This window comes from Vicia villosa, unplaced genomic scaffold (genome assembly GCF_029867415.1).
Source record: "Vicia villosa cultivar HV-30 ecotype Madison, WI unplaced genomic scaffold, Vvil1.0 ctg.000144F_1_1_1, whole genome shotgun sequence".
NCBI classification, from domain to species: domain Eukaryota; kingdom Viridiplantae; phylum Streptophyta; class Magnoliopsida; order Fabales; family Fabaceae; genus Vicia; species Vicia villosa.
This window is the reverse complement of record NW_026705036.1, coordinates 79941-152029: the sequence shown is the minus strand read 5'-3', so window position 1 is coordinate 152029 and position 72089 is coordinate 79941. Positions and strand designations below refer to the sequence as shown.

General features: G+C 33.2%; 5 protein-coding genes and 1 pseudogene across 8 annotated transcripts; 2 read left to right on the top strand and 4 right to left on the bottom strand.

Moving 5' to 3' along the window:
- Positions 1 to 28086: 28086 nt before the first annotated feature.
- LOC131624608 (E3 ubiquitin protein ligase DRIP1-like) lies at positions 28087 to 32406 on the top strand. Of its 2 annotated transcripts, XM_058895544.1 has the most exons (8): positions 28087 to 28152; positions 29474 to 29612; positions 29712 to 29811; positions 30095 to 30605; positions 30840 to 31330; positions 31435 to 31482; positions 31917 to 31989; positions 32086 to 32406. In XM_058895544.1, exons 2-8 carry the CDS (start codon positions 29501 to 29503, stop codon positions 32248 to 32250), a joined length of 1500 nt encoding a protein of 499 aa, XP_058751527.1. In that variant the 5' UTR covers positions 28087 to 28152; positions 29474 to 29500; the 3' UTR covers positions 32251 to 32406. The 2 variants fall into 2 exon arrangements, with proteins under 2 accessions (XP_058751527.1, XP_058751526.1); XM_058895543.1 differs by lacking the exon at positions 28087 to 28152 and having other exon boundaries at positions 29277 to 29612.
- A 2498-nt stretch (positions 32407 to 34904) lies between these two features.
- Positions 34905 to 35746, bottom strand: LOC131624607 (PRA1 family protein D-like). Its single transcript, XM_058895542.1, has one exon. The coding sequence runs from the start codon at positions 35637 to 35639 to the stop codon at positions 35106 to 35108; it is 534 nt and encodes a 177-aa protein (XP_058751525.1). The 5' UTR covers positions 35640 to 35746; the 3' UTR covers positions 34905 to 35105.
- A 13710-nt stretch (positions 35747 to 49456) lies between these two features.
- LOC131624606 (UPF0051 protein ABCI8, chloroplastic-like) lies at positions 49457 to 52836 on the bottom strand (annotated as a pseudogene).
- A 6657-nt stretch (positions 52837 to 59493) lies between these two features.
- On the top strand, positions 59494 to 60133 carry LOC131624600 (uncharacterized). Its single transcript, XM_058895537.1, has 2 exons — positions 59494 to 59749; positions 59835 to 60133. Exons 1-2 carry the CDS (start codon positions 59494 to 59496, stop codon positions 60131 to 60133), a joined length of 555 nt encoding a protein of 184 aa, XP_058751520.1.
- A 453-nt stretch (positions 60134 to 60586) lies between these two features.
- On the bottom strand, positions 60587 to 63942 carry LOC131624615 (3-hydroxy-3-methylglutaryl coenzyme A reductase 2-B-like). Of its 3 annotated transcripts, XM_058895556.1 has the most exons (5): positions 63811 to 63942; positions 63233 to 63479; positions 62251 to 62432; positions 61799 to 62118; positions 60587 to 61584 (listed from the first exon to the last, which is right to left on the bottom strand). In XM_058895556.1, exons 2-5 carry the CDS (start codon positions 63439 to 63441, stop codon positions 61342 to 61344), a joined length of 954 nt encoding a protein of 317 aa, XP_058751539.1. In that variant the 5' UTR covers positions 63442 to 63479; positions 63811 to 63942; the 3' UTR covers positions 60587 to 61341. The 3 variants fall into 3 exon arrangements, with proteins under 3 accessions (XP_058751539.1, XP_058751537.1, XP_058751538.1); XM_058895554.1 differs by lacking the exon at positions 63811 to 63942 and having other exon boundaries at positions 60594 to 61584; positions 63233 to 63519; XM_058895555.1 differs by lacking the exon at positions 63811 to 63942 and having other exon boundaries at positions 60612 to 61584; positions 61799 to 62115; positions 63233 to 63519.
- LOC131624613 (UPF0051 protein ABCI8, chloroplastic-like) lies at positions 63826 to 66805 on the bottom strand. The gene is made up of 3 exons (XM_058895553.1): positions 65191 to 66805; positions 64466 to 64750; positions 63826 to 63955 (listed from the first exon to the last, which is right to left on the bottom strand). Exons 1-2 carry the CDS (start codon positions 66586 to 66588, stop codon positions 64532 to 64534), a joined length of 1617 nt encoding a protein of 538 aa, XP_058751536.1. The 5' UTR covers positions 66589 to 66805; the 3' UTR covers positions 63826 to 63955; positions 64466 to 64531.
- Positions 66806 to 72089: the final 5284 nt, after the last annotated feature.

The following is a 72089-nucleotide window of genomic DNA, read 5'->3' as shown; positions in this document are numbered from 1 at the left end:
TTTTTGTTTTATAATTAAGTTAAAATTTTATATTATTAATGCATTTACCATATTATATTAGTGTGTGTGTTTATATATATATATATATATATATATATATATATATATATATATATATATATATATATATATATATATATATGTCATGTATATAAATTTAATTTAATTTTAATGTGAGGTAAACTCTATAATTTCATGCTTCAATTTTACATTTCGATTTTACCTAGACAAAAGAAGTCAAGGTAAAAACTCGATTCTGACAAGCTTGCGCTTATCGTATTTCCTGACTGACTGTAGAACATCCTCCGAGTCTTCTGCATGGCTACGCCCTTCAATAGTTTTTACTATCATGTCGTCAACGTAGACCTCCAGGTTTCACCCTATTTGATGGGCCAAAACACCGTCCATGAGATGTTGGTAGGTGGCGCCAACGTTCTTAAGGTCGAATGGCATGGCATTATAGTAATAGTTGCCATGATTCTTCATCAATGGCAACCCTCTTTTCCTCGCTAGAATTTCGCTTCCTCTATGCCATTGGTTTGGTAAAAAGATGGATGGTAAGGCGATGGCTCACCACTTTGTTGTCTATCCCAGACATATCATAGGGAGCCAAATCAAACAAATCAACTTTCTTAATAAGTTAGCTGAATAGCTCACGCTCTTCCTCCTCAAAAAGTGAAGTGACTATCTTTGTAACCTGATGGAAAAAAAAGATAATTTGGACTTCCTTCAAGTCCTCCGTGGACGTGAGCCTTTCAGCTTCTGCGCCAAATCAGGGATCCCAACACTCGAGGTTAGTATTTGGAACTTCAAAAAGGGGGAACCAATAAGGGTAAACTCTTCCCTCAGTGCAACTGAGCTACTTTCATAAAACTCTCAAGCGATGTGTTGGTATCCTCAACTTGTAGCGACTCGCCCTTCAAGTAGTGGACAATTCAGGACTAGGTATATGATGGAAATGACTACCCCTAGTTTGTTGATAGTGGGTCACCTAAGGATATGGCGACAGGGTGTCGTAACACGCCGATATTTTGATTTAATTATTTAAATTATTATTTGACGTTTTGATGTGATTAGAGGAGTCACGGTGATTTATTGATGATATTTATGTTGATGTGTGGGGGTAGTTGAATTAAGATGCTAGTTAGAATGATAATTTAAAAATAGTCTAATTAGCATTGTTATTATTTAAATAAAATAAATAAGAAACATTGAGGAAGAGTTAGTAAGGGCATATTAGGTATATCACTAATAGGGGTCATAAGGCTAACTAGGTAAAAATAGAAAAGGGAGAGGATTTCATTAGCCGTAGAATTTTGGAGAAAAACGAGAAAAGAAGAGAGAGTTAGGGCAAGAGAGGAGAAGAAGAACGAACGTAGAATTTGGGAAGAGAATCAATCAAAATAATAATCTAAGGTAAATGAGGTTATCCTAATTATTATGTTTTCCTTAAGGGATTGGTAACTCTATGTTGGTTTGGGTTGGGATTTTATGATTAATTTGATGATGTTGATGAACTACCATGATGAATTGCTTCGTTTCCCTTATTTATGTGATGTATGATGTTGTTGTTTGTTGTATTGGTGTATGATAACATGTTTTAAATTCAAATCCACCATTGTTGAGGATTTGAAGGTTTAGGGTTGATAATGAATCTTGGGATATAAATGAATAATTGTATTTTTGGGTTGGTAATGATTAATACATGTTAGAACTAGGATTATATACCTTAAATCGTAGAGAATTATCGATTAAAACAGGTTTTTAGCCAAAAGTTTGGGTTTGGTCTGATGCAGGTCGTGCAGAAATTTTATGCAGAATCGTAGTGCCCGCTTAACGCGCTTTGGGAAATAAAATGGGTCTGATTACAGTAGAGAGCCCGCTTTGCACGGTATAGGCGTGCTTAGTGCGGGTCCCTGAAATTGAAAAGTAACATTTTTGAAAAATGATTTCAGAATATGGAAGCTTATATTTTATAGGACGATAGTCCAGTGATGTTGTAGGACCTTGGTCCAGTGAAGACCCTTAATCCTATTTGAGGATTGAGTGCAACTTGTTGATGTGCTCCGATTCCAAGCGAGAATCAATCCTATGGTGGAGATCCTTGGAGAACGATGACTGAGTCATCAGTGGTGAATTGGTACCACATGCATGAGTCCATTGTTGTTGCATTGCATTGTTGTGATATGTTATGAAATGATGATGTTTGATTATTTGTGATGTGAATAGCTTACGTGATAATTATGATTGAATTATGAGATGATGTTGTGAATAGATGATGATGTGCAGGTGTGAGTAAATAAATGAAGCATGAGGATATGTTGTATCGGTATATGTGTGACTGTTGGTTAATTGTAAACCACTACTATATCTATTCCTTATATCTTACATAATGATTATGAAATACTCACCCTTTCTATTTGAATGTTGCCTCCACGTGGGTAATGCGCAGGTGATCTGGAGTAGTCCGTTGGAATTTGAGGATAGTTTCATGGCGTCCTTTTACAGCTGTTTAGTTTGAAAGGAGTCTTGCTCTGATACGTAACATCGGGGATGGGGTCGTTATGTTTTGAACTATTATGTTCTCTTTGATTATTTGAGTTGAATTACACTCTGATGTTGATGGTTTGAGTTGTAACTCATGAACCATGATGTTCAGTTGGTGTTTATGAAGTTTATTTTAAAGATGTTTTAGATTATGGATTCCGCTGTGAGATAATATGCTTTGATTTATAATGATGAATGAGATATAATTTTGAAATGAATTTTTGAAAACTCGTGTTACTGAGCAGGACTATTGGTTGTGAAGTTTTTATGACGATGTGACACCCCTGTTGCTGATTTTATTTGATGTTAATTTGTATTATATTGCAAATATTCCTTGTGGATTAGAAGGGTGTTACAGTGTCCATGATAAGGTAGCTGACATTAATCGCCTTAGCATTTGTGCCCTCACCGCATGTCGTCTCTAGGGTCACATTGCCTCTTACTTGCACTTGTTCATCTAACCACTACTACAAATAACACTTTTCGTGATGAAGCTTTCACGTCATCCAGAAAAAAACTGAGGTTTTATTTCTAGACGCTATATATATATATATATATATATATATATATATATATATATATATATATATATATATATATATATATATATATATATATATATATATATATATATATAACAAGTTGCCTCGGTTTTTATAAAAATCGAGGTGATTAACCATTCAGGACAAGCTTCGAATCCCAGCTAATGCACTTTATGTTTTTATTTATTAACAACTGTAAAATAAATGATTTAACACTTCAGTTTCTTTGATAAACCGATGGATAAAATATTCATATTTTACTATAAAACACTCGCTGAACTTGTTATATATATATAGCGTCTAGAAATAAAAATCGAGGTGATATACCATTCAGGACAAGCTTCGAATCCCAGCTAATGCACTTTATATTTTTATTTGTTAACAACTGTAAAATAAATGATTTAATACTTCAGTTTCTTTGATAAACCGATGGATAAAATAATCATATTTTACTATAAAACACTCGCTGAACATATTTGACCCTAATACTATCTTATTTGCGGCCGCCCCATCGTCGACTGCATCATTTTTTTAGGATGGATTGCAAAACTGAAAAAAATGTTCTTCTACCTTGAACAAAATATTTTTCCAGCTTTTGCAATCCATCTCAAACAATGGTGTTGATGTTGTTTTTGAAGGTTTTGAAAAACTATGATTTATTCCTAAAAGTCTTTACTGATGGATTGCAAGTGTTGAAAAATATTTTCCAATTTTTGGAACAAACACATGATTAGAAGTTGAATGCATTCCAAGCATGAAAATTGTATACGCTAGTGAAAACAGTGATAATAATAGGATCAACAATCATTATTGGTGAAGGCATGTCTGGCATTCAAGACAGATCTCTACCATCTTATATGAGACTTGGACATGCTGCAATATTTTTGATATTCTGGGTAAACAATCTTGGTATTTTGCGAGATTTGTTGTATACAATGTATTTTTGATATTCTGGGTAAACAATGTAACCATTTAAAATAAACTTTAACCCCTCGGTTTTGTTTTAAACGGAAGGGTTAGAGTAGAGTAGTAATTTTTTTTAAACAAAAATGGTTACATTGTTTAACCAGAATATTAAAAATACATTGTATGCAACAAATATTGTATGAGACTTGCTCATGTTGTAATTTTAATATTATGGGTAAATAATCTGATATTCTGCGAAGATTTGTTTCATTCAATGTATTTTTAATATTCTGAGTAAACAATGTAACCATTTTTGAAAAAAATTATTTTACTCTATCCCTTGGTTGTTTTACAAAACCGAGATGATGGTTAAGTGTTTTTCCCACTATTTTCAATCAAATGCCTTAAACAAAATTTTGCCGTCCATTTAAATATTATCAATGCTCAAGAATCCATCATTAGTGATCCGCGTGAAACCTAAGGGAGATCCATTATATAAGTTATTTTAGGAAATTGGTAATTTAAATGAAACATATGAAACCTAAGGAAATTTGGAAAAGTTCTCTTCGATAGATTGCAAGAGCAGAAAATCATATGAGTTCAACGTTTGCTCTATTAAATCTTTATTTGTACCAAAAATATTTTTGATTATAGATTTTAATTATCTTACCTTTTTTCACCAAAAACAAATCCATGCAAGATCCATACATGAAAGAGTTTTTCGGTATTTGATCTTGACCGGAATATCAAAGAATTGAAGATCCAACATATCTTCATGGACAATTAATGTAATATTCTTTGTAAACACTATAACGAGTTTTATTAAAAAAAAGTTAATATTATGGTAAACACTGTGACGAGATTTATTAAAAAAAAACTAATGACCCCTCGGTTTTTATGATAAACCGAGATAAAAAAGGCACTAGTTTTTGTAAATAATTAAAGTGCAGAAACTGGGGTTCGAATCCATGCCATAATAAACCATTACCTCAGTGTTTCAAAAACCGAGGTGTTAAGTCATTACTTTTCATGACTCACTTCGTTACCTCGATTCTATTGCCGAGGTAAACTGCATTTTGCGTCCGACGTTAGAAGCGTTTTTTGTAGTAGTGGACAATCCTGTTAATGAGCCACTGAACACTTTGACGCCGTTAGGATTGAGTTGCATTTCTTGGAAGGTGTCCCAGAATCGAACTTGACAGAGTTACTCGAGTCTATCAAGACTTACTTGATATCCCAGTTACCATGTTGCACAGTGATGACCAATGAATCATTATCGTGAAGATTGACTATGATGGCGTCCTCCTCATAAAAGGTGATGTTAACCCCTATTATCCGTCGTACGCCCCTGGAGAAATCAGGAGATATTACATTTGCTACAAGCACATGTCTTGTGTATTTTCTCTGGGAGAAGTTAAAGCTACCTCCACCAGCGAAACCTCCGACTATGGTATTTGTGTTTGAACGTAGAGTTTGTCGGTCATCTCTTAATGGAAGATGGAAAGAGTTAGAGTGAAAGAGGTGCGACCCATATTAGTTTTATTGGGCTCCACGGTGAACATCACTGTACTGGTCAAAAGTACATGTGTGCATGTTACCCCAACAAGGACAAAGATATTTAGAGGCTTTTGTATGTGTATTATGTTGTATGGCGGTTAGGGCTTGCCCACAGCGACGAGAAGCCCTACATGATGGTGTTTTGGTGGTTTAAAGGACTTCCTCATGTGAGGTGAGAGACTGTGTATGTGTTGCAAGCTTACGTATAAGTGTACGAGCTATGATTTGCCTCAGTTAAGATATCTCTTTCTCCCAATGAGGGGAGGTATTTATAGATGCACTGGGTCTAAAGTTTCCTTAAAAAAGGTCATTTCCCACCTAGACAGTGGTGGACCTTTGAATCCTTATTTCCAAAGAAACGTGAGTCAATTGCCAATCCCGATTTCTCTCTAATCAAGAAATGTCTTATTTCATGTTTCCCATAAACGAGTGATAGAGAAGTATTGGGAGGCGATGAGGTACCTCCTTGAGGACGGCATGTGGTCGTCGCCTTTATTAGGAGGCAACTTATGTCATCGCCCTAGCTATGCCATTTACAACAATAACACTACTGAAGAAACAATGCGGTTTAGCGGCGAATCCAACGCCCAAATTAAGCGGCAATTCTGGAACAAGAACGAAGGTTACCATTGCCGACCAACGTAAAAGTAATTTTGGATTGAGCTTTTGGTGTTGTGCCGATCTTGTTGAGCTTTTATCCGTTCGAAACACAATATTTATATAAAAAAAGTTGCATATTTTTTTAAAAATAAATTATCCATAATTCATAAAAGGACAATCTATATAAACGAACAAAATCTTTATATCATCATATATTATTAAATGGGTAAGGGTCAATTTATCGTGACTTGTTTTTGGTTTTGACGTAACAAATTTAACGTGCATTGTTAGCGGCTACTTATAAAAGGCATATGAAGCATGAGTAGGAGGACATGCAAGACAACAACGTGTATCATAATTAATTGTTAAAAGGATTTACTTTATGGAATTTTTTATTTTTGCCTAAAAGTCTAACTTCAACACTTGTATTTATATGTAATATATATATATATATATATATATATATATATATATATATATATATATATATATATATATATATATATATATATATATATATATATATATATATATATATATATATATATATATATATATATGAGGAGGGATCAAATTACACCCGAAGAGTTACACCACGAGTTACACTCGTTCAATAACTACATCTCGAATTAATATTTTTTAAATTCAACCGTTGGATTGAAACATAATATCATATAGATCATACCTATAAAGTTTGAGCTTAATCTATAATGATTTACTATATCATCAAGATATCCAAAGATTAACGTCAAAATGAGCTTTCATATAACGTTAATTTTAATGTAATTCAATGACATAGTAAATCATTATAGATTAAGCTCAAACTTTATAGGTATGATCTATATGATATTATGTTTCAATCCAACGGTTGAATTTAAAAAATATTAATTCGAGATGTAGTTATTGAACGAGTGTAACTCGTGGTGTAACTCTTCGGGTGTAATTTGATCCCTCCTCTATATATATATATATATATATATATATATATATATATATATATATATATATATATATATATATATATATATATATATATATATATATATATATATATATATATATATATATATATATATATATATATATATATATATATATATATATATATATATATATATATATATATATATATATATATATATATATATATATATATATATATATATAAAAGGGATATTCTTACTCCAAGAGTAAGTTATCAAAACTTACTCCTCATTATGACCATTAATTATTCTTAATCTAATAGTTAAAATTAATGAGTATTAGTATTCTTTCTCCATATTTAATTACTCATCATTTTTAGCCATTAGATTGAGAAGAATTAATGGTCAAGATGTGGAGTAAGTCTTAATAACTTACTTTTTGAGTAAGAATATTTCTCCTCATTCATATCTATATACTATTATTGATAACTTTTTATACTTTTAAAAATTTGTCAAGAAACTGTCATTTCAGAAGAATGACACAAATAATTTTAACGCATCCCAGAAAGATGATTAAATTAGATTATTGTAAAAAATCATTTGTATAGTTCCTGAAGAACTTGCAACACTCTATTTGCTATTTTTCATTTAAGATGGAACATGAAATTTTTTATTTCTCATTGAAAGTTGAGAATTTTTTTTTGTTAAAGTCAGCACTCTAGATAATTACTTGTTATTTTAAATACCGAAATTTATAAATCCTCATTTATTATTGTGTCAAAAGATTGAAATTTGTCTAAAATATGTTAGAAATATTATTATCATTTTTAGATTTTAGATTAGATAATAATTGAAAGAAAATCCAAGATGTATTTTATCATTTTTTTTAAGTTGATAATTTTAAGACTAATGTGAAAATCTAATTTACTATTGTATTATTTTAAATATAGAAATTTTCAAAAGTGTTAATTAAAATAGGCTTAAATAGTCTTTTGGTTCCTGTAAGTTGGCTTGTTTTTGATTTTCGTCCCTATATCTTATTTTTCTTGGAAATGGTCCCTGAATGTTAAAATCCTTATAGTTTTAGTCCCTAAAATTAAAATCCGTAGAAAAATTTGAAGGAAAATCTGCAGGTTTCCTGCGGATTTTCCTTCAAATTTTCACTTTAGGGACTATAATCAAATGAAATTTAACATTTGAGGACTTTATCCCTAAAAATAAAAATACAAGGACGAAAAACAAAAACATGTCAATTTACAGGGACTAAAAGACTATTTAAGCCATTAAAATATTAATATTGCCTTTATGATAATTATCTCATTATAGTATTTAATACATAATATTTTATCTAATTTTTATTTTTTATGATAGAACTAAGTAGGTTAAATCTTACGAAATTGAACTTTTGGGCTCTTATATTTCGGGAAAGAACTATTTGACATGGGCTCTATATGCTAAAATTCATTTAAGCGCAGAAGGTCACGACGACACTATTATAGAAAGAAATAAATTATCTGATCAACAAAAGACAAAAGACACGATATTCCTTCGTCGTCACCTTCATGAGGATCTTAAAAATGAATACCTTAACGTAACTGACCTACATATCTTGTGGAAAATTTGAAAGATAGATATGATCATAAAAAACAGTCATTCTACCAAAAGCTCAATATGAATGGATGCATTTACGTTTGTAGGATTTTAAAAGTGTAAGTGATTATAATTTTGAAATGTTAAGAATAACTTCTAAGTTGACACATTGTGGAGAAAAAGTAACTGATGAAGAGATGTTAGAAAAAACATTTTCCACTTTTTATGCATCCAATGTGCTTCTGCAGCAGGAATATCGAGAAAAAGGATTTAATAAATATTCTGACCTAATATCTTGTCTTCTTGTGCCTGAGCAAAATAAACAACTATTGATAAAAAATCACGAGGCTCGTCCACTGGTACAGCTCCATTCCCAAAAGTGAATGTGGCAAGGTGTTGGTTGGAGATTTCGTTTGAAGAAAATATTCTTTGAAGGATTAGAGTTCAAAGAAGAATGGTTACTGATGACCATTTCGAGAAATAAATGGCTACTGATGGCCATGTTCGAGGATGTTGTTTAAGTTGAAATAAAGATAATAAGTATTGGAGCTGGTTCGAAGTAAATTGTCTTTAAGACTTAAGCATTTTTACGAAATACGAAAGGGTACTGAAGCTTGGCGTGTTTCGTAGCATTCTCGGTTTTGATCACGTTTCCACGTATCGAAAGAGAATTCAGGCGGGAGGATTTGAATTTCGAAATAGTCTGTGTAACCGAACAAGGACAGATTGCGCCCCAGGGATTCGAAGCGTATGCATGTGAGCGACGTGGCATCATGTTAATGTAGGACCGTTAGGGTCGAAATTAGTATAAATAAGGGTCTTAATGTTAGGATTCCGGGTGTTCATTTTGTACAAATCACTCACAAATTACTCAAGTATCAAGTGTTAAGAGAACGAGTTCGCTGAGAAATGTACGTATGACACCACCATCTTAAATACGTTTGTATTCATCTTTATGCAAATATCTTTTCAATATTTTTCTATCTTTCGTTACTTTCCAGCCATTTACATTCCTGCAATTTTATCTTTCGTTTTAACTTACTTTGAAGTATTTACTTTCTGCAATTTACATTCTTGTATTCTAAGTTTCTTGCAAGTTTATCTTTACTCCATCTTTCGCCAGAGTTATATTTACGTGTATAACAAGGTGATTGTAAGTCTTTACATTTTGTCTATTTATTTCTTATATCGAAGACCAGATAACCAACCAATATGAACCAAGTCATCACAAATGACAAACTTTTTGACTATGTCCTAGGATCAATCTAGTCGATCCTGCGAGTAACCAAAGTATATTCTATAGTTTGGAAGACTAGCGGTTGTTTACCGGAAATCACCGTAAACAAATTGGCACGCCCAGTGGGACAGTGTCAAACAGATTGTTATTAATTGGTTGTTTTGTTTTGTCTAGAACATATCAAGACCTTGTATGAACCTTAGGAACGGTAAATTAACCAACAGTGCGTCACCGATTCCTAAACGAAGGTACAACAAGAAAATGGTCAATTCGACCAGTGGAAGGGGAGATCAAGATCCCCCACAAGGGTCAGGAACAGTAGCAGAAAATACTACACATGTTTCGACATCTACATCACAAGAACAGGAAATACCCGTGTCGGAAGGATCCGCGGCTGCGGTTAGTTCCCAAGCCATGCCTGAAAACACAACAGGAACGATCCCAATTTCCAGTTCGACTACCATGCCTCATGTGACAGGCACAAACGAGATGCTTCATTTCTCGACAAGTCAAGTACATTCTCCAAGGCCATTCTCATCTACATTCGATGGATGGAGGCCCGGGAACCCTTATGGAATGTCGTATTCGTATATGGCAGGACCTACATATACTGCACCTAATGCCACGACATTTTCGCCTAATACGGGTTCGATAGGTCGAAGTGCACATAATACAGGTACATCAAGCCAATTGCCTCTCTTAACTACCAGTAGTCAAGCAGCATTTAGGCAAGAAATGGACACAAGTAACCACAATATGCTAGGTGCTCTTGCTAAGGAAATAGGGTCACTCTTTACACCATTAGTAGCAAACATGACCAGGACTAACCAGGACAAAGTAGAAACCTTCCAAAAAATATCATCACAAATAAATCAAATGGCAGATTTTATGGGAGTTCCACAAACTAGGCGAAGAAATAACCAACCCCCTTATCGAGAGCGTGATCCAATCTTGGAACGTGTTCAAGAAGTGGTTCCTCCGCCTAGACCAACACTTGGTGATATAGTTCCTCCGCCTAGGCAACCACCCGTTGAAAGAAACCAAGTGATAGATCTAGAAAATCCAAATCGAAGGACCAATCCTGGCCAACAAGAGACTATCGAAGAAGGTCCCAGATTAAGGGTAGTTGGTAGGAACAAACATCCAGATGAAGTAGTCCACAAGGTTAGAAGAAAAAATATGGCAACAGAGAATAATTTAACTGCCATGATAGAAAGAATTATGGCCAATAATGGCCTTAATACTAGACTTCGACGTCCAAACTACACATCCCCCATAGCAGAATATATTATGCAAACAGAATTTCCAAGAGGTACCAAGGTACCCAAATTCACGAAGTTTTCAGGGGACACTAGTGAATCGACGGTGGAACACATAGCCAGATATTTAACAGAAGCAGGGGATTTAGCAGGCAACGAGGATTTGAGAATTAAATATTTCCCTAGTTCACTAACAAAAAATGCTTTTATTTGGTTCACTACCTTACCCCCAAATTCCATAGATGCATGGGCACACTTGGAGAGATTGTTCCATGAACAATTCTACATGGGTCAAACAAAGATAAGTCTGAAGGAATTGGCTAGCATCAAGAGGAAGTTCACAGAACCTATAGATGACTATTTGAACAAGTTCCGTTTGTTAAAGTCAAGATGCTTCACAGTTGTCCCAGAACATGAATTAGTTGAAATGGCTGCAGGCGGTCTAGACTATTCAATCAGAAAGAAACTGGATACCCAATACCTAAGGGATATGGCCCAATTGGCAGATAGGGTTCGACAAGTCGAATGACTAAAAGCAGAAAAGGCCAGAGCAAATAAAAGTTACAAGAAAGAGAGGGTAGCGTATATTGAAGCTGAAGACGCTGAGGGCGAACCCTTCGAGGATGCATACAGCGTGGAAGAGGTCGAAATAGACCTAGCCGAATTAAAAGAGGCACCACCTTATTCTTGCAAGTTGCTCACCCCTTCGAATGGAAAAAATCCAGTCGAATATGATAAAAGCGATAGATTTCCAAAGAAAACTTATACATTTGACGTCACTAAATGTGACGAAATATTTGATTTGCTAGTAAAAGATAGCCAGATGATAGTGCCTCCTAATTCCAAAGTTCCTCCATTAGAACAACGGAAGAAACGAGGCTTTTGTAAATATCATGATTTTTTAGGCCACAAAACCTCACAATGTTTTCTTTTCAGGGATCTAATTCAGAATGCTATCAAGGATGGACGTCTGAAATTCGCTGATAAGACAAAGAATCATATGAAGGTTGACGCAGATCCCTTGAATGTTGCTGACACTAACTTGTGTGAACCATTCAATGTCAACATGGTGGAAGTGTCTGAAACTGATATTGATGAATTGGAATTAATTTCATCTGGAAAGCAGGCTACTGATAGCCTAAATGACAGTACAACCTTCAATACTGATGTTGAAGAATCTGCCAAGACCGAAATCAATGAAGATGCAAAAGGGAAAACCAGCGAGGCCACTAAAGACCTCAGGGTGAAACTCCAACAGATAAACATCTCCGAAGCGTCCCCAACAGGTGTTAACATGGTGAATGTTAGACAGCCTTTATCTGAAATAGAGGAGTTGGAGAAATACTTATTGAGAGAGCAAGGAAATGTCAATGTGGTGAAATTCCCAACGAAAGTTGAAAGTTTGAAAGACTATCTCTGGAGGTGTCACGAGAGGAATTCTGGACAAATGCTAATGTGTCCAAGATGCTCGATCATGCTGAATCGAAGGGTCCAAGCTAACTATGAAAGGGCCCAACGTGAAAGGATGGAATAACCTTGGAGAGGAGGAAACCTATTGCTGAAGGTTTATCCAAGGCCAGAAGAAAGCTTGGTGGGTTTCCTAGTCAGGTGTCACAAGGAAAACACAGAAATTGTTATGTGCCCCAGATGCGGGGAAGTCTATGATAGCCTTATGGCACAATCATTCGAAAGAATTATACTCACTACTGGTAGAGAGTCTCAAGGACTCCGTCCCAACATGTATGTGTTCGACAATCGAACACCATCAAGAAGGCCTGATAGTCCTCATCCTAAAGCTCGAAGAGTGACATTCAAGCTTCCTGCAAACATACCCATGGATAGATGGACACAAGCTGGTGCAAGAAACAATAAGTGGCGAAGTTGGAACCAAGGAGGAAGGACTGCAATGGCTTATAGAAAGCAATTCCAGACCTCAAATCGAGAGATGTACAGGTTGGAGAATTATAGAGGCAAGCATCATATGTCCAGATCCCAGTGGAGAAGGCACCAAAGGATGAAGAAAGCCCAGAAGGAATATAAGGCAAAGGAGGTTGGAGAGTCTAGTAGTACCAAAGTCCCAATGCAGGGGGCACGATCAAGCAAACCTCCGTTAGAACGCAAACTATTCAGTTCTGAAAATGAGAAGGAAGAAGAAAAGATGCATTCCAGTCCTTGGAAAGAGGACGATAGGATGACAAATGACTTCGACTCAGACGGAGTGTCATCTATAAACTTTAATTGCAATGTTGTGTCAGTACTCCCTCATGAGTTTAACCAAGAGACGGAAGCTTAAGATTGTGAGGAAGCTGATGCAGAAGAGATGGCAAGACACAGACCTGTGTGTTATTATGTGCCAAACAATGGGGCTGTCGAAGAGCAGAATGCCTTCTTCGAGAGGCCTGATGAAGGTATGAAAAACCATCTAAAACCACTTTACATAAGGGCTAAGATTGAAAATGTTGGCATTAACAAAGTCCTAGTAGATGGGGAGGCAGCAGTGAATCTAATGCCCCAGTACATGTTGAAAAGAATTGGTATGTTCGATACTGATATAAGGCCACATAACATGGTTTGTCTAACTACGAAGGCAAAATAGGGCAAACTTTGGGAGTCATTCAAGTGAATTTAATTGTGGGTTTGGTCACGAGACCAACGATGTTTATGGTGATACCAGCAAAGGCGAATTACAATCTTTTGCTAGGAAGAGAATGGATCCATGGAGTTGCTGTAGTGCCTTCGACAATGCATCAGAGACTAACCATCTGGAGGGAAGATGGTATAGTGGAAAACATTGAAGGGGATCAAAGCTACTACATGGCTGAAGTCAACCAAGTCAACAAGACCAGTTTCGATAGAAATTTGGCCAACATATGGCCATGCCATGCAGCGGAAGATATATACTCCCCGAATAAGAACGCTCTATACTATTTATCCTTACACCCAAATGGATTCCAATGGAATAGAGAAATAATGGATGGTCTAGAAGATATGACACCGATGGAGCATTTTCCAGCAATACAACCAACAGGATGGGACGACGACGTTGATGATGTCTGAGTCATCCTTCTTCGAAAGGATTTCGGCTTACATAGCCGAGAACAAAAGAAAAACGGCTCTCGAAGCCGAATTATCAAACATGACTGTCGATGCAATTCAAAAAGAGGCAGAAGCAACGGGTCCTGGGATACATTTTATCCCTCAACCTCCTGACGACACAGTTCAAGTTGAAAAGATCTCAGGTGAAGACGAGAATCAAAGGCTGGACGCGATCTATGATGAAGAACCCTTGGGATTCGAGAAAGACCCAATGACGTCAAATATAAATATGTTAGCCCAAGATCCACTCGAAGAAGTAAATCTTGGAGACGAACATCAGAAGAGGGTAACATACGTCAGTGCAAAGTTAGAGCCAGCCTTGAAATCAAGAGTCATTGCGTTATTGAAAGATAACAAAGATTGCTTTGTCTGGGACTACGATGAGATGCCTGGTTTAGGGAGAGATTTGGTCGAATTAAAGCTGCCTATAAAGGAAGGGAATAAGCCCATCAAGCAAACTCCTAGGAGGTTCGCACCAGAGATTCTCTCGAAGATCAAAATAGAGGTCGAAAGACTTCTCCGCTGCAAGTTCATCAGAACTACAAGGTATGTCGAATGGATTGCCAATATTGTGCCTGTCATTAAAAAGAACGGTTCATTAAGAGTATGCATAGATTTTTGCTATCTAAATGCAGCAACTCCTAAGGATGAATATCCCATGCCTGTGGCAGAAATGCTAGTAGATTCAGCCGCATGCTTTGAATACCTAAGTATGTTGGATGGATATTCTGGGTATAACCAGATCTTCATTGCAGAAGAAGATGTGTCCAAAACAGATTTTCGTTGCCCAGGGGCAATAGGCACCTACGAATGGGTTGTAATGCCTTTTGGTCTAAAAAACGCTGGGGTAACTTATCAAAGAGCCATGAATTCTATATTTCATGATTTTATAGAAACTTTTATGCAAGTGTACATAGATGACATTGTTATAAAATCTGTTTCAGATCGCAGTCATCTCGACCATCTGAGCCAATCATTCGAAAGGATGAGAAAACATGGTTTAAAGATGAATCCCCTTAAATGTTCTTTCTTTGTGCAGGCTGGAGATTTCCTGGGCTTTGTAGTCCACAAAAAGGGAATAGAAATTAATCAGAATAAAACGAAGGCTATTATGGAAACAAAGCCTCCATCCACAAAGAAAGAACTACAATCTTTATTGGGAAAGATAAACTTCTTAAGAAGATTTATCTCTAACTTGAGTGGACGCACGCAAGCTTTTTCCCCTTACTTCGACTGAAGCAAGGAAGGTTCGAATGACATGCTGAACATCAAGAAGCTTTTGAGAAAATTCAGCAATATTTGATGCATCCACCAATATGGTCTCCCCTAAATGGGAAGAAGCACATGCGCCTGTATATCTCAGCTTCAGATAATACAATAGGTAGCATGTTAGCTCAAGAAGATGACAATGGCATCGAAAGAGCCATTTATTACTTAAGTAGAGTACTCAATGATGCGGAGACTAGGTATAGCACAATAGAAAAACTCTGCCTTTGTTTATATTTCTCTTGTATTAAACTCAAGTATTATATAAAGCCAGTTGATGTTTATGTTTCATCTCATTTTGATGTCATTAAACATATGCTATCTAAACCAATATTGCATAGTCGAATTGGCAAATGGGCTTTGGCCCTTACTGAGTACTCTCTAATCTTTCAACCCCTTAAGGCAATGAAGGGAAAAATCGTGCCATATTTCATTGTTGACCATGCAGTGATTAAGAATCCTCAGCAATATGTAGAGTTGAAGCCTTGGAAGTTATACTTCGATGGTTCAACGCATAAAGAAGGAAGTGGCGTTGGGATACTAATAATTTCTCCTGATGGAATTCCAACAAAGCTCAAGTACAAGATTGAAGGCCCCTTATGCTCTAACAACGAAGCTGAGTACGAAGCACTGATCGTTGGACTTGAAGCTTTGTTAGAATTGAAGGCAACCAGAGTCGAAATTAAAGGAGACTCAGAACTAGTGATTAAGCAACTGACGAAGGAATACAAATGTATCAAAGAGAATTTGATTATGTATTTTGTCATAGCAAATAGACTGCTTAAAAAATTCGAGTATGTGGAGTCAAAACACGTCTCAAGGGTGAACAATCAAGAAGCGAATGATTTGGCGCAATTAGCCTCAAGATACAGGGTATCAAAGGAAAAACTAGAAGAACTGATCGAAGTAAGAGGCAAAGCAATGGCCACAAAGCTATCTCCAAGTGATCTGGAGAATTGACAATTAGGCTTCGCTAACAAAGAGGAATTTGAAGTTCTAAATATAGACTCCCTAGCAGATACAGATTGGAGGATTCCAATTGTAAACTATTTGAAAGATCCTTCGACGAATACAGATAGAAAGGTGAAGTATAGAGCCTTATCATACTTCTTGATGGGAAATGAGTTGTTTAAGAAAACCCCTGAAGGAGTTTTACTAAATTTTCTAGGCGAAGCAGAAGCATACTTGGCTCTCTCGAATGTACACAGTGGGGCATGTGGTGCTCACCAAGCGGGGCACAAAATGAAATGGCTTTTGTTTCACTATGGAATGTATTTGCCCACTATGTTAAAAGATTGCATAGAGTTTGCAAAAGGGTGTAAAGAATGTCAAGAACACGCAAGTATTCAACATGCGCCTGCAAATGAATTAAGTTCGATAATAAAACCATGGCCTTTCAGAGGCTGGGCACTAGACTTAATTGGAGAAATTCGTCCCACATCGTCCAAAGGTCAAAGATATATTTTAGTAGGAATAGACTACTTCACAAAATGGGTCGAAGCGATACCACTAGCTAATGTGGATCAAGAGGCCGTAATTGAGTTTATTCAAAGATACATTATATACAGATTCGGAATCCCAGAAAGTATAACCACAGATCAGGGATCAGTGTTTACTGGTAGAAAGATGCAAGAGTTCGCCAAAGAAATGGGGTTCAAATTATTTACTTCTACACCTTACTACGCTCAAGCAAATGGACAAGTCGAAGCAGCCAATAAGGTAATAATTGGTCTCATAAAGAAACATGTAGGGAAAAAACCTAAGAATTGGCATAAAACTTTGGACCAAGCACTCTGGGCTTGTCGAACGTCACCAAAAGAAGTTACAAACACTACACCTTTCCAGTTGACGTTCGGACACGATGCAGTGCTCCCAGTTGAGATATACTTGCAATCAGTCTGGATCTAAAGACAAGCAGAAATTTCCCCAAACATGTATTGGGAAATGATGATGAACGAATTAGTTGATCTGGACGAAGACAGACTTCGAGCGTTGGAAATGATAAAAAGACAAAAAGAAAGGGTGTCGAGAGCATACAACAAAAAGGTGAAAGGTAAAACATTTATCAATAATGACTTAGTTTGGAAAGTTATTTTGCCTATAGATCGAAAGAATCAGGCTTTAGGCAAATGGTCCCCACACTGGGAAGGACCCTTTTGAATCTTAAAAGTATTCTCAAATAATGCTTATGAGATCGAAGAATTGGCAGAAGATCGCAGGATTTTGAGCGTGAATGGGAAGTATCTGAAAAGGTACAAACCACTCATGCACGAAGTAAAAATTGCAAAAACGTAAACATTAAAAGTATGCGCCATAGGCCAAAATGGTAAAACAAGCACCAAAATGGCTTCGCATCTAAGTGAGATATATAGTAAATAATCTAAGAAGACAGAGCAATGTCAAAATATATTTCATCATGATTAAAAGAGTACATTCAGGGGAGAAGATTGTGCTTGCATGCATAACCAAAGTTACAAAAAATAGAGGCACACTAGAAGCTATCAAAAGGAGCGTTCAAAATTATAAACAATAAAACTAAGGCCTACAATAATGCCTTAAACAATGCACCCTTTAGTTGATCCTTTGCTCTAAACCTTCCAAGGATAGCAGGGGCAAGCTTTCTGCTTCAAAAAGATCTAGAGATCCTTCCATGCGCATTCTCCTCACTATGCCCTGTTTGACAAACATATAGGACAACAACCTTCCATAAGGAAGACATGTCGCTATTCCTTGACGAGAAGCAGCAATAGCAACAGCTTCGGCAAGCTGTTTGAAGATCAGCAATGGAAAGTTTATTTTCCTTCCCCGGATGGCGCAGAGTATGAACTTCAGATCCTCCACCATAATGTTTTCTTGATCCTGGTTTCGTGGGCGAAAGTTACCCACTAAAAGTTGATGCCAAATCCTAATGATATTGGCACTAAAAGGATCATTATCCAAGAGGGCCCTCAAGACAGAAGAGGTGGTCATGTTGAAGGAGTTATCATCAAACACTTCTCCAGAATTCTCGCATCTCAGCAGTTCAGAGATAGTCGAGGGAGAAATGGAAATAGGGGCTCTTCGAACCTTAGACACAATGGTGGTTCTTCCTTCTGGATCTATACGGAGGGACACAAACATCCAGAAGTCCGCCAACATGTTTGGATAAACAAATCCCTCCAGGATTCCCTGGTAAACCTGTAGTTGTTGGTTGGCAAAAAGTGCGTCAACATTGATTTGGTTCTCATCGAACTCTTCTACAGAGAGTTTGAATTCTTTTTTGATAGAGGACCTGATGGTATTGTAAGTTAAAGGCGTCATTGTAAGCGAGGGAGTACAAAAAGGAAATTCTTTAAACTCTGTATTCAAAGGAGTACAAGAAGAAGAGAGAAAACTGTGATAGGAATATGGAAAGAGGATGAAGAAATGAGCAGAATACTAAGGCTTATATAGAGGACGTTGCCCATAAAAGAGTGATTATTCTTTAAGTTTTGATTGTACCGCGTTTGGTTTCCCCAAGAGAAGTTATGGACTCCGCCGTTTCCCGCCTTGGAAGTTGAAGTGTAATCATTTTAGAAACTGATACACGCACGTCTCAAGTAGACGTTTTGGAAAAGTGATGTCATCATTTAATGATGGTTGCGGCTAGAGAAGTAGAAACGTCAAGTCTAGGCTTAAGAGGCTGCGAAAGAGTAATCATGTCACGTGGGCACACTATCGAGGTCATTATGATAGTGGGAAAATGAATTTTTGACAATTTTAGGAATTGTTAAAATGTTATTTGTGAGAGTCGCAGAATATAATGTATGGAGAATTGAAAGATAAATTGCACATACATTCCTTTGATAGTTTGATTACAAAATAAATACTAAGTACGAAACACAAAAATAGTACAAAGGTTAAAACAATTAATCAAAGTCCTTAGGAAGATTATCTTTCATCTTGGAATATTGGGATTCCCATAGAGACAGACGACGTTCGATTAATGCCTGTTGTTTTTTCAGCTCTTCGATTTCTGGCACTAATTTCTGTGTCGTCTCGAGGTGTCGAATCCCCAACTGCGCCACTTCAGTCAATTCTTTCTGTTGGGATTGTTTGATTTCCTCCTGGCGAGACCTGACAGTTTTTATCTTCTCTTCGAGGCGTTTAATTTTTTGTTCCCAGGATTCGATATCCGCTTTACAAGTTTCATATTCCTTTTGGCGTTTCACACGCTCAAGCTCAAGGGCATCATCCTTTTTTGTTGCATCTCCAGCAGCTTTCCACGAAGAACTATGAGAAGTCACTTTTGCTTTGAGTTGTTCGTCAACATTTCGCTTTCGAAGAGTATCAACTTGAATTTGATCAATCAGCGAACTCAGCGAAACAATCACTTGTGAAACTTCCTCTGACACCAAGAGTAAATCCACCTTCTTCAAAAGATTGCTCAAACCAAAACAGATGGTGGAATCCTTGCTTAGACCTTCGATGAGGTTGGTTTCAAAGAACTTTTCCTTTATTTGACGAAGGAGGTTTGGAATATCATTCTGCTTACCACCTTCCGCCAAGACATTCGAAGAAGTTTCAAGCCGGATAGGCGAAACATTATCAGCATTCATCATAGTCTTGAGGAAGCTTACAGGATCAGTGTTCTTGAGTTGCTCTAATTCTGTAGGAGTGAACACTGCAGGGGTCTGCTTCGAAGTAGCCGCAGGAGTAACTATAGTTCCGAAGATAGAAGTTTCATTTTTGTCTGGCAGAGGCAAATTGGAAGCCTCATCCGCAGCCTCATGTTCAGAGATAGTGTCTTCGCTTCCAGCTGGCTGCTCAACTACATTGCCACTGTTAGAACATTGAGGATTTTCTTCCATGTCTTTGTCTTGATGGGTAGGTGGAGAAGCATCATTTGAATGACTTTCTTCAACATGCACAGTTGGAACGATAGTTGCAATGGGATGAACATCTTCGAGACCTAGAGAAAGAACAGGAGATTTACGTCGGGGAATACCTGTACGTGCAATTAAAACCTGTTAAGACGGAAAGGTTGAAAAATTGTGTGTCAATTAAAAAGAGCGGACGCGTACCTTGAAGATTATCAAGATCAATATTGAGATTTGAAGTTTTGAGGCCAGAAGTAGTTGTGCCCGCGTCATCCTACATTTACAAGGTAAGATATAAACTTAGCCATTGAAGTTAAATATGAAAAAATGGTTATGTTATAAAATCCAAATACCTTGGTTGGGACATTATCTGGGCTCGAGTTATGACTCTCCACAACTGGGATAGTACTAGTAACCTTTAAAGGGGATTCTTCAGAAGATACCTTATCACTCGAGGAAGCAAGCTTCGAAGTCCCAGATCCTTTTTCTTTAGTTAAAGAAATGGTAGCCTTTTGTCTTTTCTTTGCTGCTTGTCTGGTACGAGGGGGAGATTTATCTTCATCATCTGAAGCATTAGTGGGAGAAACTTTCCGCTTTGAGGGTGTCGGAGGCTTCGAACTCTGAAAGTGCACATTAATCAAAGTGAGTAAATTCAGAAAATTACACAAGTTAGAATATAAGGTATGTACATACCGTGGGTTTTTTTCCAGTAGTGACAGAATCACTCCCACTAGTCTTGGTGCTTTTCGAAGCTCCAACGCCTTTCTGTGCAGGGGTTTCCTTAATAACCCACTTTCGACTCACAGTTGTGAACAAGATAGAAATCAGTCTTTGAGTAAAGAAAGAAAGTTAGTCGAAGGATAATCCAAACTCCAACCTTCAGGTATAGGAGTCAAAACACGAACATTGTCAAGGCTTAAATGAAGATGTCCATTAAAATTATCCAAGGTGTGCTTAGTCGGAACCACACGTTCAGCGCGTTTTTTAGATTGTTCGCAAACAATTTTGGGAACATTCCCACACACAAACCAGTCTGGAAAAGGAGGACTTAGAGCCACACCAAAGTCAGCACTAGGTAGTGGAGGGAATTTTGGAGGATTAAGCTTAAAAGCCACTTCATAACGTAGTTCAGGTCGAACATACGTGGGCAATTTTAACTTATCTAGTTTAGCAGAAAACTTTTCACGTAAAGTAACCGCAGCTTCACGAACGGTCCGACTAAGATCATCAGGCCTGTAGATAGTTTCAAAGAATTTTTGAAAGGCTTGGATTTCTTTAATATGAGTCGAAGTACCTTTATGGAAGTTCGCCTGCACATCAGCAAAAGCTTCAGTTAGTTAATGAGTAAGACGAAATCTTATCATGACAAGAAACGCCTATTTCTCTTGTTTTCGTAACAGGCATTTATTGGGGGCAATTTGTTGGCTGGAGATTTCGTTTGAAGAAAATATTCTTTGAAGGATTAGAGTTCAAAGAAGAATGGTTACTGATGACCATTTCGAGAAATAAATGGCTACTGATGGCCATGTTCGAGGATGTTGTTTAAGTTGAAATAAAGATAATAAGTATTGGAGCTGGTTCGAAGTAAATTGTCTTTAAGACTTAAGCGTTTTTACGAATTACGAAAGGGTACTGAAGCTTGGCGTGTTTCGTAGCATTCTCGGTTTTGATCATGTTGCCACGTATCGAAAGAGAATTCAGGCGGAAGGATTTGAATTTCAAAATAGTCTGTGTAACCGAACAAGGACAGATGGCGCCCCAGGGATTCGAAGTGTATGCATGTGAGCAACGTGGCATCATGTTAATGTAAGACCATTAGGGTCGAAATTAGTATAAATAAGGGTCTTAATGTTAGGATTCCGGGTGTTCATTTTGTACAAATCACTCACAAATTACTCAAGTATCAAGCGTTAAGAGAACGAGTTCGCTGAGAAATGTACGTATGACACCACCATCTTAAATACGTTTGTATTCATCTTTATGCAAATATCTTTTCAATATTTTTCTATCTTTCGTTACTTTCCAGCCATTTACATTCCTGCAATTTTATCTTTCGTTTTAACTTACTTCGAAGTATTTACTTTCTACAATTTACATTCTTGTATTCTAAGTTTCTTGCAAGTTTATCTTTACTCCATCTTTCGCCAGAGTTATATTTACGTGTATAACAAGGTGATTGTAAGTCTTTACATTTTGTCTATTTATTTCTTATATCGAAGACCAGATAACCAACCAATATGAACCAATTCATCACAAATGACAAACTCTTTGACTATGTCCTAGGATCAATCTAGTCAATCCTGCGAGTAACCAAAGTATATTCTATAGTTTGGAAGACTAGCGGTTGTTTACCGGAAATCACCGTAAACACAAGGCACGATCACAATGAAAAAATCTTGGTCACGGTCGTGCATGCGCACCTGGTCGTGATCGTAATTATGCTTATGGTCTTGGTTTTGATCGTGGTCACAATGGTAATCATAAGAACACATTTTCCACCAGAAGTGGAAAAATGTTGAAAAGAATAAAAAAAAGGTCAGAGTAGCAAAACAAATGAAAATGCTTGCCATCGTTGTGGAGGAAAAGGTCAATGGAGTCGCACTTGTCGTACTCCAAAACACCTTATTGATCTTTATCAAAAATCACTGAATAATAAAAAGGCAAGGATTGATATTCACTTTGCTAATGAAGATGATGATCCAGATTACGGTAATATGGATGTTACCCACTTAGATATTGGTGACTTCTTTGCTGATCTAGATGGAAAAATTGATCACCTTATTGGAGATGGAAGTGTCAAGAAATAAAATTTATGAAAATTTCCTTTTTATTGATTAATAAGTTTTTATGGAAGTTTTGAATTTTATTTTTTTAATAATAATAAAGTGTTTTTTCTACTTATTTGTTTACATAATTTATTGTTTGAATGACTTGTGTTTTTAAAGTGCGTTTATAACTTATTGTTAAAAATTATTATTGTTTTTAGAATGAATCGGAACACTAGCACCAGTAATGAAGATATGTGCCTAGCTGACAGTGCAACAACCCACACAATTCTCAAGAATAAAAGATTTTCTCTAATTTAGTGAATCGGAAGACTGATGTCAGTATTATATCTGGCACCTCGAAAATAATCGAAGGCTCCAGAAGAGCCAATGTGTTGTTACGTAGAGGAACGATATTGCACATTGATAATGCATTATATTCCCCCAAGTCTCATAGAAATTTATTAAGTTTCAAAGATATTCGCCTAAATGGATACCATATTGAAACATGAGATGATGGAGGGATTGAATATCTTTGTATTACAAAACACAATTCAGACACAAATGTGTAATGGAAAAGCTATCAGCTTTATCCTCTTACTTGTACTACACTTATATTCGCACAACTGAAGCACAAACAACTGTAAACCAGAAGTTTACAAATGGTGATAAATTTCTAATTTGGCATGACCAGTTGGACCATCTCGGTTATATAATGATGCAAAAAATAATTGAAAATTCATGCAGTCATCAATTAATGAGTAGGGAAATTATTCAATCAAATAAATTCTCATGCAGATCTTGATCGCAATGGAAGTTGATGATTCAACCATCACCAACAAAAACTGGAAATGAATCTATCAATTTAGAGCATATAAATGGTGATATTTGTGGTCCAATACACCCATCATGTGGACCATTTAGATATTTTATGGTTTTAATTAATGCATCAACTAGATGGTCACATGTTTGTTTGTTGTCAACTTGCAACCACACGTTTGCGAGATTGCTAGCTCAACTGATTTGAATAAGAGCGCATTTCCTTAATTATCCTGTCAAGAAAATACGTCTTGATAATGATGCAGAATTTTAATCTCAAGCATTTAATGAGTATTGTATGTCTATAAGAATTGACATTAAACACCCATTAGCACATGTTCATACACGAAATAGACTTGCAGAATCATTTATTAAACGAATAAAATTAATTGTAAGGCCACTTATTATGAAATACAAACTCTCAGTTTTGCTTGGAGACATGAAATTTTGCATGTTGCAACATTGATTCGCATTAAGCCAACGAGTTACCACACCTCTTACTCTTAACAATTAGTTTTTGGTAAAGAACCAAATATTTTCCATCTAAGAATTTTTGGATGTATGGTGTATGTTCCAATTTCTCTACTACGGCGTAATAAGATAGATCCTCAAAGGAGGATGAGAATATATGTTGGATATGAATCTCCATCTATTGTAAAGTACCTTGAACCAACAACGGGAGATTTATTCACTGCTCATTTTGCTGAATGTCATTTTGATGAATCAAATTTTCCAGCATAAGGAGAGAGAATAAGAAGCTGGAAAAAGAGGTCAGTTTGAATGAATTATCATTATCTCATCTTGATCCTCGAACAAAACAATGTGAACTAGAAGTTCAAAAGGCAATTAAGCTGAAAAACTTAGCAAATCAATTACCAAATGCATTCACTGATCTAAAAGATGTGACTAAATCATATATACTGGCTTCAAATTCTCCAATAAAATTGATATCCCTGTTGGACAATCCAATGATTCTCAACCACACTAGAAGTGTGGCAGACCAATCGGTTCCAAAGATAAAAAAACCTCGAACAAAAAAGGGAGCTAAGAATAAAGATGGTCCAAGTGAGGATATAGAAAATCTAAAAGAACCTTCAGGCATAATAAACATTTCATCTGTATAAGAGATTGATCAGGTACTTGAAACTCGTGAAAATAAAGAGATCTCGATAAATTATGTCCAAAAGGGAATACAATGAAACTGAAACAAAGCCGACATTGATGCTTTTTTGCATAAAATATAGTGCTAAATGAGAAAAATGGCAATGAGGATTAGGAACCAAAATTTGTAGAGAATGTGAGAACTGGACAAAATGAAAATAAGCAATTGAAGCAGAATTAAGCTCACTCTACAAAAGACATGTTTTTAGACCTGTAGTCTGAACACCTTAAGGTGTAAAGTCAGTTGGATACAAATGAGTTTTTGTACGAAAACAAAATGAAAAACTAAATTGTGAGATGCAAAGCTCGACTTGTCGTTCAAAGATTTTTCGCAAAGACCTGAAATTGATTTTGATGAGACATATTCACATGTAATGGATGCAATCATCTTTCAATATCTAATAAGCCTTGTAGAATAGAAAGAGATTAATTTGCACATGATGGATGTTGTAACAACTTATATGTATGGTTCACTTGATAGTGAAATTTACATGAATCTTCCTGAAGGGTTCAATATACCAGATGCACACAACTCTGAATCTCGAGAAAGATACTCCATAAGATTGAACAAGTCTCTTTATGGGGTAAAACAATCTGGACGAATGTGGTATAATCGTCTCAATGAATATTTGCTTCGAGAAGGATATATAAACAATTCCATTAGTCCTTGTATTTTTATAAAAATATCAGCAAAAGAATTTGCAATAATAGCTATCTATGTGGATGACATAAATATTATTGGAACTCCTGAAGAGCTTCCAAAAGCTATGAATTGTTTAAAGAAAGAGTTTGAGATGAAGGACCTTGGAAAGACAAAATTATGTCGAGGTTTGCAAATTGAACATTTGGATAAAGGAATATTTATACATCAAGAAGGCTATATAGAAAAAGTGTTAAAACACTTCTATATGGACAAATGTCACCCGTTGTCTACCTTAATGGTTGTTAGATCATTAGATATGGAAAAAGATCCTTTCAGACCCCGAGAAAAGGATGAAGAATTGCATGGTCCTGAAGTACCATATCCCAGTGCAATTAGATCACTAATGTACCTTGCTAATTATATACGTCTTGATATATCATTTGTTGTCAATCTATTAGTAAGATACAGTTCTTCACCTACACGAAGATATTGGAACGGAGTCAAACATATACTTTGTTTCCTTAGAGTTACAATAGACATGGGTATCCAGATTCGAATTAACAGTTTATGCAGATGCAGGTTACTTATCAGATCCTCATAATGGTAGATCATAAATAGGTTATTTGTTTACATGTGGGGGAACAACTATTTCCTGGAGATTGGTGAAACAAACCATAGCAGCAACATCATCTAATCATACAAAACTTTTAGCATTACACGAGGCAAGTTAATAATATGTTTGCTTAAGATCCTTAATTCAGTACATACTAAATACTTGTGGTTTATCTTCTGATAAATTAAATACAACACCCATATATGAAGATAATATTGCAAGCATCCAACAAACACAAAACACATTTCTCAAAAGCTTTTTTTTACTCGTGATCTTCAAAAGAGTGGTGATATAAGTATCCAAAAAATTTGTTCATGTGATAATCTTGCAGACCTTTTCACAAAGTCACTCCTAAGTAGAATTTTTAATCAACTAGTACAAAAGATTTGTCTTCATCGAAGAAATGTCCGTTCAATTGAGGGGGGGGGGAGTGAAAGGATATTGTACTCTTTTTTCTTCACTAGATTTTTTCCCACTAGGTTATTTCTAGTAAGGTTTTAACGAGACATATCCTTAATGGACATCCAAGGAGGAGTGTTATGAATAAGATAAAAGTGAATGTTCATCTTTACTCTTCTTTTTCATTTTCCTATTCCTTATTAATAGTTGTGATTTCCATCTCCCTTAGGTTCTATAAATAAAATTCACATTGCAATGTAAGGTGTACTTTTAAAAAAGATAATACGGTATTACTTTCTCTCTTATCTTCCTGTCTTTAATTCATATATATATATATATATATATATATATATATATATATATATAGGGGACGACTCAAGTGAGAACACTTGGTTATTATGAGAAATGAGAACAATGAATCACGACCATTAAATTTTGTTTTTGTTGATTTTAATGGACTAGATTGGTTTCTCTTTCTATGATCCTTAATATTTATTTTAAATTATCATAGAAAGAGAAACCAATCTAGTTCATTAAAATCAACAAATCAAAATTTAATGGTCGTGATTCATTGTTCACATTTCTCATAATAACCAAGTGTTCTCACCTAAGTCGTTTCATATATATATATATATATATATATATATATATATATATATATATATATATATATATATATATATATATATATATATATATATATATATATATATATATATATATATATATATACATATATATATATATATATATTTGAGATGTATCTCAACTATCTTCTAATTGAAATGGGAGAACTTGCTTGAACATCGTTTTCCAGATTAATTAGGTACTTTTCACTCATTCTCTCTTCTTTTTCATTTGTTTTATTAATCTTGTTAAATCAACCATGTACTCTATCATGCCAACTCACTAGTGGTATTAGCTGTTATTTTCAATTTTTAATTTTTGTTAATCAAAAATATTTTACGATTTGGAATCTGTTCTCATGTACGCGATTTTAGTGTCAGACGAAGATTATCGAATATCTATTATTTCAAAATAAATTTTAAAATGGAATTGATATCATTTGATCATATGTCTAGTATTCCTTTAATAATTGAGAATTTTCGATTGCATTACCCCACATTTTCCGAATCGCAGGAAATCTAGGGTTTAACTATCGGCGACACTTATAAATTAACTTTAGATTTTGTTAATTTAATGGAATTTATTATTCTTTGTAGATGAAGCACTTTGTGTATTATATTATATAAACAAATGTAAAAATTTTAAATCTGAAGATTTTCAGATGAAATTTGCAGAAAGATTTATCGACTCAACAAACACAAAATAAGGTGAAAAGTATAGACAAATAGGCGTCATTGATTCAAACAAAGAAAAGAGGATCACCGGTAAGTATTCTAATATTTTTCTACTAAATTTATTATTGTTAATGTTGGTTAAAATTATTTTGAATTTTGATACATAGTCTCTAAATCACTTGTGATTTTGTGATTTTCAATAGCATATGAATCTAAATACATAATTTGTTTTATTTTCTTAATGATAAAATGTTAGTATATAATGTCATGAAGATTTTTAATTCAAAAAGTCGATCATCTTTAATCAAAATATTGATTCTTGATATCACTATTGAATCATGAGAGAAATTACAAATATCGGAGGATCAATATCACTTTGTGTTATAAAATACCTTAAAATCATGACATTATGCTAAGAGCACACACGAAACAAAACTTGAATATTACATTTTGACCTAAACTTTTAGAACATTTGATATATAAATCACCTTACTCATATATTGCTCAACACATATTTTTAATTCAATATTGAACTTCTTACTCACATTAACACTCGAATCTAGTCTATATAGATTAGTGATTCGATTTTCTTGTTGACATCTTTAATTCGACTCTGATATCATATTAAGATAATACTCCTTTAAAAATATTCTAAATTTAATTTTTTTTTTTTCCACTTGTTTTCAACTACAAAATCATTTATGAAATGAGAGACATCTATTAAGAAAATACTATAGTAATTTGGTCTAGCTAGTTGTGTACTCAACTCAACTTAAAAGATTAACATGAGTCTAATTAAAATATGAAAATTTTGTATTTTTGTTTTCTTAATCTTTAATTTAGAATACTTGTTAGCATTTCATATATTTTATAAAACTAAAGTGATTATTATCTTAGTATAGTATCGATTATTTTAAAACACTATTATTACCTTGATCATGTTCAATTTAATTTCACTCAACATAGGATATTTAGGTTGAATTAAGATAGACACTTCTTTATTCATTTCATAATCAAGATTAAACACTTATGCCGTTTCTTCTCTCACGCACACAACAATCTTAATTTCTGTCACATTAAGAGAAGATTATTCTCTGATTTTTTGATGTACTACTTAGTTATTGATTTTTGATTACCTTGTTCTTGAGCCTCCATTATAGATAAAAACAAAAACCACCTCAATCATAGTACAAATCGAACAACACATTTCGATACACCAAGAATCCCACTCTTACGTTTTTCGTAGAATCGACCGCGCAAACTCAATCCTCGAAACCCTCTCTTGTTTTCTTCTAACTATTTTTCTTTGTTATTCTCGAACGTTGTGGAAACTGTCATGTTTCGGTGACATGCACCATGTAATTACGTGACTATGGAGGAGAACAAGTGCTTACGTGTGTGTCTTTTTCAGAGACAGATATTATAAAAGACAATAACAATGGATGATGATGCTATCGTGGAATATGAGAAGTTCTCGTCACACCTCACGTGTGTTTTGTGTAATCATCTTTTCAAAAATGCCACCACAATTTCTGGATGCTTCGATACTTGTAAGTTATTATGCTTGAAACTAGGTTTTGCTTTAGGTTGTTTTTTCATGTGATGAATGTTTTTTTTTTCTTCCATTTTATCACTATATTTGATAACAGTTTGCAGGGAATGTATAGAAAGGAAGATAGTAGATGAGTATCTAACACATTGTCCAATATGCAATCTAGACTTGGGATGTTCTCCTTTAGACAAACTAAGGTATTTACCTTGAAACCCTGTCGGGTGTCCAACACGTGTCAGGGTCTTTCACTCGTGGACACTGAAACGTGTTAGACTCACGATACATGTGGTTAAATTCAATTATTTCATTTTCTCATGATATATTACTGTTCAATCATTTCATTTTCTCATGTTATATTACTGGTGTGACGTGTCAGTGTTGTAACCAGAGTGTCTATGTCAGTGTTTCATAAGTTGTAGTAATTCGTTTTATTTTTGAACTTACCTCAATTTGTATTATGTTGTACATGAAAATCTACAGGACGGATAATAATAAGATAACAATGATTAGTAAAATTATGACCTCTACAAAGAAACACTTTGGAAAAGGTGAAAGTGTTGCTTCAACTCAAGTAGTTACAAAGAAAAGGAAGAACTCTCGAGCCTCTTTGCAATCCAAAGCGAAAAAGGCGAGAAGAGATTCAAAGAAAATTAAGAAAGAGATAAGAAAAGGAAAGCGGGTTCAACGAGAGCCAAAGCAGTTGCTAGAAGAACTTCCTATCACTCCACAGGAACCAAAAACTACTGCTGCTGAAATCGCTGTTGCAGCAGATGTTAAGAAAGACGCGACACAGCAGCGCGGAATAGAAATTCTGGATGAAGTTTCTACAATTCTGTCTGCCAGAAAAGCTAAAAATGTGGCGAGGAAAAAGTTTATCAGAACTGAATTAGATTCTACTTCTCAGCCTGACAAAGTCATTTCTGATGGAAAGAAAGACGATATCCTCCCTCGGCTTGAAGCATTCACCGAGACTCCAAAAATCAGATTTAAGGTAAAAGGGAAACTTATTTCCTGGTCCTTTATTCTTTATCTGAATTGTGTACCAGTGTTGTCAATTGCGGATTATAGATATATCAGTTTGTTCAAATTCCGTTATGTTACAGCGCTAAAATGCTGATAGCCGCTATTTGACAACACTCTACTAAAACCGTATTTTGGAACAATGTAGCGCTATAGTGCCGATATAGTCTTTATTTAAAACATTTTTGTCTACTATGATTGGCAGAGTTCTTCAAAACCAGAATCATCGAACCAGAAATCAGTGTTCAAGAATGTTTCAATGGACAAAGCTGAGTTAAGGAAAGAAAAAGCTGCTGCTGTTAGCGAGCCGTTGAATTGGTTTGTGGAAACTGCAAACGCGGACAAGTCTGTTAATAACTCCGCTATGCAAGGAAATGGTGTCATCCCAATGCTTGTGGACTCTAGTGACAGCGACTCTCGTAACGTTTCTAAGGCTGATGTTAACAAGCATTATAACCCCCAAACAGAAGCAGGTGGTGATCAAAACGAGTCTGGTCCATCAAAATCAAGTTCCTTGAAGTTTAAGATTAAGAGGGTGGACACAAACCAAGAAAAAAGAGTGAGGTTTTCAGAGGACTTGAACCTTCCAGCACCACCTGAAAGTGAAAGCAAAAAAGAGTTTGAAAGCAAAAAAGAGTTCGAAAGCAAAAACGAGTCGGGCCCTTTTTGGTTCTCCTTGATCGCGTCTAAGGATCGGTATGACTACTTTTCATGGCTTGTTAATATTCATCTCTCGAAAACTTACTATTTATTTCAAAATTTAAATATCGTATATCTAATATTTGAATTTGTTGAGGCAGGGAACTCGGTGTGCTGCCACAAATATCTTCTCATTACTTAAAAGTCAAGTAAGTTTTTTTTCTTATCCTTAACTGAACATGTTATGTGTGACAAAGAAGATTATAAAACTTATGTTTCTTTGGTAAAGAGGTACTTTTAAATATTCACTAGGACAATTCAAGAAACACCGCGATGAAAAAATCAATTTGTGACTTACATACATTCACAAAGTGAACTCAACAGTCCTAATTATCGGTCAATAGTAACAATTTAGTTCAATCAGGTTCGTGAAGAATCGGTTAAATTCAAAACAGTATAGTCTGGTTTTTTTAAAGGTTGTTCTGACGTAAAATCACAAAACGAGTAAACCAAATCTCTATACCAGTTCAATTCGGGAAAGACTATTAGCACGATTTGATTAATTTTGATCGAACCGTTGTAATAGTTCTGTTCAAACCAAATCTGTTGTGTATACTCTAAACAAAACTTTGAATGTTTATAGGGATGGGAGTTTAACTGTTTCATACATAAAAAAGTATCTTGTGAAGAAGCTTGATCTTGCTAGTGAAGCTGAGGTAAGTTGGTTTTCTCACATTGTTATGAACATGTAAGACAATTTTTTGAGAAACTTATTGTGAATTTTGATTATTTATGCTAATACATTGTTATAGGTGGAGATTTTGCTAGGAGGGAAGCCAGTTTATTGTTCAATGCAGCTGCAAAACTTGATGGAGATGTGGTTGGAAACAATGTCAAAGAAAGAAATGATTGAGACATCTGTTGGAAGTTCTGCTGAGGATTTTGTTATGGTCCTTTCTTATGGTAGAAAGGCTTGAGATGAGGATTTATACATGACTATTTAGACATCTTTGGATTCGATTTTGATAGAGATTAAAGTGATTTTAGAATTTTAAAATTGATTTTTACAGGCTTAAATGTTGTTGGTTAGAATTGGTTTTGATTTCGGAATTTAATTAACTTAAAAGATAGAATTTTGAGCTTTTGACTCTTGAATTGATGTTTAGCTCGAAATTTATCTGTTTTTTACTTGCAGCTTCACATATTATGTGGTATATAGGGGGTAGTAAAACGGATTCGGCGGTTCGTTGAATATATCCGATTTATCCGTATTTTTTTACAGAACGGATCAAAGTTTTAGTTTTGCACTCTCTAATATATCTGTCTCGTCTCGCTCAATTTTTTTGAGGGTTTTTGCGGACGCGGATATTAATATAAATTTTTGCAAGTTTTAGGTTAAAAAGGTGTAATACCTACGGGCACATCCCTCCCGTCTTCACTTTTTTCAAAGAAGGTCAAAGTTTTAAATCCGCACCCTACACAATTTATGGAACAAAGTTTTAAATCCACACCCTACATAATTTATGGCCCGTTCCATTATGTTTTTTTGGCACAACAAACCTAAATGGCGAACATACCATATACCTACGTGCCTATGATTAAAGCTTTGCTGTTTATTTTTAAAAAACAAACATGAAAGTTAAGATTTTAGCAAAGGTTTGATTCTCTTTTGACACAAAGCTTATTGATCTTGCCACTTATTATTAAATTAACAATGTTCAAATATGTGACTAATTTATTTTTAGGTGGTTAATGAATATGATGTATATTTTCAATACTGATTTCTTCACACAACATTGTTTAATGTTTATTAAATGATTAATGGAGTTTGAATACATGATTAATTGCATTTAGGAGATTTTTCATCAATATTTATATATGTAATTTTGTTTAGGTCGACATAATAACCATTTAAAACTCACACATAACTATGAGTGTTGTTAGGATTAAAATGTGAGTGTTGTTAGGATTAGAATTTTAGTAATGATGTTTAACTTCCCAATATCAATTTCTATATGTTGAATTAAGATTTACAAACGTACGAAATTTTAAACAATGATTTTTTTTGTCTCATATTTTTTAATTTGATCTCATATTGTATTATGCCCATTGTGTTAAATAAAATGATATAATTTTCTTTTTCTCAAAAATTTAAAAAATAGTGTCCAAATAGCAAATCCATTTTTTGGAGACATCATAGTCATTTGGAAGAGATTATTTTGATTCCAAACAAAGTACTTAGAAGTTCGAAGTTAGAACCTATAAAAATAATAATAGGTTTTAATATTATGATTGAGTTCATTTTCACAAGTTAACCCAAGTAGCTTAGTCTTATAATTTCCAAATTGTGTTTATTAAATTCTATGTTCAAGTTATTGCAGAGTCATTGTTTTTGCTACTTTTGAAATATAAATAAAGGACTTGCTAACGAATGCTTTTAGGGCACTCTTTAAACATACTAAATAAAAAAAATGTTTTTTATAAAAGTCATGATTTCAATTTCATTGAATACACACATCTTTAAAAAAACTTACTATTTTAATCACTTAAAAAATTGCCCCAAAAACACTAGTTAGCATTTACCTATAAGAACATACCCTCTAGCACATGTCTACACACATCTGATTCCCATCAAATAAACTTTGTAGAACAAGTAATGGATAAACAATAATTTTAGTCCTGATTTGTACAAGAATTCACATTTAGGATGCTGACAAGGACAAAGAAATTGAAATAAAAATGAAAAGATGGAACAGAATTGTTTTTTATAGACAACCAGTTCACACTTCACACTAAGGAATAGCACAATGCTGCCAGAAAATAGCAAACAAGAATACATAAGCTTGACTAATCTGCCCCACAGCCAAATGGTATATACTGATCTAGATTTGCTTGCATAGTTTGAACAATATGGAACACAGTAATGAGACACAAATAAATACTAATGTATAGGTTATGTTAAAACTTAAAAGGCAAATCCCTGATTTTCTTAAGGATTACTTATTAAGTTTGTATACTTTATGCACTAAATTGATGAGTGAATGATACTTATAGACTAAAATGAATGATTTATTCTAATTTAAATTGAACAGACACATGACAGAGAAAGAACCCTGATGTAGATAAAATCTATTTCTATATTCCAATTTCCAAAAATAGGAATAAAGTGAAACATCAACTCAACAAACTTCACATTCACAATTGACATCTTAGTATATTAGATAGATAGATCTATTCAACAAACTTCACATTCACAATTGACATCATAGATATTAGATGGTATAGACCAAGGGTTCTTTCTTAACACTAGGGTTCTTTCACAATAAAACAATTTTCACTTCATATCTTCAAAATCTCTCCAGCACTTCTGGAAAAAAAAATATGTGTCCGTGTGTAAGTGTTGGTGCTGCTGTCCAAAACTGACATAGACCCTTGTGATTACGTTTAATTTATGTGTCGACAATTCTTAGCTCAAATACTCAAAATACTAAATTAGCAGGCACGCATCTCCATTACAATACCATACCAACACTAAAGATCACATTATCATCATCACAATACCATACCAACACTAAAGATCACATTATCATCATCACAATACCAGAGACACATTAACATAAACACACAAAGATTGAAGCAAAAGGGAAAATCAATTTATTCACTAGTATTCTAAGTTCTATATGCACAAAACCCTAATCCACACTACATTCTCACTAATTTCAACAATGTCTATAAATAAATTGCAAAACATAACAAAAAAGACGAACCAATAGCACTTTGTTAGTGAATTCAATTCAATTCAATCTACAGATAAAAAATGAAATCTGAATAATCAAACAGCTGAATAAGGACCAGCACCGTCATTCAGCATCGGACCATACGGCGATTCATAATCATCCAAACCACCTTCATCCGTCCTCCTCAACGCACCGTGCACGCAAACCACCGCCGCCGCCACCACAACCGCCACCACAACATTCCACCACACGCCGGTAACAGCAACAAGAACAAAACTAAAAAACGCCAACGCCGCGACGACGACGCGTTCGTCAAGCGAAACTAGGTTAAACAGCACGAACGGTTCGGATGAGTCACGGGAGAAGAAGAGGAAATACCATCCGGCGAAGGCGATTAGGAGGAGGATGATGGCGAGGGGATGGTAGACGAGAGTGAGGAGGAGGATGAAGAGGAGAATGGAGGAGTAGTTGAAGAGGAAGCGCGTGAGATTGATGCCGATGCGCGTGGTGGCTTCTGAGAGGGAGGATGGGAGGGAGAGGGAGGAGAGGGAGAGGAATTCGGTCCAGGAGTGGCGCGTGGACATGATTGAGAGTGTGGCTTCTTTGAAATTGGAGAGGGTTTCGGACATTGTTGTGTGTGAGATGAGAATGGAAGAATCGTCGATCGGTGGTGAAGATGAGGAAGTTTCCTACTCAAATCTACTCACCAGTGCTCAGTCAACACCGTAGTTATTGTTGTTGTTACGGTACTATATCATATTAGATGGGCCAACAGGCCCAGTTTTGATTCTTAATCGAAATTTGAATCCTATACCCCTTATATTTATCTCATCACTCTTATAACTTTTAAAATATTTCTATTTTCTCCTTTAAACATATTAACTAATTTATTATTTAATTTTTACTATTTCTGTTCGTATTTGAAAAAAATTTCACCTCCACATATGTTTTTTCAGAATACTTTGAGAAAAATTATTCAGTTCATTTCTTTTTCTTTATTGAAGAAGTTGTTATGTTTTTTTGGTGTGTATTTTTTTTTTTTTACTTGGATAACATGTTGGTATGTTCTCCGATTTGTAATATGTATTGGATAAATTGGTCTAATATTATTCGATGACTTCCATTTTGTGTATTAAATTATTTACCATTAAATGATTCAGTAGGTTTTTTGTACAATATTTTTTTAACTTTTTTTATGTTGCATAGATATGAAAATATCTTTACAGATATGCGATAAAAATCAAATATGTGTGGATACCACTGATGCATTCTCAACTACAAACTTTGATACACAAGAAGAGGTGATAAGGTGGATTAATGGGGTTCGAATAAAAAAATAAAGTCATTGTTATCATCGATCGTTCATATACCGAAACGGGCAAGAGGGGGAGAAGTAAGAAATTAATATTTGGTTGTGACAAAAATGTGAAATACAAGAAAGCAGATAGTAGAACATAAAGTGTCACTCAGAAATATGGTTGTCTATTCAAAATCAGGTAAACACCATTGAAAGATGGTTCTAGATAGAAGATTGATGTGAAATATGAACTTCATAACCATGGTTTACCTGATAAATTAGAAGTTCATTAGTTTTTTAGTCGGCTGAGCGCATATGAGCAGCAACATGATGTTGATTTCACTATGTGTCATGTTCCACCCAAACACATATTGCTTTTCTTTACTAGAGCAGGATTTACAGAATGTTACTCAGATCACGAAAATATATAAACACAAGAGTAAGTTACAGAAAGAGATAAGAGGTCCTAAAACTGAGATACAACATTCGTTTAAGCTTATAAAGGAGACAATCTATGTTTAGTGGAGTAGAAGAAGGGATTACTCGGATGTTGTGAGAGATATTTTTTGGACCCACCCAGATTCAATCAAGTTGTTGAATATTTTTTATCTTGTGTTGATTATGGAAAACACGTACAAGACAAACAAATATAGACAATCTCTATTTGAAATAGTTATCATGACATTAACCGAGTTAACATTTGTTGTTGCATTTTCCTATATAGAATATGAGCAGACAAAGAACTTTTGTTAGGTGTTGGATAAGCTAAATAATTGTATGTTGAGGAAGAGTTATGTCCACAAGTGATTTTAACTAATGATTTTTCTTTGTTGAAATTAATTAAAGATGCATTTCCAAGGACGATTAATTTGCTTTGTCGATTTCTCATCAACAAAAATGTTGGTTCAAAATGCAAGAAATATGTTGTGAATGACATGCAAAACGCGATAGACACATTACGGATGAAATTGTGATGAGTTAATGATGAGGTTGAGTATCATCAACAGTTGTAACAACTTGAGCATGCATGTATTGATTGTAGTAAACTTATTAATTATGTGAAAGACACGTGGTTGACTTCTCATATGCATAAATTTGTTGGAGCATGAATCAATTAAGTGATGAACTTGGGTAATACCACGAGTAATAGGTGTGTATCATTAGTAGCTATTGTTAGGGAATAATATAGGTGACATGTTAAAATGTTAGGAGGCTTTGAAATATAACTTGAAGTTATATCTAGGAAACATTAGAGCTTCTTTTAAGAAAAAAAATTATGCAGTTAAACACGCGCACACTAGTCTATTTTATGGTAATATGCATGGATCAGTATCTCGAGTTGCTTTGAGAAGTATTGTTAAAGAGTTATTGAAGGTTGATTATGTGGGAACCAACAAGAAAATTTATGGGTGTACTCTTAGAATATCTTATGTGTTTCCTTGTGCTTATGAGTTTGGAAGTTACACACTTGGTGGTGATCTGATACCAGTAGATGTTATTCATATCCTTTGGAGAAAACTAAGCATGAAACTTGACTTTGAGGTAGATGTAGATGATATATGAGGGGTTAATTTGAGTGGTTAAATAGATGAATTGTGAAGAAGACACATGTCACTGTATATTGTTGGGAAAAGGGCATTAAAAGTATGGTTTGTGAAATTACTTACCCCACTACAACTTAAATGTGTCAACCTCCTAAAAAATTAAAAACTAAAGGAGGAGGGAATAAGAGAAAGAAGAAACCAGGAGAATATGATGTGTATATGGACCCATGAGTATGTTGATCAAGCATCTAAATCTTCAAAAGAGGTCATGTAAATTTCTATCTAAAGCCTCTCATACCTCTAAGAAACAATATCAATCTTCTAGGAGGCAATCTCCAAAGAAACCACAAAGTTCAAAGAATCAATTTATTTTTCAATTTCCTAATCATATTAAACCATATATTAAAGATATAGTTAATGTTGCATTGGAGAGAAATTATGAGTTAGAGTCATTGCATTATTGCATGGATATAACGAGATTTGGATAAATAAACAAATAAATAAGAGAATCAGATAATCAAGTTTATATGAGAAGTTATTTAGAGATCGGTTATCAGAAGTGAGAAAATCTTTGATGATATCATCTTTTCTACTCGGTGGTTGTCTTATTTTTTTCTTAGGTTACAAAGTCTTCTATTAATAACCTATACCCAACTGGATTTGGGCCTTCAATCACAGCTAAATTGTTGTTACAATATTGTAGTAACTTCTGCTACAAACAAGGTCTTCAGTTTGTTTGTTTCCGAGAATGTCTCCATATTTAGAAACTATATAATCTTCAAATATTCTAATTTGATTCTTCTGATTGATCCCTCAAATCTTCTTGTTGATTCTTCAGACCTGTTAAATAATATATCACGCCTTTATTTGATTTGTGTAATATTTAGAGAATATTATGCGTCTGTTAATTTGATACTGAATCTCACTAATCCAGCTCAGGCATGATGTCATAACATCCCATGTGACATGTTATTCCAGATGATGAATTACTCCAACATAACATGTTCTATCATTTCAGTGGGACTCCTTGTTGTGTACCTTTTGTTCTAATACATTACACAAACTGATCCTTTTATTTGTTTTACAAAAATTAAGCCAACCCTAAAAACAGAGAACTAACCATCTCCCTTTTTGGTAAATTTTTGGCTAAAAATAATAAATTACATATTACATATAAACAGGTAGAACAGAACTTCTGATGGTCAGTAGACCTCAGCAAGTAGGCAATGTACAACTAGGTAATGTACTTCAGCAGGTGGTCGTTATATTTGCAAGAAGACTGTCTTCAGATAAGGTGTCATGACATCCCGTTCAACATCTTCAATCCAGAATCCTCCAAGAATCCTATTGCAGCACAGGCCTTAACACCAACAATTTGGTGTACATGAGGAAGAAGATGGATTTCACTCCCCCTCAACCTAGAAACCAATTCTTCTCACAGAAGACCAATGGTGACATAATAGCATCTGCTAAGCATTCTTAGGCAGCAACCACTAGTCAACCTAGAGCATAAGAGGAAACTTAAGAGGTATCCCCATGCTACCCTGAGTAACTCATAACACATGTTACAAGTGTGTTCATAACTCATATCACAAGTCACAAAACCAAATCCCAGATCCGGCTCAACCTACAATTTTATATGCTTGAATTGTGTCTGGTCATTACTGTAACACCCCAATTTTAGTAATAGTTATATATATATATATATATATATATATATATATATATATATATATATATATATATATATATATATATATATATATTAATTATTTGATGTTGTGAATAATTGATTTTTTATTTAAATTAATTGATGTGTGTTATATGACGGGTTAGTTGGGTTGAATTGGTGAACTGTAGAATTATAGATAGTTTGGTGTTGGTCAGTAGATAATTATTTTATTAGTGATAATTATATTGAAATAATTGAAATAAAATAATTGGACCTAATAGTGAAAATATAAGAGTAAAGTTGAGGTATGATTAGTAAACCCATTAGTTATTAGAATTAGTTGTTATAAGGGTTTTATATAAAAAAGAGAAAAATAGAGTTAGTAAGAGAAAAAGAGGAGAAAAGAGGAAAACCTAGAGAAAAGGAAAAAGGTGAAAGAGGAGAAGACAACCTTAAGGAGGAGGTTCAAAGTTCATCAAGAAATTAAGGTAAGGGTGGGTTTTTACATAATTATTGTATGATAATGCATGATGAATAAATTTATGCTTAGGATGAAATCCCTAAATTTCTATGGTCTTGTAAATCGTAGGTTTTGATGAATTTTGTGTTTATTTGTTGATGTTAATTTTGAGTGATTTGATGCATATTATTCTGTTCCGAAATTTATATAGTGATTTGTAATAAATATACTATATCGAGTATGGTTCATATATATATATAATTCATATACTTTAACAATTTGATAACGTATTAGTAATTCAATCTATACTGTAGCGTGATATTTATAAGTGAAGAAAATAATATATGTATTCTTACAGGCACTTACGTTTAAAAATTCATACTGTAGGGGAACTTTTATGTACGGTAGCGGTACTAATAGTGGATTTCAGAATCATGTTCAAGGTTTATAACATTTCATTAGCAACATTATTAATAATAATAATAATAATAATAATAATAATAATAATAATTAAATATTATTAGTATAATTTTTTAAGAATTTTGAGTTAGAGATGAATATTTATATTATTTGGCTAATTTAAGTTATTGTCTATAGGATTGTTAGAAACTACACTATCACATGTTAATTGTCATTACTACTTTGTTCTTATGCCAGCAACCTTGCCTTTTACAACATTACCTTAAGCCTGTATTTCGATCTTATACATAACTCTAATTACATGTAATTTATCAATACCAATACAATTTCTCCGATTAATTTCTTAAATTGCCAATTGAAATTTTAATTCTACCACGCATCACATTTCATCCAACTTTATTAATTTATTTCTTTTCATCCCATTTACGGGTCATTGTCAACCGAATACATATTTTATTTATTTATTTAAATGTTAAAATTCTTTTTATTTTCTTTTCGACTCATAGGTTAATTTTTTTTTGTATAATTATTTAATAATTAAGTAATTCATTTTAAATTAATTTGTATTTAAATAATTTTATACCATATCAATTACATGATAGTATAATGTATTTTTTAATTTTAATAACATTAAAAATATATTTATCTCATGGATCATTTAAATGTATTTAACAAGATAATATTTATTTTTGTTTAATAAATTATTATTTTAATTTAAGAGACAAAATCTTTATTTTTAAATATTATTTTTTCTCCATCTCACAATTATATTTTTTCTTCTTTGTGTATGATTATTTAATATAATTAAATCCATATGATTTTTGTTCATTTTATAAAAAGTAAATCATTTCAAATTTTGCATTTACACCTAAAATTTTACATTCGTATTTGATACTATCTAAGTGTTATTGCATTAAGACTAATTCATATTTTATCACATTAACAAATATTTTGTTGTTATTTTTTATTTATTTCATGATTATTATTTAAAGATTCTAAATTACTACATATATTTTTTTAGTTATTTACACAATATCATAATTTAATTACTCGTGCGGGAGCACGGGTCTCTTACTAGTTAATAATAATAATAATAATAATAATAATAATAAAATATTATTAGTATAATTTTTTAGGAATTTTGAGTTAGAGATGAATAGTTATATTATTTGGCTAATTTAAGTTATTGTCAATAGAGTTGTTAGAATTGTCAATAAAGTTGTCAGAGTTGCTTTCGAGTTGTTTAGAGTAAAATCTGATAAATCATAGAATTAAAATTGAAGATATTTGATCATTTAGAGTTGTTTTATTATTACTTGATTAAGACTATTAGCCAATCAACTTAGAGTTGTTTTATTATTACTTGAGTCAGACCATTAGCCAATTAAGTTCATAAAAGTTACCCTTATAGGTGAGGGTTGTCAGTGGAGTATTTTTGGAGCACTTTTAGAGTTGTAGAGATTGTTGTAAAATTGTTTAGAGTTCCTTGAAATTTGATTAGGCACCAATTCTAACAAAGCCTAACCTTACGTAATAAATCACTATCAATTGAGTAAACGATAAATTATGCTAAGAATTGAAAACCTAAGCATGCATTATCCAATAAAAAATTAAATGCAAAAGTGTAGTGTGAGTGTGTGTGTTTGTGTGAGTGTGTGTGTGTGTGTGTGTGTGTGTGTGTGTGTGTGTGTGTGACTGTGTGTGTGTGTGTGTGAGAGAGAGAGAGAGAGAGAGAGAGTGTGTGTGTGTGTGTGTGTGTGTGTGTGTGTGTGTGTGTGTGTGTGTGTGTGTGTGTGTGTGTGTGAGTGTGTGTGTGTGTGTATGAGAGAGAGAGAGAGAGAGTACACATGATATATAATGGTTCAACGTTTGCCCTCTGTTTGCATACTTCACTCTTCAATGGTTTCTCGTTGGAACCTGCTTTTTTCTTTTTATTTTGACAAATATTATAAGATTTCATACAATCACAAATTCACAATAGTGCTGAGAGAAATAAATCTCCTATTTGAATATTGACTTGTATACAGCGTAATGTCAAACTCTTCTACGTCATCTTTACTCAATCCAAGCTTCTGAAATCTTTCACCTTCACTAATCTGCTCACAGTCTTTGTGTGTGGCAATCACCCATTGGTCCCACCGATTTCTTGAGCGATGAATTATCTAAAAATTTAAGAAGAATTTCACTTTGTATGCAACCTTCGACAAAGTTACTACCAAGGACACCCAGAGAGAAGAACCTCCTTCTTTTCACTGGAATTCGATGGGATCAAGGTGTCCTTGGTAGTAACTGTGTGGAGGCTTTTCACTGGAATTCGATGGGATCAAGGTGTCCTTAGTAGTAACTGTGTGGAAGGTTGCATACAAGGTGAAATTCTTCTCAAATCTTCAGACAATTCATCGCTTAAGAAATCGGTGGGATCAATGGGTGATTGCCACACACAAAGACTGCGAACAGATTAGTGAATGTGAAAGATTTCAGAAGCTTGGATCGAGTAAAGATGATGCAGAAGAGTTTGACATTACGCTGTATACAAGTCAATATTCAAATAGGAGATTTATTTTTCTCAGCACTATTGTGAATTTGTGATTGTATGAAATCTTGTAATATTTGTCAAAATAAAAAGGAAAAAAGCAGGTTCCAATGAGAAACCATTGAAGAGTGAAGTATGCAAACAGAGGGCAAACGTTGAACCATTATATATCATGTGTACTCTCTCTCACACACACACACACACACACTAATACTACACTTTTGCATTTAATTTTTTGTAGGATAATGCATGCTTAGATTTTCAATTCTTAGCATAATTTATCATTTACTCAATTGGTAGCGATTTATTACGTAAGGTTAGGTTTTGTTAGAATTGGTGCCTAATCGAATTTTATCTCTCCTCCATTATTAAAATAAATCATGTATGAGAGAGAAAAAATGATTCACACATAATCTCCATCATTTATTTTAAAATTTAATGGTTTAGATTCATTCTCACATTCTCATATAAAGAAGGCATTCTCTTATGATGTGCCCTATATATATATATATATATATATATATATATATATATATATATATATAATGCTATAGTAGTACGAAATAAAAAATATAATTCAAATAGGATAACGAAAAATTATAACTAAAAAACCAAAAAAAAACAACAAAAACTACTCGAGGTCTCCCTCCACTGGCTCCTATAAAGCATAGCCTCCTGAGTCTCCGCCATGATGGCATCCGGAACACGTCTAAAATCAGATCCATTTGGAAATGAACCTCTGTCAGTACCACCCCACACAAGCTCCATAATACGACGACACCTGGGTAACACGTGAGTCGCATGATCGACCCTAGCTTGCTTCTCCTCTAGGATCTCTTGATGAATTGGCCTCAATGAGTTCCCTAGAGCATCATGTATCATGTATGGATGGGACACCTGGAAGAAGCATAACATGTAACCGTACTCGTAGCTCTAGTCATTTGTAGCTACGATACTCCTGGCCTCCTCAGGAACAAGATGATTCTCAAAATCATCAAACAACTCATTCATATCCCTCCGTCTCATCGTCGAAGGAGGAGCTACAACAGGATCCCGTGGAATGTTCTGGGAGAACTCGAACTGACGCATCACCCACCCAGGCATATAGGAAGCCTTCTTGTGAATCCTGCAAGCCAACCAACCCATAAACAGCGACACCTCGTCAAATGGTATCGCCTCAAGGTGGTCGATGCATGAAGAGTAGTGTACGTCCTCATGTGCTAGTCGGTCAATGTACAATTGGAACGACTCTACCGCCTGATTCCTTTGGAGGGGGCCATATGCGCAGGCATGCGGCTTATCTTCAATATAACTGTAATACGGTGGGAGAACTGACTTTGTGTTTTATTATTTCGCAAAACTATGTTGCGGTAAGCAAGAGTCCCCACCGACTTTTATTTTATCCAATTAGGAAAGGAAAAAAGAACAGGAAAGACCTTTTTTAAAAATATTTTGAGTTCGGGGGGTAAGTTATACAAAGGGAAGGTGTTAGCATCCTTTGTATCCATGTTTATCCATGGGCTCTTAATTACTTAGCTCACTTGTTTGTTTGAAATGTTTGAAAATTGTTGTGTGTGTTTAGAAAAACAGTTGGCAAAGAGCTTTAACTTTGTAATGATTTTCGTACGGATGTATTTTGAGAATTGTTTTGAAAAAGGAAGTGTGAAAAGTAATTTTAATTGTTTTTTGAATTGAGCAAGCAATTAGGAGTTACCTACCCTAAGTTCGTAAGGTCTATTTTGTTCTTAAAGACTTTCGTTTAAGGGAAAGAGACTATCCACACCATTAGTTAGTGGGAAGTCCTTTCTGAAGGGTGAGAAAACACTTAGAAAGGGGGGGTTGAATATGTGGTTTCTTTCCGGAATGAAAAATGACACAGTATTTTTATCCTGATTCGTTATAACTCAACTACTCTAGTCCACCCGCCAAGGTGATTTTGCCTCTCTCAGTCGAGAACTTAATCCACTAATCATAAGTGATTACAAATGCACAACCAACTGTCGTGACTAACAATACAATGCACAAACCAACTGCTTGTGACTAACAACTTCTAAGACTCAACTTAGTCCTACCCTTTTGAGAATTCTGACCCAACTGGTCTCTCAAGAAACAGTTACAAGTGAACAATAGTGTATGAAATTGCTTCTAGAAATCTTTAATCAAAATTGTGATATTTCACTAAGTATTTAGTACAGAAACTGTTAACTCAAAAAATAAAAAATTTCTTCAGCGTAAGAGTTCTTTCTTTGAATGTTTGCTTGCTTGTATATTGTATGTATGCGTTCTTGTTTTCCTTTTCAAATGATCTTCCATTTATAGCATTTTGAAGATTTCCGAAGCTGGATAATAGACTAGATTAGCCTTCATGCATGCGTGTTATCTTGGATAAACTTGCTTTCCACGCTTCTTGAGACTTGTTACTTAAATCTGCTTTTAGCTGTTAGTAACCATTATGTCTCCAACGGTAATCTTTCTTCTGTCAGATTAATTTATCTTTGTATTTCTTCAAGAAAACTTCTTTCTGATTTTGTAGAGATATCGTTTATCAGAATTATACTTCAGCGGTTGGTGCTTTAAGAAGTTTCTTCATTAGAACTTCTTTAGACTTCAGCATGACTATCTTTCAGCATTTGTGTGTAGTCCAAGTTTTGATGGTAGTTGTTTTGCTTGAACTTCAGCATATGTTTAGAACTTCTTCTGAAACAAGAGATATATAATTAGAGTATCATATTTACTTATACAAAATTTGTTTAATTGTTATCATCAAAACACTATGATAAGATTAGAACCAAACTATGTTCTAACATAATAGTCTAAAACTAGAATTAAAGTGGCTATATCGAGCACTACATTCCAAATGGGTTCATTGTTAGAAGAACCCCATGAAATGAAAGATTACTGTTACAATTGCATATTCTAATTTTTTGTTTTCATCAGGAGCACTAGAAAACAAATTTGAAAAGGGATAACAAAATAATTCCACCTACCAATAACCTGTTTTGGGTGAAATATATTAAGATAAATGTTTGGTGGCCACCAAAAAGACAGCAAACCTCTATAAGTTCACTTGACGCACTCAACTCAGTGTTTTTCATTCATTTGTATCACACTCAATCAAGAATGAAGCAGTCCCTTATCTAGCTTTGGTTTCGTTAGCTTTTAATATTAGGATACTACTTCAAAGCTTTTAGTATGGTGCAACATATTTAGAGCAGTACTAGTAAATGCATGCAAGCTTATGAGTACCATTGCTTGTGTGCATGTATTTCATCCATCACCATTACTAACTAGTCAGTCTCAGACAAGCTCAACCCCATCTCCTTGAGTATTATGCATTACACATACATTCAAGTTGAAGTTTTACCTTTGTTGTCATACATTTTATGCCAAGCAAACATGTCTCCAATAAGAGATAAAATCAAGCTTTGCACCCACCTTAGTCACTCCTATAAATATTCTTCATTCTAAATTTTTGACCATCCAAACACCATATCATGACAACACATTAATTTTGACAACACAGATGATACCATGTTCCCAATAACAGACAGCATTGCAATCTTGTAGGATTGTGTGGGATTGACAATCTTACTTGTAATGTTTGTGGGATTGGAAAACATTTGATGGGATGAATTATGTTAACGTGAAACATTGTGTAGATTATATATCTAAAATTTGACGACTTAATTTTGGTGTTTATGTCTTTTGCCACTTATTAAAAACTTGGTGTTTGGAGTTGATAAGGTTCACTCAATACACTCAGCTTAGATCGTCAATTTGTGACTTATGAATAGTGTATGGATTTAATATGCACTTCAAATTTAAGTTTAATTAAGTGTTTCTCGTATGATCTAGAGGTCTATTAAATGCTATTGATATTGCATATATATGTGAATATGAATATAAATGTAAATATATTAGAGTTTTTTGAGTTTTGTAGGATTATGTGATTTGTGCTCAAATCTCACTATTTATGATCTTTACTATTCCCTTCTCAATCATAAATAAAATCAGGATTAGACTAGAGTGAAACACAGAGCAAAGCATAAACTCGGTCTTGTTTTAAGTTATTGATTTTTCCAAACAAAATTACGAGACTTAGAGTATAAGCTCACAACAACCACAGGTATACTCTACCATTTAGCTGAAATTTAGTTCCAATGGCTAACACCAAATTCTTTACCACCGAAGAATAAGAAATCATTAGGCTAGTCAATTTTGGTCATTCGGCATTGGGTTTTCAAGGAGGTGTGCAAGGCCACCATGACCCAGTCACTTCTTAAATAGAGACTTTGAAAGATAAAGACATAATAAATGACAAGAAATGAAAGAAAAAGAGGTTACCTTTTGCTGATATAGCACCTCTAGTAGTACATCCAGCAATAGCAGTATTGGTGATGCTGTTGCAATCCATTTGAAATTCCTTTGCAAAGCAGGAGGCGTTGATTGCTTTAAAAGTAAATAATGCAGCTTATAATGGAGACTTGTAATTGCTGAAAAGTCTAATCCATGCTGGAGTTGATCCCAACAACAAAGACTATGATGGCAAAACACTATTGGTACGAAATGTTGCCTTTTTAATGTTACATAGTTCAAGAAAAAAACTAATGAACCAAATAATTGTTTACGTATCAATCATCAAGTACACAGTCTGTAACATCTTCAGCAGCAAAAGCATCCAGCGGCTATGGAACCTAACCAACATATCCTTTTAGTTTCAAGCTCACCAAGTGTTTTGTTTCAGAAGCCAATTCATATTGAAGATCATCGATTCATCTCTACAGAATCCAACTATCATATATGACATGGCATTCTCATATTCTATTCCTCTCTGTTGAAAGTAAAACAACTGATCTACACCAAATTTCGATGTTGTAGCTTCATGTTCAATCCGTGCAGAAGGATTCCTAGACAGTGAAGAGTAAACACAAGCAAGGCATTAAATTTCAAGAATTATTCAATAATGCAATTGTATGTCCACGACTGTTCACCGTCGACACAACAATCAAATTCCTAGATATCATGTTTCTATAGTACTCCTCCGTTATTAAATGATTGTCCATATTTTTACTTTTTTTACTTTTTAAAATTTGGGGAATTCCATTAACAAGAAGAGGTGACATTGCTACCATTTCCTTAAATGTTTGATTAAAAATTGAAATAAAAATATAAATCAAAACCCTAAATCAAAAGTTAAATCAAACCCTAATTAGTAAACATGCAATACTGTAAATCATGTTATCCAAGCCATAACATGCAAAATCGAGAGAGAGAAAGAACCTTGGATCGGAGAGAATGAAATAGAAGAACCTTGGATCACTTTTTTATGGATAATGCTAAATTATGGATGAAACCATGTTCCCAATAACAGGCAGCATCACTATCTGGTAGGATGGTGTGAGATTGACAATCTTACTTGTAAGGTTTGTGGGATTGGAAAGATTTTGGTGAGATGAATTAGGTTAACGGGAAACTTTGTGTAGATCAAATATCTAAAATTTGACGATTTAAGTTAGGTGTTTATGTCTTTTGCCACTTGTTAAAAAATTTGTGTTTGGAGTTGATAAGTTTCACTTAATACACTCAACTTAGATTGTCAATTTATAACTTATGAATAGTATATGGATTTAATATGGACTTCAAATTTAAGTTTAATTAAGTGATTCTAGTGTGATCCAAAGGTGTATTGTATGTTATAGATATTGCATATATATATGTGAATATGAATATAAATACAAATATATAGGAGTTTTGTGAGTTTTGTAGGATTATATGAGTTTTGCTTTGATCTCACTATTTATGATCTCTATTATCCCCTTCTCAATCCTAAATGAAATATGGATTAGACTAGAGTGAAAGACATAGCAGAGCATAAACCCAGTCTTGCTTTAAGTTTATGATTTTGCCAAACAAAATTACGAGACTTAGAGTATAAGCTCATAACAACCACAGGCATACTCTACCATTTAGCTGAAATTTTGTTTTGTTGGCTATCACCAAAGTCTTTACCACCCAAGAATAAGAAATCATTAGGCTAGTCAATTTTGGTCATTCGGCATTGGGTTTTTAAAGGAGGTTTACCAGGCCACCATATCCCCGGCACTACTTAAATATAAACTTTAAGATATAAAGACATAATAAATAACAGGAAATGAATGAAAAAGAAGCTACCTTTTGCTAATATAGCACCTCTAGTAGTACATCCAGCAATAGCAGTATTGGTGATGTTGTTGCAATCCATTTGAAAAGCCTTTTCAAAGCATGAGGCATAGATTGCTTTAAAAGTAAACAATGCAGCTTATCATGGAGACTTGCAACTGTTGAAAAGTCTAATCCATGTTGGAGCTGATCCCAACAACAAAGATTATGATGGCAGAATATTATTGGTGCAAAATGATGCCTTTTTACTGTTACATAGTTCAAGAAAAAAACTTAGAACCAAATTATTGTTTACATATACATCATAAAGTACACAGTCTGTAAGATCTTCAGCAGCAAAAGCATCCAGCGGCTATGGAACCTAACCAAAAGATCCTTTTAGTTTCAAGCTCAAAAACTCTTTTGTTTCAGAAGCAAATTCATATGGAAGATCATCGATTCATCTCTACAGAATCCAACTATCATAGAAGACATTGCATTCTCATAGTCGATTCCTCTCTATTGAAAGTGAAACAACTGATCTTCGCCAATTTTTGATGTTGTAGCTTCATCTTCAATCCGAGCAGAAGGATTCCTAGACTGTGAAGAGTAAACACAAGAAAGGCATTAAGTTTCAAGCATTATTCAATAATGCAATTGTATGTCCACGACAGTTCACCGTCGACACAACAATCAAATTCCTAGATATCATGTTAGTATAGTACTCCTCCGTTATTAAATGATTGTCCATATTTTTACTTTTTTTACTTTTTAAAATTTGGGGAATTCCATTGAGAAGAAGAGATGACATTGCTACCATTTTCTTAAATGTTTGATTGAAAATCGAAATAAAAATATAAATCAAAACCCTAAATCAAAAGTTAAATCAAACCCTAATTAGTAAACATGCAATAATGTAAATCATGTTATCCAAGCCATAACATGCAAAATCGAGAGAGAAAGAACCTTGGATCAGAGAGAATGAAATAGAAGAACCTTGTATCAATTTTTTATGGATAATGCTAAATTATGGATGATACCATGTTCCTATTAACAGGCAGCATTGCTATCTGGTAGGATTGTGTGAGATTGACAGTCTTACTTGTAAGGTTTGTAGGATTGGAAAGATTTTGGTGGGATGAATTATGTTAACGGGAAACTTTGTGCAGATCAGATATTTAAAATTTGACGACTTAATTTTGGATTTTATGTCTTTTGCCACTTGTTAAAAACTTTGTATTTGGAGTTGATAAGTTTCACTTAATACACTCAGCTTAGATTGTCAATTTGTGACTTATGAATAGTGTATGGATTTAATATGGACTTCAAATTTAAGTTTAATTAAGTGTTTCTAGTGTGATCCAAAGGTGTATTGTATGTTATAGATATTGCATATATATGTGAATATGAATATAAATGCAAATATATAGGAGTTTTGTGAGTTTTGTAGGATTATATGATTTTTGCTTCGATCTCACTATTTATGATCTCTATTGGTGATGAATGAAAAAAGAAGTTACCTTTTGCTGATATAGCACCTCTAGTATTACATACCGCAATAACAGTATTGGTGATGTTGTTGCAATCCATTTGAAATGCATTTTCAAAGCATGAGGCATAGATTTCTTTAAAAGTAAACAATGCAGCTTATCATGGAGACTTGCAACTGTTGAAAAGTCTAATCCATGCTGGAGCTGATCCCAACAACAAAGATTATGATGCTAGAATATTGTTGGTGCAAAATATGCCTTTTTACATTTACATAGTTCAAGAAAAAAACTAAAGAACCAAATTATTTTTTACATATACATCATAAAGTACACAGTCTGTAGCATCTTCAGCAGCAAAACAACTGATCTTCACCAATTTTCGATGTTGTAGCTTCATGTTCAATCAGAGCATAAGGATTCCTAGACTATGAAGAGTAAACACAAGCAAGGCATTAAATTTCAAGCATTATTCAATAATGCAATTGTATGTCCACGACAGTTCACCGTCGACACAATAATCAAAATCATAGATATCATGTTTCTATTGTACTCCTCCGTTATTAAATGATTGTCCATATTGTTACTTTTTTACTTTTTAAAAATTGAACTTTGGTCGTAGATACTTTTGTTTGTGTTGTATAATATTTGATGAAAATATATCACTGGAAATAGTTTAACTTTTTATTGATATATTTTTCATAAAATATTATACAACATAAACAAAAATATATACAGTCAATTCGCAAAGTCAGGTAAGAAATCAACTCTACAACGCCTTATTAAATGTAATATATAAAACAAGAATAACCTAGCAAAAACCTTAAGTGAAAACCCATGAACTGGAACATAGACAATAACATCAAGAGGATGTACACAAAATTCCAAAAAATAAATAGAACATTTTCAAAAAGTAACTACCTGAATGTATGGGTAGGTATTTGTAACTGCATTATCTCCTACGAGCATGGAATCGCACTGTGAAGAGCTTTTAGCTCCGTGTGCACCTGACATTACCTGCACAAGTCCTCTATAACAATTTATGTAATACGCAATAAAAATAACATTAGATATGATTCTATTCCTAGTATTCTTTCTCTTATGTATCATCTTTGCCCCTGTATCTGACTGCTGGTAGTTATTATTCAGTGCTACCGAATGAAACTCCCTTAATGATTCATCACCCTCTAGAACAACACTTGGAGACTTTCATGTAATTGTTGATCCTAATTCCACATGTGTCCAAGATATCTTTGATCTGGCCCTAGCACAGAGTCCCCTCTTGGTGACAAAGTTATATATCCCACCTCTCCCATGCTCGTCACCAGCATACCAATCATGCTTTGTCAGATATTTAATCTCTTATCCTTCATGACAATTTAATTCAACTACTGTTGCGTGTAACTTATTAGTATCGTAAACGGGTGCAGTACACCCTTCCAATTATTCCACAAAACTACCCTCTTTTGCGACAATCAATGTCCTCTCAAACTGACCAAACTCTTTTGCATTAATCCTAAAATATGTTGATATTTGCATTGGATACTTGACATTCTTGGGAGTATATACAAACGTTCCATCACCAAGCACAACAAAATTCAAGGCTGCATAAAAGTTATCATCAAAAGGGACAACCTTTCCTAAATACTTCTTAACCATATCGGGATACTCCCTAACAGCTTCGGATATAGCACCAAATATCAAGCCAGACTTTTCCTACAAAGTCTCCTTATGAGTCGTTGAAATCTAAACACTATCATAAACAACATCTACCGCTACATTAGCCGTCTTGTTTTCTAAGAGAGGAACACCAAGCCTATTAAAGTAGGCGAGTAGCTTAAGTGCAGGCTCATCAAGACTATTCAAAGTTGGTTTCTTGTTAGGCTCAGAGTAATAACAGAGATCCTGAAAATTAATTTTTGGGTATTTATTGTCAGACCAGTTAGGTAGGGTCTTCCATCTTCAAAAACTTGTGATATGCTTTAAGTCTTAAGTCAAGCATCCAATCAGGCTTATTTTTTCTTGTAGATATTAACCTAACAGTTTCCTCGGATAAGCCTTTGGGTAACGAAAATGAGTCAATTTGTTGATTAAATCCCCACTTATAATCCTTTTTTAGGAAGTTCTCAATTTGGTGATCATCATAACTGTTTGCCCTAAGCTTGAAAGCTGAAGGTCTTGATTTGGTACAATTTACGTGAACTGAAGAGCCTTTCACAACTTGTGATATGTTTTGTGGACGAAATTGGGGAATTCCATTGACTAGAGATGACATTGCTACCATTGTCTTAAATGTTTGAATGAAAATCGAAATAAAAATATAAATCAAAACCCTAAATCAAAAGTTAAATCAAACCCTAACTAGTAAACATGCAATACTGTAAATCATGTTATTCAAGCCATAACATGCAAAATCGAGAGAGAATGAACCTTGGTTCGGAGAAATGAAATAGAAGAACCTTTGATCAATTTTTTATGGATAATGCTAAATTATGGCTTAGGGGCACAAATTAATAACTAAATTAAGAAATATTATCTTAAAAATTGTGTATTAACTAGATTGACGACCCATGCTCCGCACATGTATATTAGAAATAGAATTATATTATTTTATAATAGTTGATATTTAATTTTTTTATTTGCATATATTTAGATTATGTTGATATTTAGATTATGTTTGTAATTATACTATTAATTTTTTAATGAGAAACAATAATGAAAAAAATGTTTTATATTATTGTTATTATGATTCTATTTATATATTAAAATAAACAAATTATTTTTAAACATTATGAATATAAAAATATGAGTATATGATTATTTGAACTATATTAAATTTAGCATTTAACTTATAATTTAAGTTAATTTTAGTAAAAATGAATATAATAAAAATAGATGTATTTATGTCAACAATAGTCTCATAGACCTCAAAAACAACAATGATGCAAGAATTAATAATAATAATAATAATAATAATAATAATAATATATTCAGTTAACACTATTAATAATTATTATTATTATTATAATAGGAAATGTATAACAACTCTATTAATAATTGTTAATAACTCAATTATTAATAGCAAATAAGTAACAACTCTAATATTATTTATTAATAGCAAATGTATAACGACTCTATGAATAATTATTAATAGGTTTTAGAATCTGAGAATTTTAACAATAAATAATGAACTACAAAATTTTAAAGAAATTAAGTATAATAATACCTTTATAATAATTAATAATGTAATTTCTTATAGTGTTAATATTTAAAAGAATTGAATAAAATATGAATATGAGCTATAAGTGTTGTTAATAAAAATAATATATTTATCATTTATATTAGTTAGATTGTATTTCATCATTGTTTAAATATAAGGATATTTAAAATGAGATAATAGTTTTTAGTGTTTAAACCGGTTATTTTCATAAAAATGATATTATAATTGTCTTTATTAAAATTAAACCTGTAATGCTAAAAATTTGAAATAAAATTTAAAATTAACATTTAATGAAATCTATATTTTATAATCACATTAACAAAATATAAGTTTGATTTCAAAAAAATATAAGTTTGATTTCAAACCTTCTTTAAAGTGGCATCAAGTAGTACCCATTATTCCAAATATATTTACAACAACCTTAATATCAATAACACTTTATAAAATATCATCAAATTATATAAACAGGATCTATGCAATCGATTTCATCTGAAAGAATAAAATATACTATATCAAGCAAGAAACATTATCATCATCACAAAATTTTGGAATCTATAATAGAGTAAAGTGTTAGAGAAGAAAAATGGTTAATAATCAAATAATGAATGATTTATATTTTATATCATACTTTATAATTAACACACAAACCATATAATATGCACATAACAATCAACGTTATATAATTGATAATTGTCTTTTTTTTCAATAATAATATTTTTTTTTTAAGATTTCAATTACTTTTGGCATTTTATACAAAGTAATATTGATACACCAATAAGAAAGTTTCTTAAGTAGTATAAGTTTGACTTATATTAGCGTTCCATTACTTGTTTGTTGTCATTTATTTATTATAAAGCATCAACAATCTATTTAGATTAGTACCAGATGAATACATTTGGAAACAATAGAGTTATGAAACATATTCCATCCAAACTCTACTTCTATTTTTTTTTAGTTTTTCCTAAATTATGAGCTTTCACTTTACAATGCCTACTAATAAAACTAAAACTCAAAATTTTACATAAGAGCTCTGCACTCATGAATAATATCCTCAATGCATCTATTTGGACCTTTATGCTTTGAATGTTATTTTCTATTGACAACTGAAGACATCATTTGATTTCCAGAGTTTCAGTCATGCTAGAGTCAATAGTAATTACATCTTACTTGCAAGCTTCCAATACAATTTCATTTTCAACACTCTTATAACATAACTCCAAATCGTAAAATTATACCTGTTACACCCTGCAACATTAGTTATGAAGTTAATATTAAATAAAATAATAAGAGAAATATAAAGATATTATTTCAAAAATAAATAACAAAAGGTAGAGGAAATAAGAGAAAAAAGTAAAAGTTCTTATACAAATATATCTATTTGTTATTCATTGGCTCCATGTAACCTCATTCATAAAACTGTTTTTTCTCTTTCATCTTCCACACCCATAAATAGATGAAAATGAAGAAATGATCTTAACGTATATGACAACTACATCCTTGAACAAATGTTGCTTGAATCTATGGTATAGATCCAAATGTCGTTTGTAATTGTAATATAAATTCAACATCCTTGTACGTGAAAAATGAAATGCAATTAGGAAATGTTGGAAAAAATGGATGATGAATTTTAGTGTTTGTCTTTGGTTTAGTTTGTATGTTATTCTATAAAGGGACTGAGATGGTCTTTATATATTAGTTATTGAAATTATGGAATTAAATCTATATTGAATGAGTTTTTTTAAAGTGAGGTGAGTAAATTGAAACTGCTACACTAAATTAATTTTAATGGATGAATATTAATGGTGGATTAGGGAATACGATGAGTTTACGTTATACTACTATAGAATAGGTGGAGAATTAAAATTGCAATAAACTCTTTTTATTTTATTTGATTTGATATACCATCTTCAAATAATAAAAAAATTAAAAGATAACTAACATTAATAAAAAATAAAAAATATTTATTTTGATAAAAGAATATCAATTTTTGAAAAGAGACAACTGTATTGACTCTAATCAATTTTTAAAACAAATTAGTTATATAAAATGAGCTATTGAAACTATGGAATTAAAACTATACTGAATGAGTTTTTTAAATGAGATAAGTAAAATGTAACTACTCTACTAAATTAATTTTAATGGATGAAATGTATATTAGATTGAGAGTTAAAGAGAGAGATAAAAAATAGAGAGATTTACTATTGTATTACAATATTAAATTATTAATTAAATATATATTTTATTACAATTTTTTAACTTATATTTTAGAAACGATAAATATATATTAAAATTGTAGTTAGATTTTTTTATTTCTTTTTTATTATAAATTATTTATATAAATATTTGTTTATATCCCTCTTTTTTATTTTCCACTATTGCAAAATAGATAAATAATTATAATTTTTATAAATTATATTATTTATAATTGTGGTAGCTGAATATTATATTATAGTATTACGGTTATTGTTATTATTTTATTTTTTATTATTAGATGAATATTATATTATAATTTAGTATTTATATTATTATTTTTAATAGTGATGGCTGAATATTACATTATTATTAATATTATTTTAATTATTTTAATTATAATTTTATTATTATTATTATTGTTATTGTTATTATTATTATTATTTATATGTATTTATAATATTATAAATGATAAATTATAATATAATTATGATTTATATATAATAACAATAATAATATAAATAATAAAGAAATGGATCAAAAGGAAATGGAAAAAGAAGTGTTAGATTTCTACAGAAATCTGATGGGGAAGGATTCTACTGAGCTTGATGGTATTGACGTAAGTGCGATGCGAGACGGCAGTCAACTGAATACTACCCAGAGGGAGATGTTAGCTGGCCCGGTCACAGAAAATGAAATAACTACAGCTCTCAAAGGCATTGGTAATGATAAGGCACCTGGTTTGGATGGTTTTGGGGCATATTTTTTCAAGAAAGCTTGGCCAATAATTAGAAAGGATGTGGTAGCAGCAATTTACGATTTTTTCAGCAACAACCGTATGTACAAGGCAGTGAACTGCTCAAGTGTCACCCTTATTCCAAAGCATAGCGGAGCTAAAGAGATAAAAGATTATCGACCCATTGCCTGTTGTAGTACCATTTACAAGATCATTTCCAAGATTTTAGCCAATCGGTTGAGTAAGGTGCTAGGGACGATAATTGGTGATAATCAAGCCGTGTTTGTGAAAGGACAGAAAATTCATAATCATATTCTTCTCACTTACGAATTGATCAAAGGCTACGAGAGGAAAAGTATATCCCCGAGATGCTTAATGCAAATGGATATTCAAAAAGCTTACGATACGGTTAATTGGATTGCACTTGAAAGAATATTGAATGAGGTGGGATGTCCTCAAAAATTTACCAGCTGGATCATGACTGCGGTCTCTACTGTTTCTTACAGATTTAACGTAAATGGTTACCATACTGATATCATGGAAGCGAAGCGGGGTATTCGACAAGGTGACCCTATCTCACCAATGTTGTTTGTCATTGTAATGGAGTGCCTTAACAGATACTTGTACAAGATGCAAAAAGATTGTGGTTTCAGGTATCACCCCAAATGTGGTAAACTGAAGATCACAAACCTATGTTTCGCGGACGACCTTTTAATGTTTTCTAGAGGCGACAAGGTCTCAGTTGAAATGATGATGGCAGCATATGAGAAATTTTCAAAAGCAACGGGTTTGGTAGTGAATCCACAGAAATGTCGATTATATTGCGCTGGTGTCGATGTGATGACTAAGAGGGATATTCTCAGAGCCTCGGGCTTCCTTGAAGGAAAGCTGCCGTTTAAATATTTAGGTGTTCCTGTTACAGGTAAGAAATTATCTGTCCACCATTACTCTCCTCTGATAGACAAGATCGTTAATAAGATAAAGCATTGGACAGCTCGACTTTTGACGTACGCGGGAAGGCTGCAGCTCATTAATAGCGTTATGTTTGCAATAACTAATTATTGGCTCAATTGTTTCCCTTTTCCCAAGGCTGTGTTACAAAAAATTGAAACAATATGCCGTATTTTTCTATGGACAGGTGGGTTCGAAGGCAGTCAAAAGGCACCTGTAGCGTGGAAGCAGGTTTGTAAATCCATGAGTCAGGGTGGATTAAATGTTATTGATATTGAGCTATGGAATAAAGCCAATTTGATGAAATTGTTATGGAACTTGAGTGGTAAAGAAGATTCTCTGTGGGTAAAATGGATACAAGCTTACTATGTCAAGAATAACAATCTTATGGATATGGAGAGTAAGATTAATTACTCCTGGATCATGAAAGCAGTACTCCAACAGAGGGAAGATCTTAAAAGGTTAGACAACTTGGAAGAATTCATGGTAGGAGGAAATATCAATGTGAGCAGATTATATAGTAGATTACAAGATTGTGATCAGAAGGTAGAGTGGAAAAACTTGATTTACTGTAACCACGCGAGACCCCGTGCCAACTTTATCCTATGGCTCGCTTGTCACGAAAGGCTAGCGACGAAGGATAGATTATTTAAATACGGAATGATTGATAACAAAAATTGTTGTTTTTTGTTCAAGGGAAGAGTCAATGAATCACCTGTTTTTTGAATGTGACACTATGAAGAGGATATGGATGGAGGTTCTGAATTGGGCACAAGTCCATCATGCTCCCGGGGATTGGCGTAATGAATTTAAATGGATTTTACAACAAACAAAGGGTAAAGGTGCTAGAGCCGCTATTCTCAAAATGGCGGTTTCAGAAACAATTTATGAGCTTTGGAAGATTCGGAACAACAAGAGTTTTGGAGAACCTATTGATACCACTACAATAGGAAGGAAAATTATAGATACACTGGTGTATAGAGGGTGGAATAAAAAGAATCTTAGAAAGTATATAGCCATCTTAATGATAAAAGGGGGATAATTTTACTTTCTTTTTACCTTTTTTTCTTGTCTGTTATGCGTGATTAGTGGCTGGATCCGATTGGGATCGCTTGTACTTAAAGTGCTTTTTTTGATTTAATAAAGTATTCCTTATTTCAAAAAAATATATATATAAATAATAAACTAATTTTTATTATTAGATGAATATCATATTATAATTTATTATTTATATTATTATTGTTAATAGTGATGGTTGAATATTATATTATTATTATTAATATTATTTTAATTTTAATTATAATTATAATTATTATGTTTATTATTATTATCATCATTATATTATTATTATTATTTTGTTTAATATTATTGTTATTATCATTATTATTTATTTTTAATGTAGGGACACATTATTATTATTATTATTATTATTATTATTATTATTATTATTATTATTTATTTTTAATATAGGATCAATTTAGTAAATAACATATTAGGGTTTTTTGTTAAGAATAGCTATCGTGATGACACGTAGTTAGGGTTGCTTCCATTTATATATATTAAGATTAAGATTAAGATTAAGATATGAATAAAAATATAAAATTAATTTTTTAATTGTTTTTTTTAAGACATATTTTTAATAAGTTTCAAAATGAGATAAAATAAAAAAAATAATAATAAGTCGTTGCAATCGAAACATTATCACAAGTCCCATTTCAGCTTTTTCTTTCTTACTTCCTCTAACAAACAAACAAACAAAAACTAGTCCTCCTTCAGTTTCAACCATAAATTCATCAACCAAGATCTTGCACCGCCATTCACATCTATTCCTAACCATGTTTAACACCAACTACTCCAGCGTCGGCATAAGTGAGATAAAGGAGGAAGAAGACACCATCAACCACCACCAGTACCTAGACACAATCCACAATGAAATTGAAGAACAAAAACAAGACTCTATTTATGTTGCAGTTGGTAAGAGCGATACAAGCATGGAAGCTCTCTCATGGACACTCAATAACCTAACCACTCATTCCACCATGCTCTATCTCATTCATGTATTCCCCCAAATCAAACACATTCCACATCCATGTAATCATTCATTCATTTTCATCTATGTTCTTTCTTGTTCTTTACCATATCTATATCAAATGGATTTAATTGTTCTTATATGCAGTGGGGGTAGGAATGATTGCTAAGAATCAAATTAGTGTTGAACAGGTAGAGATTTATATGGAACAAGGAAGAAACAAGAGGAGACAATTCCTACACAAGTTTATCCAATCTTGCTTTCTTTCCAAAGTTAAGGTTGATACTATCTTACTAGGGAGTGATTTCGTTGCAAAAGCCATTCTTGACCTAATTCCAATTCTTCAAATATCAAATTTAGTCATTGCAATCCATTTGAAATTCCTTTGCAAAGCAGGAAGCATAGACTCCGTTGGTGCTAAATGCTGCCTTTTTACGGTTACATAGTTCAAGAAAAAAACTAAAGCAAATTCATATGGCAGATCATCAATTACATCTCTACAGGATCCAACTATCATAGTCGACATGGCATTCTCATAGTCGATTCCTCTCTGTTGAAAGTAAAACAACTGATCTTCAATCCACGACAATTCACCGTCGACACAACAATCAAAATCCTAGATATCATGTTTTTATATAGTACTCCCTCCGTTAATAAATGATTGTCCATTTTTTACTTATTTTTTAATTAGCTTATATTAAAAAACAAAAAAATTGAATCGGAGAAAAAATATATGATAAATTTCAAAATTGAATTATATCATGGTGAATAAGATATGATCCAATTATTTATAATATTTCTTCTCTTGCCATTAACTTTAAGCTGAACCTTAATTCCTTCAAATTTATAGTAAGATCCATCCATATACGAAAAAATGAAAAGAAAAAAAAGAAAAAATGAAAAGAAAAAAAAGAAAAAATAAATAAATATCCGAAAGATGAAATCATTCTTCACACTCTTCCTTACTCTCTTGGTACTACTTCCGATTCACACACATATATAAAAGATTAATCCAATAAAAAATTGAATTATATTCAAGAATTTTGGGCAGAAGCATCACGTTTAAGATACACCGGCACATGAATATCCCTTAAAACTCTCTTGTCTAAGAATCTCTAGGAAAATTATTTCGGAAAAACCGATCTAAAATATTTGCACAACATCCCAAATGCCAAGCACCAAAAGACAACCAGAGATTATTAACAACAACAACTACATTTCATTGATATCTCAGCTCTTGCTAAAGTTACAAATTTACCGGAACTTGGAGATTACAACAACAAAGCAAAATACTCCACACACACACACACTGAAATACTGAATCTTTGAGGTAATAGCTTTCTATGTCAGAATGACACAGTACAGAAAAAATTAAAGCAAAACAAAAGAATAGAACTAGAGCCGAAGTTTAGCTATTTGTTTGTCTCCATTTTTTTATTCAACCCATTTGTACAATCTCATAAAAGACAATGTCACACATGGACTAGGTGTTCAAGTTTTTCTTATTTGGTTCTTACCACATGCTCTTGTTATTGAAAAGAGATGCCAATCATCATTTTTTATTCACCCTTGGCCACCACCAATAGTCCTTTTGAAAGTTAACTATAACTATATACCCCTCTACAAGTTTATTATTGCGTTGTATGTGGCCAGCTCATGAGACGATTTTGGAGATATCCTTGCTAGATCTGTTGTATTTCATGTGACTCTTAGCTAGCTGCCCAGCTGCAATTGCAGACATGAGTGATAGTTCCCCGGCGAGGACTGAACCGGCTACAATGGTTGCCAGTAGCCTAGAGTTTGCGCCGGGAGAATCTTTGCTGGCACCCTCCACACCAAGTAAATTAAGACAAGCTGACTGAGATGCAAGTTGTGTTCCTCCTCCCACAGTACCGACCTGAATCATAAGAACGAAGGATCTCGTCATCATTATGCAAAATCTAGTTAATGATACAGTGAATGTTTGATTATTTGATTGTAGTAGTATACTTAAAATCAAGTTCACTCCTACATGAATGTTTTGGTAAAAATGGAAAAGATGCAACTTGCATTAAGTGTGAATTTCTGATTGTGTTTATAATTAATTCTGAAGGGAAAACTAATTCCTGTACCTCAATGGAAGGCATGGTGACAGAAATGTGAAGGTCCTTGCCATCATGGTAATCCACATTTTGAGCAGGATCTTGACCAGTGGCTAAGTAGATAGCAGACACAATGTTGCTAGCATGAGCATTGAACCCTCCAAGAGCACCAGCAATGGCTGAGCCAGTTAGGTTCTTAAGCATGTTTAGCTCAACCAATGCCTCCACATTAGTCTTCAACACTTTCTTCACCACCTCTTCCTTAATTACAGCCTCGCACACCACAGACTTACCACGCCCTTCTATCCAGTTCACAGCCGCCGCTTTCTTGTCGGAACAGTAATTTCCTGCTACAACCAAACCAACATTGCGCATGAAAACATTAGTAACTACTTTCAATTCAGCCATAATAAAAATACAGTATTAATATTATGAGTGCAGAAGAAAAAAACCATAGAAACAAAACAAGTTAATGTTTTTACCAGAGATTCCGATGACATCCATGTCAGGGAAATCCTTTAGAAGAAAATCAAGGACATTTTGAACACCTTTTGATACCATGTTCATCCCCATGGCATCACCTGTACTGCAACAGAATCTAATGTACAAATTCTTGCCAGCAATAGCAGGCTGAATGCTCTGCAATCTAGCAAATCTACTTGACCTGCACAAATCCATTAAATTATTAATGAACCAACAATAACACATCCCAATTTTAACTTATCACCCCAGTAATCCCAAAAACTGAAAGTATTGATAGCTTAATAAATTAGATCCTCTCAGTCCCCTACATAAATTGGATTCTATCTGACCTCTCCATCAACTCCAACCCCTAAAAGTTTTGATCTCTCAACATTTAGATCAATTTATGAACTAAGATTTTCTATAATTTTGCATGCGAAACATAGGTGTGTCAATCAACACCTAATTGTGGATCTTCTCCATCTCATCAATTTATTCCCTCTCCATTCTCTTTATTTCTCTCCTATTTGCTGTCCTGGACGGTCTTCAGATTTCGGAGACCCTAACCACGATTGAAGTGTGACAAATCAAATAGAAGTCCTGTTTTGTCATGGTTTAACTCTGAAAAATATTTTAGAAGGCCTTTTTTTGACACGATTTAAACGTGTCAAACTTTGTACACTGTGCGGTAGCCCGCCTTGCACGCCCTCAAAGGCGGTCTTGCTTTTCACAGACTTTGATCCACTGCAATGCTGAAGGGATGTGGGATCAAAGACAAATAAATTTGAAATTTAAATCTATGCCATTGCAGGGGGGGCCGTTCGACTTTTTCAGCTAGATTCAAATCCTTTCAATCAACACATCCCTCAACCTAATTTTCTATTTGAGAGGATTCAAAAACCCCTAAATCATTTGATCTCAATTGCATCAAAATTAATACACATTTGTTAACCTAATAACAAAAATCCATAACCAAAAGGAATAATGAAGAGAAATTCATACTTGTTGAAAGTGAGAGAAAGAGCATCAAAATTGAGTGGATCTTCCAAGTAAATCTTCAACTGAGCAGCTCTTTTAGCAGATGAAAACCTAACAACAGGTGCTCTAGTCATTCCATCTCGAAGCAAAACCGACGAAGCTCCGCCACAAGCATGAGTAGCTTTATACCTTCTATTAGTACTCGCAACAAGACAACGCTCCGTTGTAGCCATTGGTACTGTATATTCAACTCCATCCAACAACAATGGACCTGCTATACCAACCGGAATTTGCATAAACCCTATCGGCATCTCACAGCACTGACCTAACTAATACTAGTACTGCTTTTTTTGTTGTTCTAAACATTTGAAAGAGCCGGTCCCAATTATTAATAGTTTGTAATACATAGAATTTTCCAATACTAATGTAGAAATGTATCCGCCAATGACATTGTATACAAACAAATTACACTGTAATATGTGTTGCTCCCTATCATGTTCCTTTTATCATATGGGGAAAACATTTTCATCAAGAAATCAAACTATGATTGAAGAAAACAACATTTTCATCAAGAAATCAAACTATGATTGAAGAAAACGAACATTTTCATTAAGAAATCGAACTATGATTGAAGAAAACAAAATTGGCCCCAGTCAATTTACTTATTGATGCCTCTCCAAAAACTGTCTATTACGACAGAAAATGCGGCAAAGCGAGCACAACCAACGCATGCAGCTATTGGACCACCTGCAACACACAAAAACATTGCAAACAATAATAAATGTCATTGCGAAACAGACAAAGAGCAGATTTATAAAACGAATAGCAACAAGGGTTTCAAGTTTTGGTTTGCAAGTTCATTCTTGTTTCTTTTATCTCTTTTTACATCAATTTGTTTTTCATCTTAACGGTCTAAAACTAGAATTAAAGTGGCTATATCAAGCACTACATTCTATTTCTGGTTACTGTTAGAATTGCATATTCTGGTTTATATTTAAATAGAAAACAAATTTGAAAAGGGATAACAAAATAATTCCACCTATCAATAACCTATTTTGGGTGAAATATATTAAGATAAATGTTTGATAGCCACCACAAAGACAGCAAACCTCTAGAAGTGCACTTGACGGACGGACTCAATTCAGTGATCCCAACAAAAAAGATTATGATGGCAGAACACCGTTGGTGCGAAATGCTACCATTTTACTGTTGCATAGTTCAAGAAAAAAAAAACTAAAGAACTAAATTATTCTTTACATATTCATCATCAAGTAAACAGTCTATAACATCTTCAGCAGCAAAAGCATCCAGCGGCTATGGAACCTAACCCACAGATCCTTTTAGTTTCAGGCTCAACAACTGTTTTGTTTCAGAAGCAAATTCATATGGAAGATCATCGATTACATCTCTACAGAATCCAACTATCATAGCCGACATGGCATTCTCATAGTCGATTCCTCTCTGTTGAAAGTAAAACAATTGATCTTCACCAATTTTCGATGTTGTAGCTTCATGTTCAATCCGAGCAGAAGGATTCTTAGACTGTGAAGAATAAACACAAGCAAGGCATTAAATTTCAAACATTATTCAATAATGCAATTGTATGTCCACGACAGTTCACCGTCGACACAACAATCAAAATCCTAGATATCATATTTCTACAACACTCCCTCCGTTCTTAAATGATTGTCCACTTTTGACTTTTTTTACTTTTTAAAAATTGAACTTTGGTCGTAGATATTTTTGTTTGTGTTGAATAAAATTTGATGAAAAATATATCATTGAAAAAATATTATAGGGTCAATTTGCAAAGCCAAATAAGAAATCAACTTGACAACGCCTCATTAAATGTAATATATAAAACAAGAATAACCTAGCAAAAACCTTAAGTGGAAACCATGAACCGAGGCATAGACATTAACATCAAGAGGATGTAAACAAAATTACAAAAAATCAATAGAACATTTTCAAAAAGTAACTACCTGAATGTATGGGTAGGTATTTGCAGCTGCAGTATCTCCAACAAGCATGGAGTCGCACTGTGAGGAGCTTTTAGCTCCGTTTGCACCTGACATTACCTGCACAAGTCCTCTATAACAATTTCTGGAATGCACAGCAGAAATACCTTTAGATATGATTCTACTCCTAGTATTCTTCCCCTTATGTATCATCTTTGTCCCTGTGTCTGCCTGCTGATAGTTATTAGTCAGTGCTACCGAATGAAACTCCCCTACTGATTCATCACCCTCTAGAACAACACTTGGATACTTCCATGTAATTGCTGATCCTATTTCCACCTGTGTCCAAGATATCTTTGATCTGGCCCCAGCACAGAGTCCCCTCTTGGTGACAAAGTTATATATCCCACCTCTCCCATGCTCGTCACCAGCATACCAATCCTGCTTTGTAAGATATTTAATCTCTGCTCTTTCATGACAATATAATTCAACTACCGCTGCGTGTAACTGATTAGTATCGTAAACGGGTGCAGTACATCCTTCCAAGTACTCCACAAAACTACCCTCTTCTGCAACAATCAATGTCCTCTCAAACTGACCAAACTCTTTTGCATTAATCCTAAAATATGTTGATATTTGCATTGGACACTTGACATTCTTGGGAATATATACAAACGTACCATCCCCATGCACAGCAGAATTCAAGGCTGCATAAAAGTTATCATCAGAAGGTACAACCTTTCCTAAATACTTCTTAACCAAATCAGGATACTCCCTTACAGCTTCGGATATAGCGCAGAATATCACGCCAGACTTTTCCTCCAAAGTCTTCTTATGAGTGGTTGCAATCGAAACACTATCACAAACAACATCTACAGCTACATTATCCGTCTTGTTTTCTAAGAGAGGAACCCCGAGCCTATCAAAGTAGGCGAGTAGCTTAGGTGTAGGCTCATCATGACTATTCATAGTTGGTTTCTTGTTTGGCTCGGAGTAATAACAGAGATCCTGAAAATCTATTTTTGGGTATTTGTTGTCAGACCAGTTTGGGTCTTTCATGTTCAAAAACTTGTGATATGCTTTAAGTCTAAAGTCAAGCATCCAATCAGGCTCATTTTTTCTTGCAGATATTAACCTAACAGTTTCCTCGGTTAGGCCTTTGGGTAGCGAAAATGAGTCAATTTCTTGATTAAATCCCCACTTATAATCCCTTTTCAGGAAGTTGTCAACTTGGTGATCATCACAACTGTTTGCCCTAACCTTGAAAGCCGAAGCTCTTGATTTGGAAAAATTGGGGTTAAGTTTTACGTTAACCGAAATGGGTTGGGGAAGAAATTGGGGAATTCCATTGACAACTTGTGACATGGGTTGGGGAAGAAATTGGGGAATTCCATTGACAAGAAGAGATGACATTGCTACCATTGCTCAACAATATCTAAACCCTAATTAAAATCAAAACCCTAATTAAGAAACATATAACATGCAAAATCGAGAGAGAGAAAGAACCTTGGATAGGGAAGAATCAAATTGAAGATTGAAATTTGGAGACTTTTGAGGGACTTGGGAGAGAATGATCGTTTGTACGTACGACGTTAATGAAGAGAGGTTGGTATTATATAAAAACTTCGATTCCTGTTTCAAATGTTTTTTTATTGTTTTGTTTCTGTATTTTGTTTTACTTTTAAAAACGTTTGTTAATTTTATTTTATATATAATAACGAGCATTTTCCCATATTATTTATATTATAAATCGAATAATTTATAACTTCTATAACTATCTACTAGTACGTAGACCCGTGCGAGGCACGGGTTAAATATTTTCTAAGTAAAAAAAAATATTTAAAAAATATTTATAATTTAGAAATTTTACTTATAGTAAGATTACTATTGTATAGATAAAATGTTATTGTTATTAATAGTATACATACACAAATTAATTTAACTAATTTTTTTTGTAAATTATAAAAAGAATAAATAAAAACAATTTTTTCACTATTTATTGTCAGGTATTATTTACAATTCAAATTCTTACTTTTATTATCGGTATCATATTAAAAAACATATAATTATTTATTTATTTATTGTCAAAGATTACCATCCATGCAAATTCTAACTCAATAAACATATGTCAAATAATATATATTGAGTTATTTTTGGATTTGAGCTACTAATACAAAAATAGTTTAGATTGTCAACAAATTATTCCTTTAAATGAAAAGGATTTACACATATATTATAGATCAATTTCATAAATCTTACTTATTCGTTAAAATTTTAATATATAAAACTAATTTTTTTTCAAATTTAATATAATTGATATATCACTAACAATTATTTCGATTCGTCTTATTAATTTAAACATTCAACCTATCCTCAATTTTTTAAACGAAATCAATTGAAAAAATTTCATTCAATTAAAACAAATCTTTATTTTCTATCATTTCTTCTAAAATTTATCACTTCTAAAATTCAACATATTTTCAAATATTTGGTTATAAAATTATATATAATAATGACTTAAATAAAAAAATTTTAAAAAATATTTTACAAACAAAATCAATAATATTTTAGAGGCACGGAAAATAATGACTTAAATGTATACCCGTGCGAGGCACGGGTTAAAATTTCTTTAAGTAAAAAAAATATTTTAGAACTACTTATAATTTATAAATAAATTTATGGTAACATTATAATCTATTATAATATGTCTTTGTTATAAGTAGTATACATAAAAAAAATTCCTTAAATAAAAAAGTATTTATTGTTAATAGATATTAATATAGATATATTTGTATTATTTAAAGATTTAATATATTATTTGTATTCTTAAAAATAGTAATAGATATGAGAATTTGACATGTGTAAAACTAAAATTTGCCAAAGAATTTATTCCCCTTTATTATATTTAATTGATTCTATGAGAATTTTTCTTTCCCAAACATTAATGAATTTTTAAATTAAGTTTAAAATAGAAAATATTTATATTGAGTCATTTATAGGAAAATGTGAATAAAAATAAATATTTTTAATTTTGTGTTATAAAAAATGAAATCACATCATTTGGCCAAAATTTATTTTCTATAGTTGATCAACATTATTAAAAATATTAATAATATTAAATTGAAAAATAAAAATAAATACTGAAATTAGTAATGAAATATTTGAATATCCAAATATAACCTTAATTTAGAGTTCAATGTAGAATATATATAAATATAATTATGATGCAATTAAGAATATTTAAATCTCCTAATTTTATTTAAATTATTTTGAATTGGGGAAAAAAAATATATCCTCATAATTACCATATTTAAAATTGCAAATATTTTAAAACTGTTACATTTATTATTGGTTTATTTTATTTTACTTTGATGTGAAAAGATATTTATGTATGATATATGAAATCAAATTTCAAACTCATAAATAAAGAAAAGTTAAAATCAATAAATAAGTTCAAGTAATAGGCATCTTAAAAAAATATTAATATACTATTCGGCTTGATTCACATATACTGTTTTTTTTATGCTTTAAGTTAGAAAAGAAATTAATAGACTAATTATTCCAATAAATAAGTTAGAAAAAGAGTATAAGTGATTGGGATAAAAAATATTAAATCACTTATTGAAAAAATATTAAATCACATTATTGAAAAAATATTTAAAGAAGGGAATATATAATGACTCTATGAGAATGATTCACAATTTATTATAATTTATAATTATAATTAATAATTAATTTATTGAAAAGAGAAAGAGAATAAGTGGTTGAGATAATTTTAAAATTCACTTTAAAGTTTCAAGTTTTAATATTTGACTCACTTTTAGAGTGAATTGTTATAATTATTTATTTATTTGTCAAGCTCATATTTATATATTTTTAATACATAATAAAATGTATTGAATTCAAAGTTGTGTAAATGAATCTTTAAAATGTAATATTTATACAATGTGGAATCAAAAGAAACATTGCTAAGTTTGTAAGAACATATTAATTAGAATGAATCTATGTTGCTTAAATCAACACCTATTGATTTTGCTTCTTCAAATAACATGTATGCTTCCTCAACCTTCTTCAAATAACATGTATGCTTCCTCAACCTTTCAATTTTAGCTACTCCATCAACAATAGAACCATAAGTTACAGCAGTGGGTTGTAGACTCTTTGTCTTCATTTCCTCCAGCAGTTGGAATGCTTTACCGACCTTATCAGACTTGCAAAACGCGTCGATTACTCTCAGTAGCAGTATTGCATCATATATATTTGACAAACAACCTTGAAACAAATAGAAGTTGAAACATATAACCAGTAACAAAATTACAGCAGTTGATGGTGAAACTCTACAACAACCCAAACCGATCAATTCACCAAACTTGTGCAATCGACACTAATGACAACCCACTATACAGATCTGGGCACAGTTCATGATCTTTGCAATTTATAGGTTGCGTGACTTTGGATGTGCATTCAAAAAAGCACCTGTACAAAGAGAGATCAAATATTATTCGAAGAAAAAAACACCCTTACAAAGAGATTATATTAAGCAGTTAAGAACAGTAGTTTATATGTTGACAGAAAACATGATCAAAATAAAACATAATATTAACGCAATGCATGAAGTGAGAATGAAACCGAATTTGTACAAATAACATCAAATAAAATATGATGTACAAATAGCATCACATTTGATGTTACTTGGAAATGAAATGAGCCAATTGTAACACTGCAACATAAGTAATCACAATTCTAATGCCGCAACCACAATGCTTATAACGCCTCAACCGCAATGGTTGTAATGCAGCAACTGCAACGGCAACGACAACAATCACAATTGTAACGCCATAACTGCGGCGAAAACAATCACAATTATAATGCCGCAACAACAATGCTTATAACGCTGCAATTCCAATGACAACAATCACAATTGTAATTTCATCAACACAATACTTGTAATACCGCAATTGTAATTTCGCGAGATTGAAGATATCAAATAAAATAGCAGTTCCATGATTTCTCGTGGTTTCCATCAACGCATATTAGTATCATCTATTATAAGATTGGCAGATTTTACAGGTAGCTGATAACATACCAGTGGCCTGCTGGAGTACCTCCAAAGCATAATAATCCCATACATCCTACAAAAAGCAAAATCTTATATTCAGTAATCACAGTAAAAAGAAATTGTCATAAGCCTCCCAAATTTTCAATATTGTTTTTAAAAACAACTTCCATAATTCTAACCAAAATGATATATCCAAGTAAAATATATAGTTTACATGTACGCAAAGCAAAGATGGAATAAATAACAATTACCTTCATGAGCACAAAGGAAACCACAAACCTTCAGATCACTAAATGTCTCAGTTGCTGCAAAACGAACTAAAATGGGAAAGAATGCTGATGCATCCACTTGTGGAACAACAAACTCCATTGACCCACTACCAAATTTTTAAGATTAGACAAACTAACATGCACAAAATGGAGTTGCTATGCACTCAACCTATATAGTAGACAATGTCACCAAAAGCTATTTTCCTGAATACCAAAACAACTCTAAAACCAATGAAAGTTAACCAGTTGTTGCTGTTGATAAATTCAGTGCAGGTGTTGTAGAAGGATTTCTTAGTGGCCCAACGTGACCAAAAGGAGTTGCTTGGGACAATCGTGAATGTTGAAGACAGCAGTAAGAGGATGTTCAGCAGGAAGTTCCTGAATAGCTTTATATAAATAGCATGGAGTCTAAAATAAATTATCCTATCCTACACGATGAGCCTATTAATGACAATTATAAGCAATAAACCCTCTCCTACTAATATCATGTATAAAAAGACATTGTCCATAACATGCATAACTCATGATGACTCTAAATGAAGCAACCATTGACTGATAAGGAGGTTTGCAAGCCTCAAGAAGAAACACAGCTTCTTTTTCCATGATTAGAAGCAGTCTCAAAGTCATATATAATTTCTCTAACAACATCTTTAAGATCCCCTGGTTCCATGTGGAGACAAAGTGGTTAAGGTACTCAAAATAGAACCCTCACCATCAATCTCCACAGTAGTAATGTTTGCAGCTTGGTTAAAAAACTGAGTGCATGGAAAAGCCAATATCTCCTGTCCTGAAACCAACCAAAAACACATTCTCAATTGAATCAACTTGAACACTTTTTTAGACCTCTTTACAAAAGTAAGTTAAAACATGATTATCAATTTAGAAGGATCCTAAATGGTATTCAATAAATGACATACCAAATTTAACAAAACTAACATAGGGCTTAGTATTTAGAACAACTAAACCAAGTATCGAGATCCCTACACAAATAAACAACACATTATGTTTCCGAAAATTGGATACTCGGCTTTGAATCTTATACGGGTAAATTATTCTGCATCCAGGCTACTCCCAGGCTCTTGGTTCAAAAACTAATTGCATGGAAAAGCTAATATCTCAAGTCCTGAAACCAACCAACAAAAACATTCTATACTGAAACAATTTGAATACTTTCTTAATCCCCTTTGAATAAGTAGAAACATGTGAGGCGCTTCCTCAGCCGAAGTCCCTTACCCTTGGACTCTTTTTATGCACTTATTTTAACTCTCTTTTGCACATTAAGAGGCGCCACTCAGCCAATTGTCTTTTCCTGTACCATAAAACAAAGATCCAATTGTAAAAGCAATTTATTAAAAAAATCTAACATGTCGAATGATAAGATAAAAAAGAAAGAATATTCTTATTACATCGGAAATACGTGTTTTGCAGCCTCATCCCAAATGGCAAGGAAAGATCGAGTTCTTAAGATACCCTGAATTTAAGGATTAAAGTAAAAAAACCAACAAAGCAAAGAACTTGAAAACACTATTTAGTGAAAAAGTATTAAGGCAAAATAAAGCTCTGTAGAACAAAATGTGTACCATGTCTCCTCTCTA

What these genes read in the sequence shown, in the direction of transcription:
- LOC131624615 (XM_058895554.1), bottom strand. Translation starts at nt 63,519, where the DNA reads ATGCCGATAGGGTTTATGCAAATTCCGGTTGGTATAGCAGGTCCATTG. An exon ending in CTTTCTCTCACTTTCAACAA is followed by an intron (nt 62,433 to 63,232) that starts GTATGAATTTCT and finishes GGATTTGTGCAG; the next exon opens with GTCAAGTAGATTTGCTAGAT. An exon ending in GGATGTCATCGGAATCTCTG is followed by an intron (nt 62,119 to 62,250) that starts GTAAAAACATTA and finishes GTTTGGTTGTAG; the next exon opens with CAGGAAATTACTGTTCCGAC.
- LOC131624608 (XM_058895544.1), top strand. Translation starts at nt 29,501, where the DNA reads ATGGATGATGATGCTATCGTGGAATATGAGAAGTTCTCGTCACACCTC. An exon ending in TCTCCTTTAGACAAACTAAG is followed by an intron (nt 29,812 to 30,094) that starts GTATTTACCTTG and finishes GAAAATCTACAG; the next exon opens with GACGGATAATAATAAGATAA. An exon ending in ATCTTGCTAGTGAAGCTGAG is followed by an intron (nt 31,990 to 32,085) that starts GTAAGTTGGTTT and finishes ACATTGTTATAG; the next exon opens with GTGGAGATTTTGCTAGGAGG.
- LOC131624600 (XM_058895537.1), top strand. Translation starts at nt 59,494, where the DNA reads ATGTTTAACACCAACTACTCCAGCGTCGGCATAAGTGAGATAAAGGAG. An exon ending in CAAACACATTCCACATCCAT is followed by an intron (nt 59,750 to 59,834) that starts GTAATCATTCAT and finishes TCTTATATGCAG; the next exon opens with TGGGGGTAGGAATGATTGCT.
- LOC131624613 (XM_058895553.1), bottom strand. Translation starts at nt 66,588, where the DNA reads ATGGTAGCAATGTCATCTCTTCTTGTCAATGGAATTCCCCAATTTCTT. An exon ending in ATACCTACCCATACATTCAG is followed by an intron (nt 64,751 to 65,190) that starts GTAGTTACTTTT and finishes TATTCTTCACAG; the next exon opens with TCTAAGAATCCTTCTGCTCG.
- LOC131624607 (XM_058895542.1), bottom strand. Translation starts at nt 35,639, where the DNA reads ATGTCCGAAACCCTCTCCAATTTCAAAGAAGCCACACTCTCAATCATG.